Source organism: Uloborus diversus, chromosome 1 (assembly GCF_026930045.1).
Source record: "Uloborus diversus isolate 005 chromosome 1, Udiv.v.3.1, whole genome shotgun sequence".
Taxonomy (NCBI): Eukaryota; Metazoa; Arthropoda; class Arachnida; order Araneae; family Uloboridae; genus Uloborus; species Uloborus diversus.
In genome coordinates this window covers 168,646,358-168,718,446 of record NC_072731.1, presented here as the reverse complement: position 1 = coordinate 168,718,446, position 72,089 = coordinate 168,646,358, and positions in this window count along the sequence as shown.

Here is a 72,089-nt window from a genome sequence, read left to right as displayed (position 1 = left end):
ATATATGTGTATACACGATTATGTAAGCATGTATACGTGATTACCTACAAGAATGTATAATACGTGTCTACGCGAGTTTTTACGTGTCACGTGTATATACGTGTCCAGTTCATATACGAGTAGATACGCGTATAAACGAACATCATATATGTATGCACTTGTATCTCGAGTATATACGTGCTTATCTGAGTATATACGTGTATAGTAGACTTATATACGCATATGTAAGCGTACATACATACACATATGGGTATACACGAGTTAATTCGTGATAATCCAGTGCACGTTTCTACATGTCTACTCACGTATATGGAAGCACGAGTATATACGTATGTGTATGCGTAAACACTATTTACGCCTGTATAGGCGTATATACGTACATTTACGTGAATACACCAGTACATGTATGTATACTAGTATATACGCTTATATGCATGTATGCCTACAGGGTGAATCCAAGCTCTTGGGTAAAAATCTATGGGGTGTGAGAGGGCAGGATAAAAAAAAAAAGAATCACAAGGAATTTATGGTCGCTGACGCGCTACATGCACACAAAGCCAGAACGTGATGGATGCAAAACAGGTAACAAATTTGTTGCACAAAGATGATTTTACCCAGCATTTTAGTGTAAGAAATTTTTAGAGAGGTTGTTAATAGTTACATCCTGTAGTAGCTCTAATACACGCATCGCAACAAAGGCGCAGTGACTAATGATAGTTTTTCAAAGGTCTTTTTATTGCAACAGAGAGTGCTTTGTGATTGCAGCGCATGTATTACAGCTGCAGGCCGTAAATGTCACCAATACATTTAAAAATTTCTTAAGAACTAAAATGTTGTGTAAAATTGTCTTTATGTAATAAATTTGTGACCTGTTTTGCATCCATCAGTTTCTGGCTTTTCGTGCACGTAGAGCGTCAGCATTGTATTTGTGACCATATTTTATTTATAATTCTTGCTTCTTATCCTCCCCAATAACACCTTTTAATAATTTACCCAAGAGTTTAAACTCACTCTGTACACATGTATATCATGTGTTTGTATGTGTCTCTACTCGAGTATGTCGCGTATATACGCGTCTACTTGAGTATATACGCGTTCGTAAATATAAGAGTATAAGCGAGTATATACGTGTATAGTCGAATGTATATATCTGTATAAATAAAAAATACTTGCAGATACCTATATACGTATTTATTGGTATATTTATGTGAATACGTATATATACGTGCTTACACGAGTATATGCGTATGCCTACGCATTTACTTGTATAGTTAACTCCGTTTACTGTAAAAACAATACATATTAAATGAAATTAATATTTAATTTATATCTGGCTTATACTTAAAGATTAAGTGACTTCAGAAGAACAATATTCGTTAAGCCTAATATTATGACCACTTTACCCCATCTTACCCGAATTGATGTAAAAAGTTATCCAAAATAGATTCAGCTAACTGCTAATGAGTAAGAGTACTTGAGACATGTAGGAAGCTTCCTGCGCAGTCAATCTGTTCATAATTCAAACGAACAAAATTTCCGAAAGAAGTTCAAAGAGGTGTTTAGACTTTAAAATTTTTCATATTCACACAAAACATTTTTTTAAATTAAATAACACTTTGCCAGTTGTAAAATTTTGTATTCAAAATGTAGTTTCTAACCACCCTGCACTAAAGTAAAATTTTCACATTCATTCGAACATTAATTTTCTAGCTATAGTCATTTATTTGACGAATGACCACTTTACCCCATTGACCACTTTCCCCCACCAGACCCTACATTGTGTTTGTGATACATTGTGTAGGACAATTTACAGCTCCGGGAATGAAGTTGATCCAAGACGGGAACCAATCTCACTGCCTGGGGATTAGGAGAATAACACGCACAAACCCACTACACCATGATGTTTTAAAGCGGACTCCCTAAGCCTCATGTTGATTTAAAAATATGAGACACGAAGTTCTGCACATCCATAATAGATGTGAAGAGTAGCAAACAACATTATTCATCGAGAAAACTAACAACATTAGTTAATATTGTTTAATAATTATATTAATGGTTAAAAAAAGGCAAATGTCTTTTGACTGCACTGATTAATGCATTTTTTTTATATATTTGTATTATATAATAGTGTAAAAATTAACAAAAGAAAAAACAATAAAGCGGGTAATGCTAAAGTAACTTAATCACAATGTTAAATAAAAATAAAAATTCTAAAATATACACAAACATTAGATACAAATTACAATAATCTATAAATTAGACAAATGTAACATATGGCTTTAAATAACTTTTTATGTCCCAATCTTAATACATAAAGGGCTAATCTCTGTCCGGATGTCTGGGGTAAACTTCAAAACTACTGGAGGGATTTTAACCATTTTTTCACCATAGATAGCTACATAATCGGGGAACAACTTAGGCTATAATTTGTTCCTTAAAAACGTAGTTTCAAAAAGTTATGGTGGAAAGCAGTAAACTTCATATAATTTCCCCATTAAATGATTAAATATAAAATCCATTGTTAGGAAAATTTGTTGCCTAACAATAGCAATACTAAAAGTAATCATAATGTAAATTTTGAATCAAGGCCTCTCTCGAGCAAGCATGACATTTATTGCTTTCTTAGGAATTGCATCCTCATCTTTATACATAAAGGGCTAATATCTGTCCGGATGTCCGGGGTAAACTTCAAAACTACTTGAGGGATTTTAACCATTTTTTCACCATAGATAGCTACATAATCGGGGAACAACTTAGGCTATAATTTATTGCTAAAAAACTTAGTTTAAGAACGTGGTGATCGAAAACAGTAAATGTCATGTAATTTCCACATCAAATGATTAAAGATTAAACCCATTGTTCAGAAAATTCGTTGCCTAACAACCGGAACATTAAAAGTAATCATAATGTAAATTTTGAATCAAGGCTTCTCCGGAGCAAGCATGATATTTATTGCTTTCTTAGGAGTTGCATCCTTATCTTTATACATAAAGGGCTACTTCTGTCCGGATGTCCGGGGTAAACTTCAAAACTACTGGACGGATTTTAACCATTGATTCACCAAACATAGTTACATTATCAGGGAACAACTTAGGCTATGATTTATTGCTAAAAAACTTAGTTTAAAAACGTCGTGATGGAAAACAGTAAATGTCATGTAATTTCCCCATCAAATGATTAAAGATTAAACCATAGACTAATAATAAGAGTAGACCGAGCTATGGCAACCCTTTTGCTGCTCATAAACCAAACCATGTGACTGGTGGATATCCTAGCAACAGCGGGCGTTAATCGTAGCAGACGATCAACGCCAACGCGAAATAAAATAAATAGAATTGATGGAACACGGAAGAATGATCTTTTATGGAGTCCGATTTGTAAATTTGTTATTCTAAGTTGTAAATATTTTGTTAATATAGTGAGTTTTTCGTTTAGATACTATTGTGCATTTTCTTTAGTCAATGTCAATAACTCTCTAAGCAATAAAAGATGCAAGCGACCGAGAAGAATCAGCAAACGGTAAGATTTTTACCTACAGTTTCAATTTAAAATACCGATTAGTACATTTTTGCGTTAACGCAAAACGTTTACGCTATTTCGTTCACGCCAACGCTGACAGCTCCAAATGAAATAAAAGTTACCGAAAACTGATCAAAAACTATTACTAATGTCAAAATAATGCATAACTAAAAGAAAAACAGTTCAATCTCTGCACCTGGAAGTTTTTTTTTAATGAAAACACATTGTCTTAAAATACATGTCGAGTGCCAAACTATAGATAATGCTGCCATCTAGCAACCATGCTGCCAAAGTCATCGCCAAGCCCTTCCACTAGTCACATGATACATCTATGAACCAATTTTCTTCATCAGCAAAAATGAGAAAGCTCGGTCTACTCTTATTATTAGTCTATGGATTAAACCCATTGTTTCGAAAATTCGTTGCCTAACAACCGGAACATTAAGAGTAACCATAATGTAAATTTTGAATCAAGGCCTCTCTGGAGCAAGCATGATATTTATTGCTTTCTTAGGAGTCGCATCCTTATCTTTATTCGCAACTCCAACAAACTATAGTCGGCGCTGCAGTCACTGTCTAATGGCCGATGAAAAAACTAAAACAAACGCACGCTGTAACATATAAATTGCTTCTAAACTCAGGAAATGATAGATATTTTTGTTCGCATGTATGATTTTTTGTTCTTTATTCATTTGAAAAGATTTTTCAAAGTCTTTTGGTTATTCTGACCCATGCAGAAAGAGATTAGAAATCAAAAAGTATTGCGAAAGTAAAAAATTATGCAGAACACACAGTAAGTTGTTCTGAAGCAGCCATTTTCACGATGTTGAATTCGGAATTCATAAATTTTTGGTTCGCTTCGAACGGCATTTTCATCTTGTACCGTTTTTTCTATACATTAGTACATATTAAGTTCAGTTTCGTGACATTTCCGGCATTTGTTGACATTTTTGTCACATAGTGCACATACGTGACAGACTGTCAAGAGTAACGTTTAACACTAGATAATTTATTTCTATGACTATATGATTGGATATCAAAAGAAATCATCATGCATTTAATTCATTCGTCATGGAAATGATTTAAATGATATGCGAAATCTTATCAAGATATATTATTCTTTCACACAATTTTAAAACCATAACCCTATAAACAGATTTTTGGCGAACTTTTATTTTTTATTGTTCAAGTTCTTAACGTTCTTTCTGGATTTTTCAATCTGTTCTGCGATAAATATTTTCAAGAAAATTTATTTGCATACTGTCTATTTCAGTAGGATTCGCAACTCCAACGAACTATAGGGGGCACTGAAGTCACTGTCTAATGGCGGAATTGAAAACTAAAACAAACGCACATGGTAACGAAGAAAATGCTAAAAGTGTTGTGATTTTTGTTCGTACGTATGATTTTTTCGCTTTATTCTTTTTAAATTAATTTTCAAAGTCTTGTTGATATTCTGACCCACGTAGAAAGAAATGAGAATTCAAGAAGCATTACTAAACGTCAAACATTAATGCAAAGTACGTAGTTCATAGTTCTAAGCAGCCATTTTCACGATGTTGAATTCGATATTTATCAATTCTTGATAAAACTAAATAATAATTGTGGCCTGACAAGAATAACAATTAATGCTAGAAAATTTAATATGACATTACAAATTATTACAAAAAGAAGATGATACTTCTTTGCTTTGCTTTGGTTAGCGCTTGTTTTCCATTTGTAGCTGAGTTATTTCTCTTGAATTCCCGAATCGGTTAATTTAAAAATTTTCTGTTTCGATTTTTCTAATTTCTGAGTTACGATTTAATTGTGTCATGTTATGCAAATCATCAACAAAATTCTCACGGATATATGGTGGTAGTTTTCTTTTCAGTTGATTGACAATTATTTCTTTTTACTTATCGAATTCTGTAATCTTACTACCATTTTATTCCACTCATGATAAAAATTGAAAATGGTTTAACTAAAAACGCGAAATCTCGCCAAGGCTACTTTGCTCGCACAATACCAAAACACAGCCTTCTATATATCAGGCCAACGCGCTGTATTGCGCAATCGATGTCACGTGACCTCAAGCAGGCGTTGAGCGGGAAAATCCCTTTAGTTCAAACAGTGTTGTGGACTGTAGTAGCTGCTCGTTGCGGATGCATGTGTGAATACGTTATCAACTGTCTCTATGGAGACTTGAAATGATGTTTTCTTTTTTGTTCTTTGTATTTGACTGTGCTAAATCGTTACGTTTCGTCAAGTTTACATTATAAGCCGTTGGGATACTTTGGTGGTGAAAATTTAACGTATCAAATGTTTAACATCTCCAAATATGTTTGAAGCTACACTGTAACAAATTTCGAAAACGTTTCTAGATATATCGGAAACGTTTCCGAAATAGTAGGAATCCTTCATCCAATAGCGTATACCTCAATATTCAGAAAGCTTTTTGTTATTTCAAGATACCTAGAAGCGGAAGTGATGACGCAACGCTTCGAAACCTATTTCATCCTTCCAACCCGGGCGCCAATGAGTCGGAAATAACAAGAAATTATTTTTTTCTTATCTATGGTTGCTGCAGTCAGCAACTGTTTAGCATTGGATTACTTGTTATTTCATGTCTAGAGAGTAGTAAAATGTGTCAAAACTAATTTTACGCCTTTGCATTTTGGACTGCCCTTGATTTTTTAGACGATGTACGCAGCTATTAAGTTAGTTAATAACCATTTGCTTCTTTATAATTTCCAATGCGACCATAATTAGATATATATTGTGTGTTCAAGCGTGAATAAATTCAACACCCGTGTTTATACTTAATGAAACGAAACCCTTTGGATTACTTATTCAGTTGTAATGGAGGTACTTAGATTTTCTTCCGCTCATGTTCACTTGTAAGTATTAATGAATATTTTAAAACATGTTGTTATATACATTTATATTTTTGTTGATTTGCATTTGATGAGGCTAAAATTGTAACTGTTTTTGGGTTTATCGAATTAATTTCAAGTTATCCTACATGTGCGCGGTGTACTATTTGTTGTAACCAACTGAAACTGATTAATTACGCAAAAGAAATAAGATTTATATTTGAGAAGCAATCACAGAAAAGTTTTTTCGAAATACTTGGATGTACATACATTTTGGTTCAAAAAGAAAAAAAAAATCAATTGTTTAATTCATTAAAAATATGGTAAGGCAAATATTTTCTAGTATTGTAATATGCTTCACAAAAATTTGCCAGTATTATCTTTTTTTATTATAATTTATTCATTCGTTCAAAAATATTTATACCATTAGAAAATGACCATATTATCTATTAGTAAGAACATAGTTATGCAATTAATTCATCTGCTTATTCATTTTGTTAAATGTGGTTAACAATAAAAAAATTCCTTGACATTAGTTGTTCCGAAAATAACATTTCCTTCGTGGATAGACTAGTTTAATGTAGGACAGTCAGGAGGAATGAGTCAGTGGCAAAAATGGAACATCTGCGTTTACATGCCGAAATAAAAAGTAATATTATTTCATGTCATCGTTTTAAAAGTGATCATTTTTTAAATACTATGTTATTAATATGCAATGCACATATGGGGAGAAGACGAGGGGCGTTCACCACGCAGACTGTGCCATTGACATTTTCAAGGGGTTGCTTTTTTTAAGGGGGGGGGGGGCGCTTTATATCATTTTATGGGTGCACCATCACTCTTATGGTGTGGGGAGGGGGACTCTCGTATATATGAAATGGAATAATCATGTAATAGAGTTCAATGTTTTAATAAATAAAATATATAATGCATTTTGCGCACACTCTAAAAATAAAATCAGTAACCTATTTTGATTAAGTATCTATATTTGTGATAAACTGGAAAAGGGCAAGAACAGAAGAATAAACCCGAATGGTTCCAGCAGGGGGACTTTGGTGTCATATTTAAATTCACCAATTTCTCTGTTGGCACTTTTCGGTACACTTTGTTCGTCAGAGAAATTGACTTGAGGTGAACGAATTCCGGAACGCGAAGGGAAGGTAAGTTCTGTCAAATTTTATCCGAAAATAAAAGCTATCAAGTTTGATACAAGATATGTTTTTAAGTTCTGCATTAAAAATACAATATGTTGATAATTTTGTCTTGAAAATATTGAGAGAAAAACTGAAGTTTAATATTGTTTAACAAACAATCCCACTTTTGAGAAAGTACTCCCCTTCCCTCCCCCGACGATTTTGTGATTATGAATGAAACTACTATATTATTTCATAAATTTTCAAAAATTTATAACTGTGCATATGTTATGCTGTTAACCATGCTATTTGTCATTAGAAATTCAGAAAAAAAAAATCCACGAATGATTCTAAAATTGCTTGTTTCATTGCTCTTAGATATGAAAGAATTGAAACTGATATGGCATGCAATACTATAGTAAAGAATTATTTTTTAGAAAAAATCACGGAAAAAGGATTCCGAAATTCTCGGAAACGTTTTTGAAAATTGTTTCGGGAATTCCGAAATACTCGAAAACGTTTTCGAAACTTTCATGAACCACAGCTGCACAGAATACTCAGAAACATTTTTGGAAATTACGGAAAGAGGATTCCGAAATACTCAGAAACGTTTCTGAAAATTACAGAAAGATAATTCCAAAATACTCTGAAACATTTCTGGAAATTATAGAAAGAGGATTCCGAAATACTCAGACACGTTTCTGGACATTACAGAAAGAGGATTCCGAAATACTCAGACACGTTTCCGGAAATTACAGAAAGAGAATTCCGAAATACTCAGAAACGTTTTTGAAAATTTCATGAACCGCAGCTGCACGATATACTCAGAAACGTTTCCGAATTTTTTTTACAGTGTAGATATGAAAGAATTGAAACTGATATGGTATGCAATACTATAATAAAGAATTATATTTTAGAAAAAATCACGGAAAAAGGATTCCGAAATTCTCGGAAACGTTTTTGAAAATTGTTTGGAGAATTCCGAAATACTCGGAAACGTTTTCGAAACTTTCATGATCCACAGCTGCACAGAATACTCAGAAACGTTTCTGGAAATTACGGAAAGAGGATTCCGAAATACTCAGAAACGTTTCTGAAAATTACAGAAAGAGGATTCCGAAATCCTCAGAAACGTTTCTGAATATTACAGAAAGAGGATTCCGAAATACTCAGACACGTTTCTGGACATTACAGAAAGAGGATTCCGAAATACTCAGAAACGTTTTTGAAAATTTCATGAACCGCAGCTGCACGATATACTCAGAAACGTTTCCGAATTTTTTTTACAGTGTAGATATGAAAGAATTGAAACTGATATGGTATGCAATACTATAATAAAGAATTATATTTTAGAAAAAATCACGGAAAAAGGATTCCGAAATTCTCGGAAACGTTTTTGAAAATTGTTTGGAGAATTCCGAAATACTCGGAAACGTTTTCGAAACTTTCATGATCCACAGCTGCACAGAATACTCAGAAACGTTTCTGGAAATTACGGAAAGAGGATTCCGAAATACTCAGAAACGTTTCTGAAAATTACAGAAAGAGGATTCCGAAATCCTCAGAAACATTTCTGAATATTACAGAAAGAGGATTCCGAAATACTCAGACACGTTTCTGGACATTACAGAAAGAGGATTCCGAAATACTCAGAAACGTTTTTGAAACTTTCATGAACCACAGCTGCACGATATACTCAGAAACGTTTCCGGATTTTTTTTACAGTGTACTATTGTTGGATTAAAAAATGTTAAGAAGGTAAGTGTGGTTACCAATGGTTATTATTAAGCAGAATTGATAATAAAAATAAATACAGTAAAATCCCTCCTAACGGATACCCCTCCTATGTGGACAGTATTTAATTCCTCGATTCTAAGGTAAAATTAAAAGGTATTAAACCTCTGTCATGCGGACACCCCTCTATTGCGAACAAAAAATTTTGTCTTGTTAGTGTCCGTATTAGAGGAGTTTTACTGTACTTGTTAAATAATATTTTAAGGATTTTTTACTTGTAAGGGACGAATTTTTATGTATGTTTTTTCATGCTACATATTTTTATCACTTTGGATTTTAATGACGAAGCTTTTTTGCCCTCAATTTGTGTTATGATTATTTTTTGTAACTATTGTTTTAAGGAACATTTTTAACATGAATTGCCTGAAGAGTGCTGTTTAATATATACATTAGATCGCGGTTCATTAAAAGGAGCAATTGTTTTAACTTTTAAAGTAGTTTATATTTCTGCAAGGTACTGTACTCTATTATTGAAAGGTACACATTTTTATTTATGTTTTTTTCATGTAATACACGTTTATTACTTTCGATTTTAATGACGAAGCTTTTTGCCCTCACTTTGTTAAATGATTATTTTTTCTAACTAAAATTCCAAGGAGCTTTTTAATATGAATTCTCTGAAGAGTGCAGTTTAATAGATACATGAAATCGTGACTTTTGAAAAACACAAACTTTTTCTTTTAAACCCAGCTTCTATTTGTATAAATGTATTTTAAAATGTTGTGGATTTTTTTTTTTTTTTTTTGGAGGAATTCATAGCAAATGAAAATGAATTAAAGCTTTTAACAACTATTAGCGAGCCATGCATTAGAAATGTGGTACATGACCATTACAAGCTTAGCTCTCACACCATTTTCTTGATTTTGAGAAATATTATGCAAACGATTTATAACATACTGTTGAATAACTTCTCAAAAAAAAAAAAAAAACTCACAGATAACTCATGATAAATCTAATTACATTTTTTACTCTGAAATATATGCATCAGTATTGTCCTTTTATACCAATTGTTTAGTTTGTTTCAATTGTTCAGATGTTTTGTAATTATTATTGGGTATTGGAGTGATTTTTTTCTCAAAAATGTATGTTGTTTCTTTTGTTTGTAACAGTTAGAAATATGGCTAAATATTGGTTTATTTTATTCCATCTTATTTTTTTTCTTCATTTGTCTGTATTTTTATCAAAGGAAATCAATACTACTGTAAATCATTCGTGTGAAAAATGCAAAATATTTATTCGTTTATGAATAAGAAATATGCACTTCCCGTTTATCTTCCCCGTCTGTCTTAATCATTTTACAATTTACAGTAAGCAAAATTTATTTCGTACTTTCTTTTGCATTATGATTTGAAGTTGAAGTGCATTTTCTTTTTACCCATTAAAATTTTCATTTTTATTCATTATCTATATATTTATTGCGAATATAATATTTAATTGTGTCATGCATGAATTTTAATTTAGTTTACTATTTAAGAAATATTTGTGTCGATATTAAATCTCGAACGATATAAATTTTTAATTTAGAGATGTATCGGAGTATTTCATGTAAAAATTAACTGTTTTTTTTGATGGATTATAAAAAAAATCTAAATTTTTATTCACGGTAGAGCTATTATGAGATGTAAACAAACCGCCTTCACGGGCGGCCATGTTGAATGATCGCGCAGGCCTTGTGTTAAGATGGCTGTGACCAAAACTATAACCCTAAACAAATTTGGCGATACCTTTCAGCTGAGAATAAAAGGAATAAAGTAAATTCTTTCTCGGTTAGACATTTTTCATTTTGTTCTATGATAATATATTCAAGAAAATATTTTGCATACTGTCCATTCCAACTAAATGCTGCTGTAAAATATGGTAAGTTTAATTAATTTAAGATTAAAAAACCCCCCATATTCTTACAAATTCACACAAAACAATACAATTTTTTACCTTGTATAACGTTATCCAAGTTTGTTAATCCAGTATTTTCGCTTTTACCAATTATTAAGGAAATAATGAAAACTAACATTATTTTGGGAAGCTCGAGAATACTACTAAGGGACGAATTAATTTCTGTAGCTGAAAGCAAACTAAGACACATCGATTGCGTTAATAAATACTTAGAACAAACTGCCTGTGTTTACGTCAACAGACACACGTGGAACGCAACGTGTTTTAGTTTCATTTGCAGTTTTGTAAATCACCGCAAGGTAGCGTATTCGAGCGCTGGAGTTCCGAATACTGTAGTAACAAAGGTTGTTTAAATCATTTATGTGGAATTAGGTTAAGGAAAAGTGTCCAGTCAATGTTGTTAAGTTCGTTTTTTTTTTTTTTCATCGAATTGAAAAACTGATGTTTATTCAAATTCACTCAGAACAAGATAAATAAAATGTGTACTCACAGTTTATATCAGATATTTTTGATGTTACGCTGTTGCGGATGACGATTCCAAATGATGAATTACGCAAATAAAACTAGTATGTTGTGGCCATCACGAAACTTTCTTCTATATTTTTCCTTTTTTTTTTTTTTTCTGATCCCTCCCCATGCTTGACAATATGCAATATTCCCAACAAAAACAAAATTACACATGCAAAAACTAGACGATCATCCAAATGTTTGAATTATTGCAAAAGCAAAGCAAAGTGCGAAAATTGAAAGTTATTTTAAAAGCCTTGCTTGAATTAATTATAAATATTTTATTTGTTAACAAACATAAGATGGCAACAGTTAAAAATTTTAAATCATTGAGATAATATTTCCGATCATTTCCATACAGTTAAAATCACGAGAAATACGCAGACGACAATCTATTACGATTTATCTTTCTTATTGTTGCATTAATAAAGCTATTTTTATTCGAAAAAAAAATCAACACCTCTTGGAGCGATTGGCGTCAAAATTGAACCAAAGCCTGTTTACATATGGATTAACATATGTTCCAAATTTCAACCAGAACGTAGTATTACTTCTTGAGATATGGCACTCACAATGAAAAAAAAGAACGGGCGACTGCGCTACTCCCTTTTTAGCTGTTGACACCAAAATAAAATCAGCTCTTAAACTCACTAAGGGCTACTTGCCGATAAATTTTTCTTTCATTCCGTTCATTATTTCTTGAGATACAGCAGTCACAATTGACGACAAAAAACGTTCTATAGCTCAACCCCCGTTTGAGTTATTGACACCAAAATTGAATCAGCACCTGTTCCTGTTGATGGCAACATATGGACCAAATTTTGTTTGATTCCACCAGTTACTTCCAGAGGAATAGCAAGCACGCGTAACTCCAAAAACGTCTCATTGCTCCACCCCCCTTGGAGGAATTCGCGCCAAAAACCAATGGGCAAAAGTTCACATAGGGGCACATATGTGTACCAAATTTCGTTCGATTTCATGCGGAAGTTTTTGCTGTAGAGCGGCCACAAAAAACTGGTCACACACAGACGTGACACACATACACACACACATACACACACACACACAGACAGACAGACATTTTCCAAAAATAGTCGAAATGGACTCAGCACACCTCAAAACGTTCGAATCCGTCAAAATTCGAAAATTTGCACGAATCCAATACTTTCTTCTATATATTAGATATAGAAGAAAGTAAAAAATACACATAACAAACTATTTGTTTTGCCCAAAATGAACACATGGAACGCAATGTTTTAGTTTTGCAGGCAGTTTTGTAAATCGCCGCAAGGTAGCGTATTCGAGCGCTGGAGTCCGGGGTAAACTACTGGACGGATTTTAACCATTGTTTCACCATAGATAGCTACATTATCGGGGGACAATTTAGGCTATAATTTATTGCTAAAAAACTTAGTTTAAGAACGTCGTGATTGAAAACAGTAAATGTCATGTAATTTTCCCATCAAATGATTAATGATTAAACCCATTGTTTCGAAAATTCGTTGCCTAACAACAGCAATATTAAAAGTAATCATAATGTAAATTTTGAATCAAAGCCTCTCTGGAGCACGCATGATATTTACCTTTATACATAAAGTGCTACTTCTGTCCTGATGTCCGGGGTAAACTTCAAAACTACTGGACGGGTTATAACTATTTTTTCACCATAGATAGCTACATTATCAGGGATCAACATAGGCTATAATTTATTAATTAAAAACTTAGTTTAAAAAAGTTATGTTGGAAAACAGTAAATTTCATGTAATTACCCCGTGTTATGATTAAACATAGAGTAAAGAAATATACATAGAAGGCCCCGTCTATTGTAAAAAGGAGATGAAATTGAAGTCGGAATTATGGGATACAGCGGTGCAATGATGGGCGGGATTATGATAACGTGATCGCTTCGCAAGTATAGTTTTCACCAATCTTGCAAAGAGACCGTATAAAGTAGCTGGTGGATTGGTTTGCATTTTAATTCATGTTTTAATGCAATTTCAAAAACTTGCTTCATAAACTTGCAACAATTCTAAGTTTAAATTAACAACCTATTGAGATTAAGTAATGGAATGTTTTGAATCAAGATGTATCTTAAAATACTTAGCAAGAAGCTAAGGATCTTGGGATACAGCGGTGCAACTTCCGGCGCAGGGTCTCTCTATGTAATTTCTTTACTCTATGTGATCTATATATATAACTAGTATGTTGTGGCCATCACGAAACTTTCTTCTATATTTTTCCTTTTTCTGATCCCTCCCCATGCTTGACGAGGAAGCAATATTCCCAACAAAAACAAAATTACACATGCAAAAACTTGACGACCATCCCAATGTCTGAATTATTGCAAAAACAAAACAAAGAGCGAAAATTGAAAGTTATTTTAAAAGCCTTACTTGAATTAATTACAAATATTTTATTTATTAACAAACATAAGATGGCAACAGTTAAAAAATTTTTAAATAATTGAGATAATATTTCCAATCATTTCCATACAATTAAAATCACGAGAAATACGCAGACGACAATCTATTACGATTTATCTTTCTTATTGTTGCATTAATAAAACTATTTTTATTCGCCAAAAAAAAAAAAAAAATCAACACCTCTTGGAGCGATTGGAGTCAAAATTGAACCAAAGCCTGTTTACGTATGGATTCACATATATTCCAAATTTCAACCAGAACGTAGCATTACTTCTTGAGATAGGGCACTCACAATGGAAAAAAAGAACGGGCGATTGCGCTACCCCCTTTTTAGCTGTTGACACCAAAATAAAATCAGCTCTTATACCCTCTAAGCGCTATTTGTCAAAAATTTTTTGTTTGATTCCGTTCGTTATTTCTTGAGATACAGCAGTCACAATTGACGACAAAAAACGTTCTATAACTCAACCCCCGTTTGAGCTATTGACACCAAAATTGAATCAGCACCTGCTCCTGTTAGGGGTAACACATGGACCAAATTTTGTTTGATTCCGCCAGTTGCTTCCTGAGGAATAGCAAGCACGCGTAACTCAAAAAACGTCCCATTGCTCCACCCCCCTTGAGGAATTCGCGCCAAAAACTAATGGGCACAAGTTCACATAGGGGCACATATGTGAACCAAATTTCGTTCAATTTCATGCGGTAGTTTTTGCTGTAGAGCGGCCACAAAAAACTGGTCACACACAGACGTGACACACATACACACACACACACACACACATACACACACACATACACACAGACAGACAGACATTTTCCAAAAATAGTCGAAATGGACTCAGTACACCTCAAAACGTTCGAATCCGTCAAAATTCGAAATTCGAAAATTTGCACGAATCCAATACTTTCTTCTATATATTAGATATAGAAGAAAGTAAAAATGGATGTTGGTAAATTTGTTGGTTAGTTTGTTCCCTAAGATCTCAAAAACTACCCGCCAGATTTGGCTGAAACTTTCACCGTTTTTTCATTTTGGTACTGGGAAGGTTTATAGACCAGTTCGAAAAAAATCCGATTGATAGTTCATTTTTTATTCTAATTTTAGTCCCAATTTTCGCATAAATGCCTCAATATGGGGGTGGAAAAAAACGTGCACATATTAACATTATGTGTCCATCGCAAGCGCTAATTTTTCTGCTGAAAATAGCATATGTTCGAAGTTTCTAAGTTGTATAAAAAACGAGTTATGAGCTTTTTTGTTCCCTCTTCGAAGGCTTTCATCAATCCAATTCATTATTTAGTGTATCATCTCAACTTCCAGTTGGTAGCTAGAATTGTTGTATTGTTGAATATTTTTGCGTTTCGTCTGACTTTTTGAGGCTTTTCTCAAGTCAAATATTAAAGTAACGTTTTTCCACAAGATTGGCTAAAAATAAATGGATTTGGCTGATAATTTTCCATTTAAACGGAACTTAAATGTAATTAACGGTTTTTTGAGCAATCACGATTGCTTATTGTTCTCACTTGACAGTCCTTGATGTTCCGGTTCCTTTTTCAGCTTGGACCAGGCCTGCAGCACCACCGTCCACCGGCGGCGGCGCGGCTGGTCCTGAGCACTGTCCCCCGGAATCCACTTTTGCTGGGCGGTGGCGTCCATGTCCCACACACACGAACGCCTACACACACACACAAGAACGCCTACACACACACACAAGAACGCCTACACACACACGAACGCCTACACACACACACGAACACCTACACGCACACGCACGTACACAACACTCACTCACACACATACATACACTTACGCACCCACACACATGCGCCTACACAAACACACACGCTCGTGATTGCGAAAAACATAATTTGAATTCAAGATGCCAAAAATTCAAATTTTTTTTTTTTTTTTATTATTATTGATGCGAATTGGACACTTACTCACTATCCACCAGCAGAAATATCGCCAAACATTTTGCAGAAAGATTTCATTAGCTGATGCATTTAGTAGTTTTTTCAACTGTCGCTGTTTTTGAAGCCAAAGGCTACGTAATAATGTTTCTCAGCTTACACCATGTAAACAAAATATCGCCAATCAAGCAAAGAGCAAAAAAACTTCCATAAATTTTTATTTCTGCACAATTTCAAACAATCGCCAAATTTTACTACTTATTTTGGAAACATTTCAGATGAAACGGTTTAGCGTCATTTTATTTTGACCAAAAGTATCTCAGCATCTGGTGACAATATTTCTATAACTAGCAAAAATACCCGGCGTTGCCTGGGTCAGAAATAAATGTAAGAAACAATCGCTACTTCCTTTCGTTTTCTGTTTTAACTGAAAGAACTCAAAACATGTCACCTTGACGTGATTAAAAATCGAGCTTCTTCCTTACCCATTAAAGTAAAATAGCAATAAGTATAAAGAACGAACGAATATTCATTTAGAAACGAAGGCACGAATTTAAGCATATAAAAATTTGAAGAATTTCCAAAATATGAACTAACAAAAACAAAGATCACTGAAAAAACCGTGCGCTTTATTTAATTAAATAGTACGCACTCAAAAGAAAAAAAAAGCTCTCTACTATGCTTCTTTAAGGATGCAAAAAGTAGAGTTTCCAAATGTTTAAACGACTTTAAACTCATGTCTACTCCGGAGAAGCCTTGATTCAAAAATTTCATTATGATTACTTTTATTATTGCTGTTGATAAGCAACGAATTTTTGTAACAATGGGTTTTATAATCGCAACTTCAAAGCTCGAATACGCTACCTTGCGGTAATTACCAATACTAAAGAAAAAGGTAATTCCAATTCCACGAGTTTTCTTTGGGGTAAATTTCCGGCTTCAGGCAGTTTGTGGTGTAATGTAATTTCAGAAGAATAAAAAAGAAAGCTTCGCACAAATACGATGAAAAAGTACTGTCATTCACTAAACGTCAAAGCAAGTTATAAGTTATGGCATTTGTTTGTTTCACCTTTTTTCATCCGCCATTAGACAGTGACTGCTGCGCTCCCTATAATTTATTGGAGTTGCGAATTTAATTATTTAATGGGGAAATTATATGAAATTTACTGTTTTCCACCATAACTTTTTACAGCTAAGTTTTTTGGCAATAAATTATAGCCTAAGTTGTTCCCCGATTATGTAGCTATCTATGGTGAAAAAATGGTTAAAATCCCTCCAGTAGTTTTGAAGTTTACACCGGACATCCGGACAGAGATTAGCCCTTTATATATAAAGATGAGGATGCAATTCCTAAGAAAGCATTTGTCATGCTTGCTCCAGAGAGGCCTTGATTCAAAATTTACATTATGATTACTTTTAATATTGCTGTTGTTAGGCAACGAATTTTCGAAACAATGGGTTTAATCATTAATCATTTGATGTGGAAATTACATGACATTTACTGCTTTCGATCACGATCTTCTTAAACTAAGTTTTTTAGCGATAAATTATAGCCTAAGTTGTTCCCCAATTATATAGCTATCCATGGTGAAAAAATGGTTAAAATCCCTCCAGTAGTTTTGAAGTTTACCCCGGACATCCGGACAGAGATTAGCCCTTTATGTATAACTAGTGGCACCCGCACGGCTTCGCCCGTAATAGAAAAATTAAAGGTCTATTGGTTCGCTTGTATATTTACAAATGATGTATGGTGAATTTTCTCGCCAATTGGCTTGTACCGACGTTACAGTTCCACGTTATGATAATTTCGTATCTCGCCAATTGGCTTGTGCCCATGTTACGATTCCACGTTATGATAATTTCGTAATTTATGATAGTTTTTTTTCTTAAAATTTGAATAAAAAAAGAACCACATCGAATTTTCGAAAAATCGCTTCGAGGTGCACACCCCCATGCTACATACTAACTTTGTGCCAAATTTCATGAAAATCGGCCGAACGGTTTAAGCGCTATGCGCGTTACAGACATCCTACGGACATCCTACAGACATCCTACAGACATCCTACAGACATCCTCCGGACAGAGAGACTTACTGCTTTATTATTAGTAAAGATAAAGAAGATGAGGATGCAATTCCTGAGAAAGCATTTGTCATGCTTGCTCCAGAGAGACCTTGATTAAAAATTTACATTATGATTACTTTTAATATTGCTGTTGTAAGGCAACGAATTTTTGAAACAATGGGTGTTGAATACAAACTCCAAGTTCAAACGATGAATTATTTTATCAGGACTGCATTAATCAATGCGTGGTGCTAGAATCCAAGAAGTTCACCTTTTCTTCATAAAAAAGACATTTATTTTGCTGAAACTACCAGAAAACTACAGAGCCAAAAACATTTGTGCATTACAGCACCATTTTTAAACTCCAACTGATTTTAATTTTATTTTTCAGTGTTCTGACGTTTTCTCGTGCACACATTTATCATTCACTTGGAACTCTCTTCACTTCAGTTTCTAACATACCTCCCCCCTTTGAGACTCTGGGAAGGGTCTCAAACATTTAACACTTATTATTTAAAAGATCCAGTCTTTTTGGTTCTTTCACACACCTTCCACATCTGGTATATTTTTTCAGAACAATATCAGGATAACACTTTTTAACAACAGAAGTCTTCTGAACACCTTCCTTAGGAAATGATTCTTGGGCGAGATAAAAGGGTTCGCGCTGTTCGGCTCAAAACTCAAAATGGGATTTTTTGTCGTCCAGTGTAACGTGTTTACCCATTGGAGATACGTACTGATGATGAGGCAGTTGCAATTTGAGACAAAGCCATGAGTGAGAAGGAATCATATCCTAAGGAAGGTGTGTAGAAGACTTCTGTTGTTAAAAAGTGTTATCCTGATATTGTTCTGAAAAAATATACCAGATGTGGAAGGTGTGTGAAAGAACCAAAAAGACTGGATCTTTTAAATAATGAGTGTTAAATGTTTGAGACCCTTCCCAGAGTCTCAAAGGGGGGAGGTATGTTAGAAACTGAAGTGAAGAGAGTTCCAAGTGAATGATAAATGTGTGCACGAGAAAACCTCAGAACACTGAAAAATAAAATTAGAATCAGTTGGAGTTTAAAAATAGTGCTGTAATGCACAAATGTTTTTGGCTCTGTAGTTTTCTGGTAGTTTAGCAAAAATCATACTTCCAAGGAAGCTCTACTTCATATCTTCCACAAGGAAGAATTTCCAATTTATCCTCAAATTCAGTTATATGTTCTTCTATGCATGCTTTCTTATTAACATTGCAAGTGGCATCTGTTTTTGCTATACTTTCAAGTTCCCACAATTCATTCAAAAGAAATATTTTTAGCATGCATCGATAATGTTTTGAAAACATCATCTTTCTCATTTGTGTTCTGTTTACCCATAACAGTCCACCCAAGCTTCATTTCTACGGCAGTAAGGCCGGATTCTAAATCTACTGAACGTCCCGTCAGCAATTTTCCTAAAACATCTGCCCCTATTAAAAGATCAATTTCTTTCATTTTACAAAGGGAATCAGAAACTTCAATATTCTTTTTCTTTAATTCATTCAAAATGTAAGGATTGCTAACTTTTGGTATAAAACTACAAATTTTCCTTTCAGAAAGAGCTTCAAAACTACAAGCAAAAGACCCTTTCAAACCCCTCACTTCAACAGTAAATATCTTATGCCGTTTTGGGTTCGTTTCCCTCCCCCCAAATAACGAGTGAATCACTGTTTCTTCACGGAGTGGAGTTGCTTTCAGCTCAGACAAAACTTTATGACTTACATAACTACTTTGACTACCAGAATCTGCCAAAGCCCGAATTATTTTTTCTCGGTTATTACATTTAATCCGAACACACAACGTTTGCAAAAATACAGTTTGAGTTTTATCAAAGTTAGAGAGAGAATTTTCAGACTTAGAAACTACTACATCTTTAGATTCACAATTTTTGACTTCTAGCTTTGTACACATTACATAAAAATGAGGTTCTCCACAACCATTACATTTTAACTCTCTTTTTACATTACAATATTTACTAATATGATTTGAATTAAAACATATAAAACAAACCCCCTTTTTTAACAATATTTTTTGTTTTTCATTTACAGTCATCTTTTTTGCAATGAAACATTTGCTGAATGTCATTGTTAGAATTTGAGTTTGTACTCAGCATAGTTTTGGCGTCCGTGACAGGACGGGTGCTTGGAACTTGTATACGAAGATGGATTTAACTACACTGAAAGCTCAGAGAAAAGGACTGAGGGCATCTTTTACCCTCAGTATGCAAAAAATTGAAGCTGAACTTTTGAAGGAAATTACTGGTTCGAATGAACGTTTAATTTTAAGAAATCAGATTCTTGACAAATTCAAGCGGCTAGATGATTGTCAGAGCATAATATCTGAGCTGTTGTTGAAAGATAAAAATGCCGAGGAGGCTTATTATGAAGAGAGTTCCAAGTGAATGATAAATGTGTGCACGAGAAAACGTCAGAACACTGAAAAATAAAATTAAAATCAGTTGGAGTTTAAAAATGGTGCTGTAATGCACAAATGTTTTTGGCTCTGTAGTTTTCTGGTAGTTTCAGCAAAATAAATGTCTTTTTTATGAAGAAAAGGTGAACTTCTTGGATTCCAGCACCACGCATTGATTAATGCAGTCCTGATAAAATAATTCATCGTTTGAACTTGGAGTTTGTATTCAACATAATTTTGTACATTGTCTACGCATTGATTAATGCAGTCCTGTCACGGACGCCAAAATTATGTTGAATACAAGCTCCAAGTTCAAACGATGAATTATTTTATCAGGACTGCATTAATCAATGCGTGGTGCTGGAATCCAAGAAGTTCACCTTTTCTTCATAAAAAAGACATTTATTTTGCTGAAACTACCAGAAAATTACAGAGCCAAAAACATTTGTGCATTACAGCACCATTTTTAAACTCCAACTGATTTTAATTTTATTTTTCAGTGTTCTGACGTTTTCTCGTGCACACATTTATCATTCACTTGGAACTCTCTTCACTTCAGTTTCTAACAATGGGTTTAATCATTAATCATTTGATGTGGAAATTACATGACATTTACTGCTTTCGATCACGATCTTCTTAAACTAAGTTTTTTAGCGATAAATTATAGCCTAAGTTGTTCCCCGATTATATAGCTATCTATGATGAAAAAATGGTTAAAATCCCTCCAGTAGTTTTGAAGTTTACCCCGGACTTCCGGACAGATATTTGCCCTTTATGTATAAAGATGAGGATGCAATTCCTGAGAAAGCATTTGTCATGCTTGCTCCAGAGAGGCCTTGATTCAAAATTTACATTATGATTACTTTTAATATTGCTGTTGTAAGGCAACGAATTTTCGAAACAATGGGTTTAATCATTAATCATTTGATGTGGAAATTACATGACATTTACTGCTTTCGATTACGATCTTCTTAAACTAAGTTTTTTAGAGATAAATTATAGCCTAAGTTGTTCCCCGATTATGTAGCTATCTATGGTGAAAAAATGGTTAAAATCCCTCCAGTCGTTTTGAAGTTTACCCCGGACATCAGGACAGAGATTAGCCCTTTATGTATACTGATAAAAATGGGTAAGAAGGAGGAGTATTATCGAAGGTGTCCCAAAATGATTCTCGCAAATTTGGTAACATTTTAAACCGCACCACGTGCCCACAATAATTGAAATTTCCCAAAATAACTAAAGCAGGTGTAAGGGGAACACGGGCGGCTATATTTTTTAAAACAGTTCCTACATCAATTGACATACAGAGAAGGTTTTAGATGTTTAAAAAAAAAAGACTAACAGATAAATCTTTTTAAACATGTAAAGTTTAGTTTCATATTTCGGAAATTCTTCCAATTTTTATACGCTTAAATTCCGTGTTTTCGTTTCTAAATGAATACTATTTTGCTCTTTTTACTTACTGCAACTTTAGTTTTTTTGAGTAAGGAAGAAGCTAGGTTTTAAATCAAGTCAAAAAGGTGTGTTTTTAAATTCTTTCACTTAAAACAGAAAACAAATGCAAGTAACGATTGTGTCTCATAATTATTGCTAACCCAGGCAACGCCGGGTATTTTTGCTAGTTTTACATAAAGTTTTAAATTGATATTGTATCTGATATTGTGATGTTTTTCTGTGAGTTTTATAGTGCACATGTACACATGTAAGCAGTTTTACATGGTATATGGATATAACAGTCAACATGCAATATACAAAACCAATATCAATATGCTGTTTTTATAACTTTAAATTATCACATTCCGCAAATGATTAAATGTTAATCACATACTAATAAACGTACATAAGTCTTAGATGAAATGTAAATTTAGACATACATAATGAAAGACTATTTTTAAGTATATTACAAAATATTAAGAATAAACTGATATGAGGATGAGGATGCATTAACTATTTAAAGACTTCAGTTTATGGAGATTGAAAGTATCGGATATTTTCAAAAACATCCTGATTTTTTTCAAATCCTGCCAATCAGTGGCGGTTCGTGCTTTGAAAAAGTGAGGGGGGCCAGATCATGTGTGCGCACCCTCTCCTCTGATTTTTGAAAAGAAAAAAAAAGAATTTTTTTAAATATATTTTTTTAATATAATTTTTCTTAAAATAATTATTTTTTCTTAAAATAATTATTCTTTCTTAAAATAATTATTTATGTTAAATAAATAAAATTAAATTCATTTTAAACACAGGATAAGCTACAAAATACTTAAACTACTAAGTAAATCACGATGGATATTAACAGTATCATGTTTACGTCCATGATCGCCGGCAGGCTGGTGCACTCTCACTCCCTGACTTTCAAAATAAAATTTAATTAATCCGATAGGGAAAAGCTACAAGTACATCACGAAAATTATTAATCTCACGTTTATGTTCAGTACGCTTTCCGGTGCTGCAGTACTCCTCCCTTGCAGCATCGGTAGGAGGCTGCAAGAGGAGGAAAGGAGGGGGGATCACTTTCTGTTCAAAATAAATAAATTAATTTTAAAAAGCAGTATTAATCTAACATATTTAATAGAAATATTATTTTTAATCTTTTAATAACTAATTATTTTAAATGAGTAAAATTAATTTTATTTTAAGCATGGCCAAATTACAAAAAAGCAAAAATATTGTGAACAGAGAAATATGAAACAATTATTAATTAATTAACTTTAACAAAGATGAAAATACATCTCAGTATTAGCTTTAAAATTAATAAAAAAATAAATAAACTAAATTAAAAAAAAAAAAAAAACTAAAAATGAATAAATTTAAAAACTAGTAAAAAATCTTAGTGATTTACATGTGGGTATACCCTTCTGCATATGAATCTGCCGAAGCCCAGTAGGAAGACTCAGATTTTTCATCCAGATAAAGAGAAAAAATATCTTTTTTTTCTTCTTCTTCAAATTATTGATAACTTGTCACATTTTCTGTAACACAATATGAGCAGTAATTTAAAACAAGTAATAATTTCTGTGTAACAATGAGGAGACATTTTTTGAATCAAAAATTATTTCTTGTAACTGTACGTATGCACACACGTACATACAATCACAACATACACAGTAGCGCAACTAGAAAATAATTTTTATGGAGATGGGGGCACAATAGGGGGAAAATCTTCTCAATTTGATTGATTGATTTGCTCATCAAATCTCTCAGTTTTGAAACTTGCAGTTTTAAAAACACAATTTTAGACGGTCTTTAGTGATGTTAGGGGGAAAAACGGTACAGGGGACTCCGCGGAAATTTGTAGAAATTGAAACCTTAAAACGTGGTTATAGGCCATAAGGGATGAAGCTTCGGAACTCTCCCTGATCGTTTTTTTTTTTCTTTTGTTCTTTTTTTTTTAAAAATAAATAAAGATTAATTCCTCCACCCGCTTCAATTTTTCGAAATTGCAGTTCGAAAAACGTAATTGTACGCAAACTTTAAAGATTTTTACGGGAAGGGGTTCTGGAGCTCTCCCCTAGATTTTTTTTTTCAAAATTGAAGTCCGGTATGTTGTTTATTTTACACAGCCTGAATCGCGTAAGAAGATAATTCAAGCTGTGCAAAATAAACAAGATACAGGCAAGGTCATGGTCTCGGCGAATCCTGCTGTAAATATTGAGGTTCAATGCGTTGGTGTTGAGGGAAAAAATACAGATAACTTTTTAAACACTTTTTAACAGATATTCCACGGATTGTACGCAGGAAAATACGGTACAATCCTTTATTTTTTTTTATTTCAAGCACGTACGCACGAAAAAAAAAGGAAAATAAATAAAAAGTTATAAATTATGGTCTGAAAAAAGTGAGGGAACCCGGGCCCCCTCTGCCCCTCGCACGAGCCGCCACTACCCAAAGTGAGGGCAAAAAGCTTCATCATTAAAATTGAAAGTAATAAAAATGTATAGCATGAAAAAAAAAACCATAAATAAAAATGTGTACCTTACAATAATAGAGTACAGTACCCAGTACCTTAGAGTAATAGAAGCTGCTTTAAAAGTTGAAACAGTTGGTCTTTTAAATGAACCGCGATCTAATGTACGTGGTATCTATTAAACTGCAGTGTCAAAAACGAAACTCGAATTTTGACGATTCTGTAATCCTCGAGCACTATTTCGTTATTTTTGACAAAACCAGAAATCTCAAATTTTTGATGAAATTATTTCGTCCTGATTTCGTCACATTGCAGTGCATTCTGAGTGTTTTCGTTTCATTCTTGTACTTGCTCGTTAAGTGATCCAATTATTTTACGGCTACTATACTAAAAGATTCATAAAAAAGGTTAGTATTTATTGAAATTTGTATGTGTAATGTGTCCTCTCTTTTGTTTATTGTTACATTTTTATTTATTGTTGTATTTAAAATACAATAAAACTGAAAACGAACTGTTCGATTTAGTTTAGAATTCTGCATAAACTAACTTTGAGTCACCTCCACGTTAGGCTTAATTAGCGTTATTTTTTTATTTGCAAAGAAAATGTGTGTTTGTTGACATTTGTCTTCGAAAACGTACTTCCTTTATTTCCGTTTGACAATTGACAAAGATGACCAAAACATTTTTACGGATTTTTAAACTTACATAAAAAATTCCACCGTAGCTACAGTAACGCAGATGATAAATACCGCGCCTTGATAAATAAAGCATAGAACTTTGAAGCTTTTAATTTCAACGTTGAATACGTTACATGGTTATGTGTTTTTATTCTTCTTTTGAATGTTACTAATTTAATTCTGGCGAACGAAGTGTTTTTTTAGTTTTTATTTAATAATTCAAAAAATTTTTACTCTTCATTTTTATTTTCTTAAACAAATATGCCGCCCCCTCTCAATATTGACATTTATTTCTTCTTCCACTCTACATGTAATATTTTATTAAAAATAATAATTTATACAGTATCTTCCAAAAGTGTTCGTAACACTTATCATTTTCAATGAAATATTGCTCTACCCATTAGGTAAAATTAATATTTTGGAATGAGTAAACAATAGATCTACTGTAATTAATTCTTAACAAAACTACGAGGAAATTAATAATCAAAAAGTATCAAGAACTTTATCTCACAAAAGTGTTCACAAAAAATATTTTTAAATAATTGTTTAACAACCTTTTAAACAAACCAATGAAAATCGAGGAAAAAAAGCGCTTAATGCAATAAAAATTAAATGCAAACAACGACTATCAGCTTTTGGTTCCGGAAATGTGATCCCCCCCCCCCCACTTTTTTTTGTTAGGCTCGTTGACCGAACTTAAAGTCGCACCCCATGTTTATGCAATTTATTTTCCTTCTGCAGCTGTCTTCTGCCCCCTGTTTATGTTGTATCAATACTTCATTATTTGTTGAGTCTGTTTCTTTTTTCCCTTTTTTTTTTTTTGATTGGTTTTACTTGCAAAACAAAACAGGAAGTAAAGTAGGTATTCGCAACTCCAATTAAAGAAAAAGATAAAACATTGCGTTCCACGTGGGTCTGTTGGTAAACATAGGTAGTTTGTTATGAGTATTTATTAACGCATTCGATGTATCTTAGATTGTTTTCAGCAACAGAAATTGTTTCGTCCCTTAATGGTATTCTCGAGCTTCTCAGAGCAATGTTAGTTTTCATTTTCCCTCTAAAAAGTAAGTTGATTTTCGTAAACGGCGAAAGCGTAAAAATGAGAAAACTCTGGATTAACAAACTTCGCATTATCGACGAATATGCTCGTCTGTTCGATGCATTTTCTTTTTTCTTTTTTGAAAGAAGATAACGTTATACCAGGGGGTTTTTTTTAATTGTTTTGTGTGAATTTGTAAGAATATGGTTTTTTTCTTTTAGATCTTAAGCTCGAAAGAAGGATTTGATAACATTAGCAGAAGAATTAGGGCTTTCATCCTTGCATAGTTCAAAAATAATTAATTTAACTAACCTTATTTTACTGCAGCATTCAGTTGGAATGGACACTATGCAAAATATTTTCTTGAATATATTATCATAGAACAAAATGCAAAATGTTAAACGCTGCGAATTTCCATAGTCATAATAGTGCGCCAACTTTACTTTTTTGCTCACATTATCAGCTGAAGAGTTTCGCCAAAAATGTTTAGGGTTATAGTTATAGTATTGTGCGAGCTAAGAACCCTTGGCGAGATTTCGTATGTCAGTTAGAAACCATTTTTATTTTTTATCATGAGTGGATTAAAATGGTAGAAAGATTACAGAATTCGAAAAGTTTAAAGAAATAATGGTAGGTCAATTAAAAAGAAAACTAACCACCATACTATATCCGTGAGAATTTTATTGTTGATTTGTATAGCATGACAGAATTAAATCATAATTCAGAAATTAGAAACGTACGAAACAGAATTCAAATTATGTTTTTTCGCAATCTTGTGTGTTTTTGTGACTATGTGATTGTGTGTGTGTGTATGTGTGCACGTGTGTGTACGTGCATGTGTATATGTGTGCGTGCGTGATTGTATGTGTGTGCGTGTACGCGTGTGTGTAGGTGTGTGCGTGTACGCATGTGTGTAGGTGTGTGTATGTGCGCGTGTGTGTGTAGGATATGGACGCAACCTGGAGACTGTTTTCGCTAGAGGAGCAGCATCGTAAGGCCGGTCGACGGTGGTGCTGCAGAGGGAGGCGGGGGGGGGGGGGAATAAAATCAGAGGAATTCAAAACAGTCAAATGAGAACAATAAACAATGTGATTGCTCAAAAAAAAAAAAAAAAAAAAAAAAAAAAAAAAAACGATTCAGCAATTTGAGAAATAACTCAGCTACAAAAATGTAAAACAATTAGCGATAGCCAAACAAAACAAAGAAGTATCATATTCCTCTTTTCATAACACTGGTAAACAAAGGTTTTGTTACATGAAATATTTATAGTGTTCATATGGTCACAATGAAAATAGTTCAATTAAGAATTGATAAATATCAAATTCAACATCGTGGAAATGGCTGCTTACAACTACGAACTACGAAATTTGTATTAATTTCTAACGTTTAGTAATGCTTCTTGAATTCTCATTTCTTTCTATGCGTGGACCAGAATGTCCACAAGACTTTAAAAATTGATTTAAAAACAATAGAACAAAAAAGTCATTCATACGAACAAAAATTACTAGGCTTATTAGCATTTTCTACGCTGCGGCGTGCGTTTGCTTTACCTTTATCATCCGCCACTAGACGGTGGCTGCAATCCCCCCTATAGTTTGTTGGAGTTGCGAATTAATTTAATACAAAGCATTTTAAGTTACAGAGAAAATATTAATTTCCATAAAGAACTATATCTTTGTGCTTTGCAGCTGAATATTTTCAATATTTTTTCAATTTTCCTCCAATTTTAAATAAGTTATTGCAGGTAGAGATTTAACCTTGATTTAAAAAAAAGGTAAGACAGCAGCATGTTTGAAAATAACAATAATAAAGCGTTCTTTGTTGTTTATTTTCACATTTAATACGCTAAATTCTATGTTAATTTGTGTTACCTGATTTGTGACAATTATGAATTTTTCCATTATACATAGTTCCTGCAGCTGAAATAAATGCAGCATTAATTTTATTGCCATATTTGCTGCCTCAAGGAATTGTCAACAAAAAAAGGGAATGCCCGATCTACATTAGACCAGAATTCAGAAGCATTTCATATAGATGAACTACCAGTAAGTCCAAATTTAAGTTAGAATAGTGGTTTTTGCTGTATATAAAGTAAAATGTCTGTGTGTAAAATTTCAATTGAAAAATGGAAAATAAAATAAAAACTATATGATAAAAAAAGAATCATCAAAATCGGTCATACACTGTAAAAAAAATCCGTAAAATTTACAGAAAAAAACTGTCAGCCAGGACGCCAGTTTTCTTCCGTTTATTTTACAGAAATCTTCCGTATTTTTATTATTTATTCAAGCTGATTTATTATTTTATGAAGATTAAAAAATGATACTATACTTTCATAAATCCATTTCAATATTTACTATACTACTACGAAATACATGTATACAAAGGTAAATTTCCGAATATGCCTCTGTAACAGATGACAAAAAAACATAATAATAAAATATTGATTAGGATGCAATGAAATGGAAGTTGCAAACGATTTAAGACTTACTCGCTTTAAATAAATATAAGATCAAAAACTCGAGCACGAGAACCAAAATCCAAACACGCGCTCGAAATTTCGAAGATTCGAAGAAAAACAAAGTATAACCGGTTACAGATTAAAAAAAACAGAGAAATCCTGTATTTTATTACGAACAGTTTTTTTCTGTAAAAAATACGGATAACTTCTTCAAAATTTACAGTTTTTTTTTACAGTGTACAGACTGTATGAACTGATAACCATCTCTTTTTTGAAGTCGGTTAAAAATTAGCAAACTTTGCTCGATACGCAAGTCATTTTCATTACGTACCTTTCAATCTCTTACTTGCAATTTTTTCTTAACTTTGGCCATGGTTACATTAATGCTTATGGTAAGAATGCTTATGCTATTCTTAGTAAATCAGGAAGGTTCTAATCAAGTATGTTAAAGGTACCTACTTTCCCTTGAAGGTTCCAGACAGGTAAGTATGAAGTATGTACCAAAGTACTTCAAAGTATAAAGTATGTACTGCATGCAAAACGTAAATTTTGAGAAACAAATATTCTGCATAGAAGCAAAATTAATAAAACAAATAATCGATTGAAGAAAGAAAAAGGTAAGCTTTTTTCCTCAAGATTATCAAATTTCATTTTCTATATCTTATTTTCGAATAAAGATATACAAACTGAAAGCTGTCCATTTTATTGCACTATTTCTTTAAAATTTATGGTGTTAGTTTGATAAAAATCTCTTTTTTTTGTGGGGGGGGGGGGGGATTTTTTAATGCGATGCAATGAAAAAGTAAATTTTCAGCAATTTTCCGATGAGCAAATTTTGATGTAACAGTGTATAAAAGTGGCCTATAACTTATTCTTCCAGAACCCAATGCACTTCTATATTCCCAGTAGGGATGGGCGATGTAGGAATTTTTACATCGTGATTCATCGCCAACCTTACATTACTATGTAGTTCAAGCAGTTTGAATTATTCTTCCTGCTATAGGCGGCAAACCCCCCATTATGGGTGTTTTCCTTACAAAAATCCAAGCTTTTGTCAGATCTTTGCCGAATTTGGTACGAAAACTATCCTATGGGAATGCACAAATATCAAAAGATAAGTGTACCAAATTTGAAATAGATCCGACAAAAACCCACACGGGGGATTCCCCCTGCATAGCGGGACTAAAACAGAGGAATTCTCGAGCATCAATGGAATTCTGTGCCAAGTTGAAAAAGATTTTATAAAAACGGTTTTTGAAAAGCCCACCCCCCAAACCGTTTGGGATTGCCTCCAACAGCTGGACGAAAACTACCCAATGAGAATTCCTGAGCATCCAAGGAGTTCTGTGCCAAATTTAGAAAAGATTCTACACAAACTTGGTTTTTATAAGGAGAGCCCCAATGGGGGTTGCCTGCCCCCCCCCCTCCCCATAGAGAAACGAAATCTACTCTGCTTGAATTCCCGAGCATCAAAAGACCTCTGTGTAAAATTTGCAAAAGATTCAACAAAAACGTGGTTTTTATAAGGGGACCCCTTCCCATGGGCGTTGCCCCCCCCCCCCCATAGAGGAACTAAAACTATCTTGTGTGAATTCCCGAGCATCAAAGAACCTCTGTGCCAAATTTGGAAAAAATCCGACAAAAACTTGGTTTTATAAGGAGAACCGCCCATAAGGATTACCCCCCCCCCTCCTTCCATAGTGGGACAAAAACTAACCAATGAGAATTCCTGAGCATCAAAGAGCGACCCTCTGTGCCAAATTTGGAAAAGATCCGACAAAAACTGGATTTTTTAAAGGAAAACTCCCCTTATGGGGGTTTAATTAGATATCTTGGGGAGTTTATGATGGGGCCGGACTAACATGCGGATTTCCGTTCTTTTTTTTTTTTTTTTTTGCTTGGATAAAAAAAAAAGCTGGGATGTAAGCAAACTGGTGGAGCACACCGATGCATCGGTTTAGAGAAGAATTCTAAACCGGTGCATGATGTAGGGTGTACTGTACATCGGTGTTTTGCGATGTATTGATGCATCACCCAGCCTTAATTCGCAGATATTATTTCACAAATTTTTCTTTAACTTGAATCTGCAATAAGTAGTTTTACATTTTAAAGAAATTGACCGTTAGTGTTTTTACATTAATAAAAATTTGTTTCACATCTTTTATGCACCTCTTTTTTCAACAAATACTTGTCTTTTGCTTTATGCGGGGCGAGGGGGGGGGGGATCGCAGTCCCGTTATTTCGATTTTTTTCCAATTGTGGAAGAGGGTGTATACTCTTTAAACACTTTATAGAAAACCAACTAAAACCACGGCCATTCGTACGTAAGGAAATAAATGTTCAAAATTCAGGGGAGGGGCAGGTCAACCCCCATGAATGACCCCCCGTAAATGACGGGTCTGGGAAATTATGGTGGTACGATTCTGAAGGTAAGATTTGACTAAATCTTATAAAATATAGTCGAAACTCGTTAAAACAAACTTTAATGGTTCATTAAAATCGATTAATCGATTATTCTTAATAGAATTCGTCTTATCCGAAAAACAATAAACAATAGGACAGGGATTACAAAAAACTCTGTTTTAGAAATAATTCATTTTAAGAATGTTCGAATTAACAAGGTGTTTGTCTGCATTCTCGGGAGGGGGGGGGACCCAATAATCAGCATTAAAAAACATAAATAAATAAATAAATGAACTCAAAAAATTACGAAATTAACATGCTCAAATATGACGAAAATAATGCCCTCAAAACTACGAAAATGATTGTCAATTTGACAATTTAGAGTGAAGAAATATTTCGTTACATTTGACGAAATTCGCATTTTCAAACCAGAGACGAAAGCAGTTTCCTCAATTTGACGAAATGTTCGCTCGGAGCATATCCCTGGAAGCGATTTTGTCAAAAACGAAGAAAATTTCGTCGAATTTGAAAGTCCATTTCTGAGAGTGTGCACTCTTCAGGCAATTCATGTTGAAAAGTTCCTTGAAACTTTAGTTACAAAAAATAATCATGACCCAAAGATAGGGCAAAAAAGCTTCGTCATTATAATAGAAAGCGATAAAAACTACAGACCGTGGGTCCTCAAACATGTGGCCTTCAAAGCAGATCCATATGTGGCCTGTTGTCATGGTCAATGTTACGAATCGGAAACTATGTTCTAGAAACGTCCAAAACTCTCGATCGTCTTCATTCAGTATGAAGACTGATTGTTGCAAGCTTAGAGTCAAATAATTAGAAACTGCCTTCTAAAACCATGGTGGAATCTTTGTACAAATAAAACAAACATGTAACAATGACAACAACAATTCTTGGCTACTAATCTTCTTTCCTTTCCCATGTTTACACAAGTTATGTAGGGAAACCATGTATCTTTTAACTTTATATGTGTTCTGGTCAACGAGATTTGTTTTGCAACGAGTGCGGCCATGGTGGAATCTTTGTACAGTGCCCGCCGCTTGTATAAATCACGTAGCTTGATTTTGTTCTGTTTTTGACGGTTTGATTCATTAAAGCGGTTGATTCAATTAACCGGCGTCTACTGTATTAATATATCAATCACGTAGTAAGGATAACAGCAATTCTTGGTTAGTAAGCTTCTTTCTTTTTCCATGTTTACACAAGTCATTTAGGGAGACAAAATAAGTATCTTTAAACTTTGTGTTCTGACCTGCGAGATTTGTTTTGCAAACGAGGTGCGGGCCTCAGGTAAAAAAAAAAAAAAGGTTGGGCACCACTGCTTTAAACCAAAAAAGACTTGATTAGCTGTAGCAATCAGTCTCTTAATTTCAGAAAGAATATCGTTGTTACATGTTCAGTCAGGGTTCATACACTTTTGGTTAAAAAAAGTTCCCTGACTTTTCCAGGTTTTCCAGGTTGTTTTTTAGAAAATTCCAGGTTACTCGCTTCATTAAAAATTTAAGTTTAAATAGTAATATTTTCAAAATAATTAAAATTGTTTAAAGTAGCAATGCAGAAGAACTGAAACTTCTCCCCTTAGATTAAAAAAAAAAAAACTTGGATTTTTTTTTTCCTTTGTTTTCTCTGTTAAAATTTTAAGTTTTTTTTAAATATTTTGTTAAAAATTGTTTTAATTTGTTTACTATTTGTTGAAAACAGAGTACTTTCAACTTATTTTAGCGTTTTTTTGATGTCACGCGTAATATTATAGCGTTTTGCTGTAGTCCTGCAGCAACCTTTTAGCATCCACTTTTGGTTTACAATACTTTTTATTTTCTTATAAGTAGGTTACACAAAACATATTGAGCAAAATGCAAAGCTAAATTTTAGTATAAATATGGTTAACTTGTTGCATCAATTGGCATACCATGTAATGCATAGTAACAAAAATCAACATCCGCCGATCATAGGCCAATGCCAATAATCTTTTTTTTTTCACATATTAAAGGACGCTTACATTAAAATTTCAAATTTTCTTTTCCAGAAAGTATTAGTTAATTTTCAAAAATTCACAACTTTTTGCACATTTTAATGTTAGTTTCAATGTTACTCATTGATATAAACATCCAATTCTGTTTCTGGAAGTTTAAGTCTACTTCCATTGTGCAAACGATCAAATATGGCGACAAAGTGAAAAATTTAAAATAATAAGTAGATTTTTGGATTTGTAGTATAAAAGTAGTAATAAATAATTAATAATCCTTAAAAGGATACAATAAAAGCAAAATAGTCAGTATTTAGCACATAAGAGTCTAAATCAATTAAAACAAAAAAATGTTATGAAGATTAAATTTTGCATTTTTCCAGAAAATAATTACAAATTATCCGGAAAAAAAAGGCACAATTTGTGTTGTTTTCAATAGTTTGCATTGCAATTAACATCCAATGCCGTTTCCGGGAACTTAGGCACTTAAAAAGTCTTGTGTACTTCCATCTTGGGAATGACCAAATATGGCGGCTATGCCCAAAAATAAGAAATAACTTTAATTTGTCGCATGAAGACAATTAAAAAATAATTAATCTTCATGAAACTACAATTCATTGAAAAGTTTTTATCACATTTGCGTCCGAGGCAGTGAGGATAAGATTAAGTTTTAAGAACAAAATTTTTCATTTCTCAAAAAAATTATTTTAAATAACAATAGAAAAACAATTTGTAGACCATTTTTTGTTATTTTCATCAGTTTTCAATTAAAGAAAACATCCAATTCTGCTTTGTTTTTAGAAACTTAGGCATTTTAGGATCGTATCTACATCCATCTTGTGAATGACCAAAGATGGCGACTACGTTTCACACGTAGCTGAAATGATTTTCCGATCAAAAAAAAAAAAAAACTATTTTCCCCGATCGACCTTCCCATCTACAGGTTGTGCTTCCGAAGCAGTAAATTGTCTTCTCTCCTTTTGAGTTTGTGCATAATTGCTGTTCACCTGATTTTTTTTCCCTTGGGAGCTACTGAGAGCCAAAAATGGCGGCTGCTGAAGATTTTTTGGGTCGCCACTCTTTTCATTGCTTTAAAATTGTTACAATTTTTTTTAAATACATCGATAAAAATGAAGATTAGATCTCATAAAACCAAATTCCCTGGGAAAAAATTGGGAAAAGAAAAATTTTGGGGACACATTTGGAAAATTCCCTGACATTTTTGACTATGTCATTTTCCATGATAATTCCAAGTTTTCCCGGAGCGTACGAACCCTGAACCGAATAGAATGTTGTGGCAACCCATCTAAAACTTTAGGCAGTAGAAAGAAATGCGTTCCCCTCACTGACTCCATGCAAGAAAATCTTCGCTCTTTTGGCGCATTTTTCGTTGTGAAAAAAAAAAAAAAAAACGTTCATTTCTCGATCGCAGTTTTTAAGTGCCAGCGTCGGTTTAGATAAAAATGTACAATTTTTTTCATGAAATCACAATAAAAACGAAGACTAGATCTCATGGTACTTAATTCCTTGGGAAAAAAATGGAAAAAAAAATTTGGAGGACAAAATTTGAAAACTCCCTGACTTTTCCCTGACATTTTTGACAGTGTCATTTTCCCTGACAATTCCCGGTTTTCCCGGAATTCCCGGAGCGTACGAACCCTGTCAGTATGTAATTCATACAGCACATCTCATGTCAAAAGTTGAGATTTGCACACACCGACTTTCACAAAATATTGAAAATCCATTCATAGTTTCAGCGCAGTTGCAAAACGATCAAGCCATACGTGAATACGGCACCAAACGCTGAGAGAATCGCACTTCTGGTAAAATAAATCATATCGCAGCCAGAGAGTGTTACTATTGGTCTCTTCTTAATGGACTTGGAAAGTGCTACCACGGAACTGCTCAGTTCTACGCCCATAAATCGCTGCATCAACTTTTCGTGAACTGTGCGAAACATCAAGGCATTGCGGTTCATTTCAATCGGAATTTGGGCAGCGGTGAAGATACCCGAGACTAAGTACGAGCTTGAGGTTAGTATGGTCATAATATTTCGAAGCAACAGCACTGGAGTGTAAGAGCTTTTGGTGTAGTAAAAGATGGTGGCCAGTAAGGTGAAAGTGGAGACAGCGTTCTTAAGAACCAGAAGAAAAGATGCAACAGAGAAAATGGATTGTATCTTATCAATCAAGTCTAATAACTTCATGTAATCGGAGAGAATTCTGAAGCAAGAGTTTTCTGTAACATCACGTTGCTTAAGGACTTTGAATTTCTTGCGGAAGGATGACAGAAGACGACATAAGCGGTGACATACAATGCAGTACAACAGGGTTACAAGTCCATTAAAAATCATTGTTAGTACACATGTCGATATTACCTTGATGTATAAGTATATACACAGAACCACGGGGAATTTTTCAACTTTGTAGCCATATGTATAGAAAGTGTAGTATTTAGTGTCATAATGAACCATGAAAACTACCATCACAAGCGAATGTATCAAAGGCAGAAAGCAAATGAGACTTGTTACTATTTTGATGGCAGAAAAATGTGACGCTTTCACAGAATGAAAATTTTCAACCGGTGCAAATAGTTCAAAAAGAGCGACTCTTATCTCTTTCCTTTTCGAACGCACCGAATGCCAAAGAAACACTGTTAGACTCACACTTATACCATATGCCAACAAATATTTGAAAATTTGAGTATATTCAAACATATAAATCCCAATCATAATTATATAATCAAAATACATCAAATGTAGTATTATTCCAAATAAAGATAGAAGAAATCGTCGAGACGTTGCAATGTGACCATTTTTAGAATTGTGTCTTAAGATACGTATTCCAAAGATTTCGAAAGATTTTAAAAGGTACATACAGCAATGCGTTTCAGTTGGGATTGTGCTTTTTGCTTTAACTTTTCCAGAGAAATAGAAGATCTTCTTTTTGTGGTCGTAATAAGAGAATTGAGGATTCATGACTCATTGAAGTTCTGCAGAAGATAACGAAAGCACAGTTCGAGTGAGTAGTTAAAATATATATATATATATCTCGCTGATATTATTCACTTATTTTTACATCAAATTAACTTGTTGCAGAATAGTCAAAAATTTCGCTTAGATTCACGTTCTACAAATAAGATCCGATCAGAAGACAAAAACCAGTTCAAACCCTCAAATCCTGAAAATACAGCACATACAGTCTCGTATCAAAACTTGCCTAATCTGCAGTTCTTTCCTTTACATCGAACTCAAATTAATCTTTAAAAACAAACGCACCCTGAAAAAATGTTCTATCAGCATAGTGGTACATAACAAATAATCAAAACAAGGTCCTAGCGCTATAATTTTCTTAAAGCGTAAATATACTAATTCACCCCTAAATGGGCTAATCGATACATGCCCTATTTTTCTTATGTTTTGCTAAATTTCAGGCATCGAAAAGATGACTAAAGAATCGCTTTTTTTCCATTTGTAACTCAGATCTAATTTAATATTAATTTCCATTATTTTGTGCTTAAATTATCACGCAATGACATGGATGTTCGGGTGCTCATTGATATTAATGGTTCTGTGGTTCTAAATTAAATGTCAGAAGTCCATTTGTAGCTTAAAAAACAATACAATTAATTATTTACAGTTTACTAGAAGAGAAAAGAAATAGGTTACACTTCCACATTCTTTGCTCACACAAGCTTGGAAATTAGTTATTAAAGATATACAGGGACTATATTTCTAGGACGGTAAATAAATAGCGACTTGAGCTATTTCTCTTTCTTCGTGCGCATGAGAGTAGAAACGTGCGTGTTCTATGTAAAACAGATCCCTCCTCCCGCAGGAATTCCAGAATCTTTTTCGTTTCATTGAACAATTTCAAAATGTTTTCAAAATAATTTTTCTACTACTAAATTCTGGAAAATGTACTGAATAGTTACAAGAATGTTCTGGACGGGCAAAATAGTTTTTTGTAAACAATGTGACAGCAAGTCAAACGGATTAGAAAGTCTATTGGGAATGAGAGGGTATTGGAATGCTCACTCTTATCTCGCGGTAGCTCAGAAAGATTATCTTCATTCGCCATTTGATGTTTTTTACTTTCAGACGGTGAAAATTTACTTAAATTTCAATAATGTTTAAATATCAATCGGAGTGATAGTATATTCGTGAACTACATCGAAACCATTAGAAAATCATTTGAAAAAGAACAAATGCTAATTCAATTGTGTATTGGACTTATGACTATTTTTAATGACCTCCGTTATGTCGCGCTTTCCGATATATCGCTCTTTTTCTTTTTCCCCCGAAAAGCGCGATATAACGAGGGGTTACTGTACTTAAGCAGAGAAACAAATTAATGAATGAGCTTAGAATGCTGTCTCCCCCCCCCCCCAAGTTTTGCCGATACGAAATTTCCTTCCCCCTGTTTTTCAGTTTTGATATATTTATGGAGGGAAGAAATTTTAAATGTCGGCGTGAAACTGGGGTTAAACCATTACAATATTTTACGTGACAAATTATATGAAACTGTACGCATATGAATACGGCACATATAACTTTTTTATTTATTTGCTTATTTTCTAAATTAATGGATTTTTCACAAACAACACATAGTGAATTGAAAATATATGAAATACGTGTGTGGATATCCGTGCTTTGCAGTAATTTGTTAGCTGAAAAATTTTTTGCAATTAATTTAAGCAAGAATTTTAATGAGCTTAGACCGCGCGCAACATGCGCATTCGCTATGGCAAATTTGGGATATCCGCGATTTTGGCATCGCGTAGAGTTGTATAGATCTTCTGACACATTCAAATTTAAAATATTTAATGGCTTTTTTTTTTTTTTTTTTGCTTGGTGATAACATGCGTTATTTCGTTTTTTAAATGAACTTTTAAACAAAACTAGGTATTAAACAAAACAAAGTCTTCTATCAAGAAAAAGATAATCACCTTCTCCCCTCCCCCTCTTTTTTCATCATCTCTTTTTATTATTATTAGTATTATTTTGAGATTAGTTTTCCAAAGCGCTGAAAGCCTTGCTATTGTTTTATTTTTGGGCTTTTTCCTTTCAGCAGTTGATGTCTATGTTAATAAAGTATAACAAAATTTTTATGTGGTTCAGTTGCCAAATCGATTAATTCCACTTTCTAAAAAAAATCCTCAAATGTGCTTCATAGTGTTTTATCTATGCTTAGCATGTGAATTTATATTAAAGTTATGGTTCTGTACATTTCTGATCATGTGATGGCAGAAAATGTAATAACACTAAACAATTAAAATTATCCCATAAAACGTAAAATAATCCACGATTTAAGAAAAACTGTAATCAAACAAAAAGTGAAAAGTTAGATGAAAATGGCCCTCAAACTGTAAAACATTTAAAGAAACCTTCATGAAAATGTTGAATAATCTGAAAAATAAAGAAACTGTAATAGAATTTATTGCGAAGTTGTAAAATACTCGAAAACAATATAATTTAAAATATAGTATTTTATTATCCAAGAAGTTTTCTTTGCAACAGAGAGGATACAAGAATTGCAATAAAATTTAAACCGCCCAATTCTCGCAAAATGAACATAGAATCTTAATAGTCGGAAAATAACTTGACGTAAAGTTAGGCTAGCCATTATTGTTCCTTAAAATTACAAAACAGCGTTGTTTCAATTGAAAATTTTCTGACTTGAAGTTCTCAATTCTAAAAATACAGACAAAGTAATCAATGCAAAAAGATGTGATATCTCACCAGAAACAACCCTGCTAACAACTGTTGTAAAAATTTCCCCGCCAAGAAAACCTTTAACTTTTCCGCACAAAAAAGAAAACCTGCATCCTAAACCCAAAAACCCTCAGCCATAAAAAGTTATGATATCTAGTTTTCCCGCCAAGTATCTGCCAAACTATCATCCCCGTTCTTCTCCTTTTTCATCACAGCTACTTTTCATTAGAACCTCCTCCCACCTTCAACTCTTCAGAAATATGGATAGATCTTTTAAATTGTTTATCCTGTTTGGAAGGAAGCTTTTCAAAGTGAAGTGGTTGCTTGGTGAGCGAAAAGCTTCCCGCCAAACAAGATAAACAATTTAAAATATCTATCCATATTTCTGAGGAGTTGAAGGTGGGAGGAGGTTCTAATAGAAGTAGCTATGATGAAAAAGGAGAAGAGGGGGGGATGATAGTTTGGCAGATACTTGGCGGGCAAACTAGATATCATAACTTTTTATGGCTGAGGGTTTTTGGGTTTAGGATGCAGGTTTTCTTTTTTGTGCGGAAAAGTTAAAGGTTTTCTTGGCGGGAAAATTTTTACAACAGGGTTGTTTTTGGTGAGACAATGACTAACCGTCAAATCCGAGAGACAGGGAAATCGATGAAGGTTTGACTCCATAACTCATTTTTAAAAAAAATCTGTGTCATTTTCGAAATTTTTTTCGAAGCATCCAACGCTTCCTAGAATAGCTCAGCTTAAAACTCGCGAAAGCACTTGAAAACTTTCTTCACTGCTTGCATTCGACGTAATGGCACTTCCCTGCAGGAAGTTGATGGGTTTAGGTTCATTTACTCACAAAAGCTTATAGGGCAAGAAAAATTTAACATTAAATGCAATATAGTCCGGCTGTTCTTTTACATGGCAAACAATTCTGTTGCCGAATTTAATATGCGGGATTGCATTTAAACAGCCCTTACTCTGTCAGGGGACCGTGTAAAAGTTTTGAGGCCCCTGATTGGCTAAAGCGAAATGACTAGCGCGCACATACGGAGGCCATGTTTTTTCTTTCGTCCAACGCGTATGAAAAAATTTCTTTTCATTTAATTCACGCTTGAATGGATACATTTTCTTTTTCAGTTTAGAATAATGGCTACCAAATCTTGTTTGGAAATGAAACTTCCCCCTTCTTTTACTAACTGTATTATAAATAGGAAGTGTAATATTATTACTATACACAGCGACATAAAAAATGTGAAGCAGTGCAATAAATGGGTGACAGAATTTGGACTTCAAATACAAATACGAAATGGATTTCAAAGTATTTCAGTTCCTCATAGCTGGGGAGCTAACCGATGGAAAACTGCAAATTACAGCCTGAGTAAAAACTTTAAGGCCAGTATAATTTTCTTTGAAAAAATGAAAATGAAATTAAAGGGGTTTCAATATTATTGTATTATTAATTATTAATGTTCATTGGTAAGAAATAACGCAACAGACAGGATTTGTAAAGCATGCAATAACCAGAAAAGCAGTGGTTTATTCAAAGTTAGCATTTCAGCTTGAGTAAAAACTTTAAGGCCATTAGTATCTTTAAAAAACTGTAAGTACTTATACTGTAATAAATGTTACCTCAGTTAACAAGATTGTGGAAACCCTTCAACTTGCAGTTTTGTGATTGATTTCTTCAGTTTTTGTCCTACTTGTGACGATATCGTAAGGTAAAAAGTTAACTGTTCAAGAAAAAGGGCAGATTGAAGCTTTTTCTTCAACATGTATAAGTAGGCGTACTATTGCGAAAAAATAGGAAAATCGAAGACTGAAGTCAATATTTTTGTTTGATTTAAACACAATTAGGGTAAAAAGAAATTCCGGGAAAACTTAAAGCTTTGTCCTCGCGTCATGGAAGAAGAGTTTGGAAATTATTAAATTACCTGAAAAGTACTCAATCAGGAAGCTTATTCAGACGATAGGTTTAAATGTTTGTCAGAAACGCTATATAACACAATTAGAAGGTGTGGAAATTTTATTAATGCTGCAAAATTGTTTGAACCTCATTTATTGAAAATGCACAATATAGAGCGTTTCAACTTTAGCTAGGAAATCATGACCTGGGATAACCAATGAATACAAATAATTTTTTCTAACGAAAAGAAGTGGAGTTTGGATGGACCAAGCGGACGGAAGTAGTATTGGCATGATATACGAAAAGAAAAAGCAGTATTCTACAAGCGCCAATTAGATGGAGGCTCTGTCAGAACTTGAGAGTGATTTGCTTACAATGGTGTGTGCTCAGTTGCGTTTGTTTTAGGTAAAAAGAACTCAGAAGCATATCAAAATGTCCTCCCAAGTCATATTTTACCAAATGCTGAGTTTATTGCTAGAGAAAATTGAAAATATCAGCAAAACAATGCATCTATCCATCCGAGTAACAGTGCAAAAAATAGGCTCCAATTAAACAATGCTGAAACTTTGAAATGACCAACTAAGTCTCCAGATCTTAGCCCAATAGAGAACTTATTGGGTGACTTAGCAAGAAGATTTTATGCAAAGGAGAGACATTTTACTTCATCAATAGAGCTGAAATCTACCATCGAAGATGAATGGTAAGAAATACATCCCGAATTTTGTCAAATACTAGTTTCATTCATGAAAGCAAGAATATTTGAAGTAATTTTAAGGAATGGCTCCCACACAAGCTTATAAATATTTGAATTTTTGTCCTCATATACTTTTTTCTATGTTGGCCTTAAAGATTTTACTCAGGTTCAAATATTGATCTGTAATATATTCTGATAATGAAACAATTACAATCAAATTTTTTTGTCTTTTTTATTTGTATTCAAGGTTAATAATTATCACTCATATGACTTTTTGATCCTAAGATTAAGGTGTGTCCAATTTCTCAAAAAACTGCACTGGACTTAAAGTTTTTACTCAGACTGTATGATAAGAAGATACTACTTGGTAGGAATGTTGTTTATGACTATTAAATGAATTTAAGACCCAGAGGCACTTTCAAAAACCGTTTAAATCCAAAATGGTGGCGTTTTTCAAAATGGCTACCCATAATAGACTTTTTTTAATACATGTCGTACAAAAGAGGTTTTTATATCGAATTATAGGTTTTTCAGGTCACAGATTTCATTTTGTATGTTGAAAATATGCTGAATGATCATTCTGGTGTTTTTTTTTAAATATAATTTTATTACTTACAAAGGAGATTTCGTGCTCAATGTAAAAATAGGAAAAATTTTAAATGCAAATATGTTCAAAAATATTAATACTGTGGGATCCGATGGGTTCTGATCTTGACACTGTCACTCAACGAACGATTCCAATTAACACTCATAATGAAATTTTAATTAATACTAGAACCTATATACAACAGCTTTTTACAATTATGAAATCAAAGACCAATTCTACATTATCAATCACGGCATTTCACAGCGAACTATTATTCGGGCGGCTTTTCAGCGCGTCCCTCCATTCTCGTTTTCTTGGCTCTTCTTCGCTCGTCGCGCAGACTCGTGGGATATCTTGATTCCCGGTGGCGCCGGCTCCTCCAGCTGTCTCAAGGCAGTCTGTTGCTAGGGCGCCCCGGTCTGGGCTCCTACACTCGGCCGTGCTGACAGGCATTGCACCCTCGCAATGGGCTTCCTACGACAGGGCCCATACGTCAGGATAATCTGAAAGAACAAAATAGGGGGAAAAAAAAAAACAAGAGAACAAATAAAACAAGGTTTTTTTTTGTTGTTGTTGCAAGAAACTTGAGTCTCTGCTGATGCATCTCATGACAGATGCTCTCGTCTGATAGAATGGCCTATCTAATTTATTGGGTGTTTGGGTGACTTTTTTTTTTTTAATCCTCCATGTCGAGATAACACGCTTCCCCATCTTTTCTGCAAGACGATAATCTCCTTTATCTTCAGTGTCATGGTGACACTCTTGTTTTCCTCTTCAGTGCCGTGGTGACACTCTTTTTCTTCTTCAGTGCCGTGGTGACACTCTTTTTCCTCTTCAGTGTCGTGGTGACACACTTTTTTATTTTTCAGTGTCGATATGACACTCGTTTCTCTTCTTTAGTGTCGAGATGACACTCTTTTTCCTCTTCAGTGTCGTGGTAACACTCGTTTCTCTTCTTTAGTGTCGTGGTGACACCCTTTTTTTTCTTCAGTGTCGTGGTGACACCCTTTTTTCTTCTTCAGTGTCGAGATGACACTCTTTTTTCTTATAAAGTCAGTCGCATAGGGAAGGAAAGAAAAAAAATCGTAAACTTAAAAATCTTCTTTCAATGTGTGGTTCTGCAATTCAGATTGAGCTAGATTTCTTCCGTCCAAGCTTTCATGTATTCAGCACATGAGCTTGTGTACATTGGACCGTCAGTGAAACCAATTTTTTGAACATCGTACGTGTCGTTTTTCTTCACTTTAATAATCTTGTAAGGTCCTAGAAATTTTGCTTTTAGTTTCAAACCGGGACCTTGCTGTGTACGTTTAATGGCGACTATGTCGTCAAGCTTGATTTTTTTAGCACTTTTTCGTCTTAAATTGTAAGTATGACAATTTTCATTTTGAACTTTTAAGATTTGCTTCTTCGCTTCTTTTCTTAGGTCGTCGCGACTGTTAACAAAATCAATCTGTGATTCGGAATTTAAAAGTTCTGAAATTTTGACGTCACTTTTGTGCTTTATTTTAGTTCCAAATAGTAACTCGAAAGGGGTTGTGTTTATGCTTCTTTGAAAAGTAGAATTTATAACTTGCTGAACAGGGTTGACATGTAAATACCATTTGGCAAGATTTCAGGGTTGGCTTTCTGCCGGCAGAAACTAGTTTTTGCCGTGCCAGTGGCAGAAACTGGTTATAACCGGTTAAAACCGGCGGAAACTGGCAAAAACTTAAAATCGTTTTAAAAAACTAAAGTAATTACTAAATGATATTTGTTTAAACTAAAAAATTAAACTTCATTTCATCATTGTAAAAAATAAAATGTTATGCTAGTGCCCTTGATTTAGTTCAGAAAGGGAACTTTTCAATTGCTGATGCTTGTAATATTTGGATTAATGTAACAAAGGACGAAAATCATATGGGTTCTTAGGATAGAGGAATGACATACAGAATTAAACTGGCATTACTGTTTGTAATTTGCTCGCAAATAAGCTTCATCTAAGTTGCTTGTGATTGAAATTATCATGTGCTTCAAGAAGAAAGTGTCAAATTTTACTTCCCAATATTAATCTACATTTTGTACCTAATATCATAGCTTTTCAAAACAAATTGGCCCCACTTCTCGAAACTCATTTTTCCAGTCGAATTTTTACCACTACCCTAGTTACTACATGATGGACCAAAAAATATACAATTTGAAAGTTTTATGAATATTGCTTGTTCCTTGATGCATTGCCTGCTAGCTCTTCTGTTGCAAGAATATTCTAAAGTTTCTCATTTGTGCATATTAAATTGAGAAACTATTTAGATTTTTGGAACCACCTTTTCCAAGAAGCAACTGCAGGGTCTAAACAATGTAACATTTGATTCTGAATTGTAATAATATTGTAAATTATACTGTGCTTTGGTTAACAATTAATTATTTTTTCTATGCATTTTCTACTGTCTATCAATAGTTTTTTTTTTTTCTTCATTCTGAGAGATTTTGCCAGTTTCTGCCGAAAATGTGGCAGAAAGTGGTTTTTGCCATGCCGGTTTTAACCGGTTTCTACCAGTGGTTTTAACCATTCCGGCAGAAACTTGCCAGCTCTGCAGGATTTTCAATTGATAGTTTGGATAAAACAGAAATTATAACGGAGTTCAGACGTTCAACTTGTCCTTTGGCTCTTGGTAAGCCTGTGGTATTGAAAATGTGGTTGATATTTTCTTGACCCCAATAGTTTTTAAAGTCTTTTGAAGTGAAAGCCGGGTCTTTGTCAGATATTATTTGAGAAGGGCTCCCAAAACTAAACTTTTGTAATTCTAATTTTGAAATTACCTCCGCTGAATCAGTAGATTTTGTTGGATAGAACCAAACAAATTTTGTGAAGGCATCTATGACAATGAAAATATGTTTGTAGTTCTTGTGCGTACTTTCTAACGGGTCAAGGTGATCGATATGGTAAGTGTGCAGAGGAGAGTCCTCTTTTCCTATCGGATGCAATAATCCCTCTTGTTTGCCACGTTTACGGTTACTTAATATGCATGGAATACAATTCAATATGCATTTTTCTATTTTTTCCTTAATTTTATCAATGTAAAATTCATTTTTTAAGTTTTCTTTAGTGTGTTTTACCGAGAAGTGTCCCTTTTCATGAGCGGTTTTAATTAAACGCATTTGCATTTCTTCTGGTACTACGATTAAATCATTACCATTGATATATTTATAAAGAATATTATTTTTCACTAAATAATCATCGTACGGTTTCGACTTTAAAACTTCTTTAATTGTTTTGATATGTTCATCAGTTTCTTGAGCTTGGAGTATTTTCAGAGTTACAGTATCTTGTGTAATCATGCAAATAGGGTTTCTGCTTATACTGTCAACGTGACGCATTCTTGTACCTTTTCTGTGTTCAATTTCGTAGTCGAAATCGGATAGCATCAAAGCCCATCTAGCGATTTTCGCGCTAATTTCTTTTTTCTCCATAGTCATTTTAAATGCGTTGCAATCGGTTATGATGTTAAATGGAATGCCCAACACATAAATCCTAAATTTTGTCAACGCTTCGATGACAGCTTAAACTTCTAGTTCATAACTTGAGTAATTGCGTTCGGTATCTGTTGTTTTCTTACTCATAAAATACACTGGGTGTAACTGATTATCTACTATTGGTTTTTGCATTAAAACAGCACCGTAGCCATCTATACAAGCATCGCAATGAATTTCAGTTTCACTTTTTGGGTTGTAAATAGACAGAACAGGTTCAGAAGATAAAATTCTTTTAAGTTCATTAAAAGAATTTCGTACATTAATGTCAAATTTGAACGCAGTATCTTTTTTGAGTAAATCGCTCAATGGTTTAGCAATTATACTATAATGTCGAATGAATTTTCTGAAATATCCAGTCAAGCCTAGAAAACTTAAAAAAATTTTAGTGCATTTTGGCTCCGGAAAATTCATTTCGGCTTTAGTTTTAAGCGTTGAAGGACGCAACACACCATTAGCAATCCTATACCCTAAGAATTCGATTTCTCTCTTCAAAAAATTACATTTTTTGATATTTAACTCTAGACCATATTCTGACGCGGTTTTCAGAACAAGTTTCAATTTTTCTATACCTTCAGCTTCAGTTTTGGAAGGAATTATGAGATCATCCATATATTATAACGATATCTTTTAATAATTGACGAAAAACATTATAAACATATTTAGAAAAGACGCTGGGACAATTTGTGAAACCAAATGGGCATTTTAAAAATTCGTATTGCCCTTCATGAGTTACAAAAGATGTGTATTTCCTAGAACTTTCTTCTACATCTACATGGAAGAAACCGTTTTTAAGATCTAACGTTGTGAATACCTCTGCGGAATGTAATTTGTCGATTACATCATCTATTACGGGCAACGGAAAATGTTCTCGTACTGTTTTCTTATTTAGGCGTCTGTAGTCGACACAAAGTCTAGACGTGTTATCTTTTTTTTTCACCAAAACTACAGCAGAAGAAAAGTCCGAACAGCTCTCACGTTGCTAACCATTCTTCGACTTGTGCTTCCACGACCTTTTTTTCAACGGGTGGTAGCCGTCGAGGGGAAGAGAAAATCGGGGTTTCATCAGTTAAATTAATTTTCATTTTCACATCGATGGATTTAGTTTTGTTGGGAACATACGTCTTTATTAAGGAGTGTAATTCAAAACGCAATTTTTCTTCGGTCAAGTGACTTAAATCAATTTCGGAATCATGCAAAACATTAACCATATTAATCAAAAAATTTTCGGGTTCACTCTTCAGGTCTGAAAATGATACTTCATTTGGTGAAATGTTTAGAACTCCCTGCTGGATAACATCAATGCCGATAATTAAGTCAAAGCAAATGAAATTGTCTTCTATGACAAAAATATCTGTGGTACATCTGAAATTGTCAATTTCAATGTCCGAGCTAAAATATCCTAATGGTTTGATAGACATTTTTCCCAAACCGGTCAAAGATATGCTTGTTTGGTCTAATTTTACCAATTTTTTTATTTTTTCATACTGGCCTTTTTTCAAAAGTGTTTTTTGACTACCTGTGGCCACTAATGAAATTAGATTAAGAGAACAAATTGTAGCATTTTTCAAGAGTAAGTTCTGAGAATTAATTGTATTTACAACCGATTGTCCGTTTGTAGCAATTGTTTCCTTAGGTTTCGCACAATTTAGTGATTTGTGCCCTAATTCACCGCAACGAAAACAACGTATTCCTTTTTGTTTATGATAACAATCTGTACTTATGTGGTTATTTTTCCCACAAAAAAAACATCGTTTTTCTGGCGATTTTGGTCTCTGAGGGTAACTTTGGTTATGTTGATTAATTTTATGCATCGGTTTATTCGTTTTGTAGTTTGTGGAAGATGAATTGGGTTTTGTTCGGGGTGGCCGTATATTTTCATAAGCATTAAGTTTTTCTGCAAGTTTGAGGGGATTCGTCAAATTTTCCCAATCATATCAAGAAAATGTTCTTTACAATCTGGGGAGCATTTTTTCTTAATCTCATCTGAGATTATGAATTCCTGCAAACCTTCGAAATCGTTTATTTGTAATTCATCTAACCAGCCTTCAAAATAGTTTCTGATTTCAAACTGTTATCTCGTTTTTGATGTTTTCTGAAAAGAGTTCGAAATTTGTCGGCTGTTAATTTGAATCTTTGCAATAAAATGTTCCGAATATGTGAATAATTTTTAAACAGGTCTTCCGGTTCTCTAGCAATTAATTTTGCTATATCGGTTGGAAGTACTCCGAGTAAGTGTGAGACCCACAAATTTTCTGGAACATTGAAAAGCTTCATTTGTCTCTCTACAATTGTTAAAAATAATGACATATCGTCTTTTTCAGGGTTGAATAATGGTAAGACATTTTTAAGATCAATCCGCATCCGGTCAAAGTCTATGGGATTGTGTGTTACAACATCCCTAGGGCGGTTTTGTGACTCTAATTTTAGTTTTTCTAGTTCGATTGCACGTTCATCGGCAAAACGACGCGTTTTCCTATCGATGCGTTCATTTTCTAATTGTTTTTCCACTTTTTCCGCGTCTTCCATTTCTTTCCGTTCGTCAATAATTGTGTTTAAAGTGTTCTTTACAAAATCGAGGTCATTAGTAAATAATTCACATTTAGTAATTCTGTCCCGTAAATCAATTATTTTGTCATCGGCATTTACGTCGACGCGTAATTGTCTGGCTAAAGTTTGCAGATCAGCCTTTTTACACTTGGACAAGAAAGACATGGCTTTTGTTTCGCTTTTGAAATTTTTCGTTAACAAAGAACAATGTAAATTATCTTTGCGATAAAATGAAAAAAAAAAAATACGATTTCCGGGATGTTTTTGTTCAATGTTGAACACATATCATACATTCTATAAATAAAATATTTCAAAACCAAAATCTTCAGTAACAAAATGTAAACAGTTTTTTTTTTTTTTTTTTTTAAATCTTCAACACTGATATTGGACATATCTAATATCTTCTCTAAACAAAATACTTCAATTTTAACGACATCAAAACGAAATGTACTTTTTTTTAAAGTTCAATGTTGAACCACACATTATAAATATTCTATCAACAAAATATTTCAAAACCAAAAGCTCCTTCGGTTACGTAATGTAAGTAAAATGCTTTATCTTCAATACTATATTGAACATATCTCATATTTTCTACGAATAAAATTTTCAATTTTAACTAAAATGACATCAAAATTGCAAAATGTACTTATCTTCTTTCCTTTCTAGCACCACTTCTGACACCACTTGTGGGATCCGATGGGTTCTGATCTTAACACTGTCACTCAACGAACGATTCCAATTAACACTCATAATGAAATTTTAATTAATACTAGAACAACAGCTATTTACAATTATGAAATCAAAGACCAATTCTACATTATCAATCACGGCATTTCACAGCGAACTATTATTCGGGCGGCTTTTCAGCGCGTCCCTCCATTCTCGTTTTCTTGGCTCTTCTTCGCTCGTCGCGCAGACTCGTGGGATATCTTGATTCCCGGTGGCGCCGGCTCCTCCAGCTGTCTCAAGGCAGTCTGTTGCTAGGGCGCCCCGGTCTGGGCTCCTACAATACTATGTCGTTAGTCAAACACTGCTTCATCTTTGCATTAATTTTTGTGTAGTAGTGTGCAAGACGACGCTTCTGCAACTGCACTTGTTCTCGTAGATTTTGCAGGTTCAGTTTTTGAGCTCAGTGCATGAATCAGAAATTTCCGCTAACTCCGACCATTTCAGTTGCCATCCAACCCTATTCACTTGGAGATGGTACACGTATGATATGTTTGTGAGCTTGTCCCCAAATGTGTCCAGCCTGGAATACTACGCAATATTTGCTGCTGTAAGGCACCCTTTGTAGCTGGCAAACTTTCAAAAGGCCGATTTTTTGTCGTAAGCAAGTCTTTCCTTGCATCATTATAATTAAACTATTACTAGAGGAACAGTACAGTAGTACTACTATTTACCTTTCAAAAATGTCAAAAATTTCCCTCGGTATAGAACTTTGAGGTTGCAAAATAAATCAAAAGCCACAGTTGCTTTTTTGAATATCATCCATGCTTTCGAAGTTGATTTTTTGGACTTACCAGTGAAGCTAGGAATGCTGTCACAAAACCTATGAAGTCATGAAATCCTGGTAAAGCCTTTCATTTCCTTCTCTTTTCCTATAGCTACATATATAGCATGAACTGTAATTAATTTTTTGTTGTTTTTGGTTCCAAAAGCAATCCAAAGTTTATCCAAACTTAATGTTGACAAGGAAAAAAAGTAAGATATTGCTGAAACTGTATCAACAATGCACATTACAAGTCCAGAAACCGTTTTCTACCTTGTCTTGAAAATGCAGTAACATTCTTGAGCCTGTTTCCTCTGGGTCAGGGCAAGTAACATCAATGAGGGCAGTTTTTGCAGTGTTATTTCCTTTAATGTATTCACCTAAAGTCGTTAGAACCTGCACATTTGTTATTGTACTTTACAACTAACGTACCTAACAGCAGTGGCAGCGGTTGGAGCTTATAATTGGAGTAAGGGGGGGGGGCAAAAAAACCCCACTAAACATCATGGGACTTATAGCGGCAGCAAAAGGTGGAAAAAAAAGGGCATAGAAAAGAAATGATATCACTACGCACGTTAACCCGGCTATCGATTACGATAATGTCCTGATTTTCCAAAAATTGATTTCAAAGCTCTTTCAAAGTGCTTTAAAGAGATCCAACCATAGTAAAAAATTTAACTTAAAATTAGTGGTACTGCTTAAGATGGAGTCAACTATTTTCTTTATGTTTTAGCTCAAACTCTTCTATTTATCGGCTTCTTTCTGGTCTAATAGAAACCATCCAAAGCCTTAGTGCTGATGGATCCTGTGTCAATCCTATTGCACCGCTACCCCCTTTATTAGATTTTTTTATCTTAAACTGTCGAGAAATAAATGATTGATGTAGTTCTGGTAGTTCAATCTCTTCATCACAAAGATCTTATTAGATGGATTGACAACCGACGTGCGTAAATTAAAGCCACAAACCTCTAAAACATTTGTTGATTACTATAAAAACACATTAAAACCTTACGTTTGTAAAAATATTGAGACTTTCCAATGCCAGAGAATTGATTTTATTTGGGATAGATGTGTTACACCAACGATTAAATGTCAAGCTGGAGAGAAGTGGGGAGCAGGAATAAGAAGACAAGTTCTTTCACACGGAACTTGACCTAAAAATTGGCAAGGATTTTTAAGAAATTCAAATAACAAAGAAGGGTTCTTTGCTCTGTTAGATACGTTAGCTGTCATACCATAGTAACTGTGCAGGTTCTAACGACTTTAGGTGAAGACCAAAAAGGAAATAACACTGCAAAACTTCCCTCATTGATGTTACTTGCCCTGGTCCAGAGGAAACAGGGTCAAGAATGATACTGCATCTTCAAGACATGGTAGAAAACGGTTTCAAGACTATTGCATATGGCATTGTTGATACAGATGTTTTAGTTTTAGCAATATCTTACTTTTTTCCCTTGTCAACATTAAGTCTGGATAAACTTTGGATTGCTTTTGGAACAGGAAACAACAACATAATCATTACAGTTAATGCCATATATGAAGCTATTGGAAAAGAAAAGGAAAAGAAAGGCTTTACCAGGATTTCATGCCTTCATAGGTTTTGTGACAGCATTCCTAGGTTCACTGGAAAGTCCAAAAAATCAACTTTGAAGGCATGGATTATATTCAAAGAAGCAACTGTAGTGTTTTTTATTTATTTTGCAACCTCAAGGTTCTATACCGAGCGAAATTTTTGACCTTTTGAAAGGTAAATTGTAGTACTACTGTACTATTCCGCTAGTAATAGCTTAATTGTAGTGATGCAAGGAAAGACTTGTTTATGACAAAAAATCAGCCACTTGAAAGTTTGCCAGCTACAAAGGGTGCCTTACAGCAACAAGTATTGCGCAGTATTCCAGGCTGGACACATTTGGGGACAAGCTCACAAACATATCATACGTGCACCATCTTCAAGTGAATAGGGTTGGATGGCAGCTGAAATGGTCGGAGTTGCCGGAAATTTCTGATTCATGCACTGAGCTCAAAAAGCGCACCTGCAAAATCTGCAAGAACAAGTGCACTTGCAGAAGCTTTGGTCTGTCCTGCACACTACTATGCAAAAAATAATGCAAAGAATGAAGCAGTGTTTGACTAACGACATAGTACTAATATTTGCATTTAACATTTTTCTTATTTTTACATTGAGCAAGTAATTTTTTTTGTAAGTAATATAATGATATTTAAAAAAAAGCGCCACAAAATGAACATTTACCTTATTTTTATCATGCAAAATGAAATCTGTGACCTGAAAAACCTATAATTCGACATAAAAACATCTTTTGTACGACATGTATTAAAAAAACTCTATTATGGGTAACCATTTTGAAAAACGCCGCCATCTTGGATTTAAACGGTTTTTGAAAGTGCCTCTGGGTCTTAATTTCATTTAATAGTCATAAACAACATTCCTACCAAGTGGTATCTTCTTATCATAATTTGCAGTTTTCCATTGATTTTTGTCGTTTAGCTCCCCAGCCTATCAGGGAAAGGGAATTCTGTGTTCGTTAGTACTAATTTTTTCTTTGTGCTTATATTCTAATAAATATTGTTGACGTAAACTCTGATAAAATTACCAATTCATTTATTCGTCCTACAGTGCTGCCATCTATCTATGTAAATGATTTGTGAAAATTTTAGAAATGCATTAAAATAAAACCGGAAACACATTCTACTAATTAAACATTTGTAATGCAACTAAAATAAAAGTTGCTTTGAAGTCATTCTTTCATTTATTTTTTCATTTCAAGAACATTTATTTCTTAAGTTGATTCATTTTCTTAAGCTGATCAAAACATGCTAACAACGACACGTAATCAATTCGGAACTCCAGCGCTCGAATACGCTACCTTGCGGTGATTTACAAAACTGCAAATGAAACTAAAACATTGCCACGTTGCGTTCCACGTGTGTCTGTTGACGTAAACACAGGCAGTTTGTTCTGAGTATTTATTAACGCAATGGATGTGTCTTAGTTTGCTTTCAGCTACAGAAATTAATTCGTCCCTTAGTAGTATTCTCGAGCTTCTCAAAATAATGTTAGTTTTCATTATTTCCTTAATAATTGGTGAAAGCGAAAATACTGGATTAACAAACCCGGATAACGTTATACAAGGTAAAAAATTTTATTCTTTTGTATGAATTTGTAAGAATATGGGGGTTTTTTTAATCTTAAATTAATTAAACTTACCATATTTTACAGCAGCATTTAGTTGGAATGGACAGTATGCAAAATATTTTCTTGAATATATTATCGTAGAACAAAATAAATAACCGAGAAAGAATTTACTTTATTCCTTTTATTCTCAGCTGAAAGATTTCGCCAAATTTGTTTAGGGTTATAGTCTTAGTATTGTGCGAGCAAAGTAGCCTTGGCGAGATTTCGCGTTTTTAGTTAAACAATTTTTAATTTTTATCATGAGTGGAATAAAATGGTAGTAAGATTACAGAATTCGATAAGTGAAAGGAAATAATGGTCAATCAACTGAAAAGAAAACTACCACCATATATCCGTGAGAATTTTGTTGATGATTTGCTTAACATGACACAATTAAATCGTAACTCAGAAATTAGAAAAATCGAAACAGAAAATTTTTAAATGAACCGATTCGGGATTTCGAGAGAAATAACTCAGCTACAAATGGAAAACAATAAGCGCTAGCCAAGCAAGGCAAAAAAGTATCATCTTCTTTCGATAACAATTTGTAATGTCATATTGAATTTTCTAGCATTAATTGTTATTCTTGTCAGGCCACAATTATTATTTAGTTTTATCAAGAATTGATAAATATCGAATTCAACATCGTGGAAATAGCTGCTTAGAACTACGAACTACGTAGTTTGCATTAATCTTTGACGTTTAGTAATGCTTCTTGAATTCTCATTTCTTTCTACGTGGGCCAGAATATCCACAAAACTTTGAAAATTAATTTAAAAAGAATAAAGCGAAAAAATCGTACGTACGAACAAAAATCACAACACTTTTAGCATTTTCTTCGTTACCATGTGCGTTTGTTTTAGTTTTCAAGTCCGCCATTAGACAGTGACTTCAGTGCCCCCTATAGTTCGTTGGAGTTGCGAATTTGAAATATCACGTTTAAAGGTAAAATTTTAAAATGAGCAAAAATTTTTTTTTCTTTAAAAATTTTTTAATTTCATTTACGCTAAATGATGCTTTAAAAAAATGATAAGCTTAATGTGTACTTATATCGACTTTTATGCACAACATGCATAAAGAAAACGTAAATGAATTTTGTCTTCTATTTATAGAGAGGAGCTGACTATGATAGTCTTTTGGTAGTCATTAAGAATTTTTCTCTGTAATTCTTTGCAAAGCATTAACTCATCCATGATCACTTGCGTCATTTCCATGATAGAATCTTCCTTCACTAACAAGTCAGAAAGATCATTTCTATTGTCTAGGAATGGCTGTAAATTTTCAATGTGAACGTTTTTAGTTGTGCGTCACTGACGTCGGTATCCTCGTTGGTTTTGGCCTCCTGTGTCATTCCTGAAAGCTCTTCCAGTGAGTTCTGAACTGTGTGAGTTTAATAACTTTACCTCCGGAAAAAGCTCTGGAACAAATCGCATAAAATGTCTCCAGTGGTCCAAGCTCGATTATTAGCACGCCACGCCAAAATGCAGTTGATTACGCATAATCTGCAATCTTTAGGAGTTTGGATTTTGATAGAGGGAAACATTTTATCGGTTTGCATTGCCGTATCCGCGTAAAACCGAAATTCATCCGCGTAAAATAAAATAAAGGTGTCAAATCTTAAACCGAGTATATAATCGAGACCGTGTAAAATAAATAAACCCGCTTGAAACGAGGGTCTACTGTACTTATTTTTGATGTAAATTTCCTTACAGACTTAAAATAAATAAATAAATAAATAAATATAAATATAAATAAAACATTTTCAATAAAAATGTAAAATTACGAAACTAAATTTAAAACTACTCTTTTTAAAATTTTAGCTTAAAAAACAAATGTGTTTTATATATTGTGTTTTCTAATCTTATTAAAACCGCTAGACATTATTACCAAACAATACAAAAACTAGTTCAAAATTATTTTGTGTAAGAAAGTCTTTTATGGAAGAAACAAATTAAAACAGTCTACATAAAATTTTCCAAGTGTTTTAAATATATACCAAAAATGAGTTTATGAGAGTATAAAATACTACAATATATATATAGATGGCAGCACATAAAATTCTTTCCAATTTTTTCAATTCAAAAAATCAGCGAAGTACGATTGATAGAAACTTTTTTTTAATGAGTAGTATTCAATGAATGTAGAAATAAATTGCAGAGTTGAAAGAATAAACAGGTAGTCATTGTTCGAAATGGAAAAGGAAAATACATTCAAGCGTGAATTGAATTAAAACGAAATTTGCTCATATGCGTTGAACGAACGAAAAAACATGGCCGCTGTATGTGCGCGCTAGCCATTCGCAGGGCTCCCAAATGGTCCGCTTTTCCCGCCAAAGTCCGTTTTTTATGGTTAAGTCCGCTTTAGACCGCTTTTTAACATTTTGGTCCGATTAGTCCGCTTTTATATTGTTTTTACTTAAAAATCAGATTTTAAAAGTTTTCCATTGTGTTAAAAGATACTGTACACCCAAACACGCGGCCGCGGCGCCTTAACCTGACTTTCCCGTATTATTTCGCTTCAAAATGACGTCATTACTCCTTCTTCAACCGCTGCAGCATAGAAATCCATAAAAAAGAGGTTTGGGGGAGGAGTTATGACGTCGAATCGCGGAGCAGGGTGCTACCGATATTTCTCGGAATTTCACCCTTACATTTGCAATAACGAACGAACTTTTCGATCTCGGATCTCGATAACTCGAAACTCGAATATTCCTTTATCTCAAAGTTTTCATTGGATCCCAAGCTCTTGAGACTGTTGTGGAAACTTCCCATAACTCGGAACGTTTCAGCCGGTCCCTTGGGACATAGAGTTGTCGCGCGTTGACTGTAATAGTAACGCTGCTATGAACCACCCCTTTTGCAAATAAATTCGGAAGTAATCTCGTGGCGCATGCGCCATTTTTTTAGGCGCTTATGTTCGTAAATTTTAGGCCCTTGAAAAACCTTGAAAAGTTCCTGGGAAAAAAAAAAAGTTTATTTTCCAAGTGCTTGAAAGCCATGAAAAAGTATGAGAAGTTTCTTTATTGCTTGAATTCTTTCAAAAATCATTATAAGCAATCTAAAGCATACTTTAAATTGCTTTCAATTCTTTAAAAAAAATTCATGTGTGCAATTTTCTGAACATAGGTTCGATATGCAGTATCGCGAAAATTTGCTTTCGTGTTTGAGGTTTCAATCCTTTTGCATCTTGTAAATATTTTGATGTTTTTTACAATCGGAAGTTATTTTGACATGTGCTACATTAGATTAGTTTATTTTTCGTTTAATTTCAATAATTAACGAAGGAATTAGTTTTGAAACCATGACAACATTGAACTTACTCGGGCTTCGCGTAGAACTGCTTCTCGTGTTTGAAATTTCAATCCTTTTGCATCTTGTAAATATTTTGATTTTTTTTAACAGTAGGTAGTTATTTTGACATATACTACTTTAGATTAGCTTATTTTTTCGTTTAATTTCAATAATTAACGAAGGAATTAGTTTAGAAACCATGACAACATTGAACTTACTCGCACTTTGCGGAAAACTGCTTCTCGCGTTTGAAATTTCAATCCTTTTGCATCTTGTTAATATTTTGATGTTTATGACAATAGGAAGTTATTTTGACATATACTACTTTAGATTAGCTTATTTTTCGTTTAATTTCAATAATTAACGAGGTAATTGTTTTGGAAATCATGGCAACATTGAACTTACTCGGACTTCGCGGGAAATGAGTTTAAGTGTTTGATACTTCAATCTTTTTGCATCATGAAAATATTAAAATAGTTTGCCCAAACGAATGTTATTTTCACAAATGCTACCTTAGATTAGCATGCTTTATGTTTAATTTAGTAGAAAATAAATAAATTTATTTTATGGGAAATATGCCAAAATTGAACTTGGTTCGTGAAAATTTGCTTATTTGAGCTTTCAATCGTTTTGCATCTAATAAATATTTTTATATTTTTGGCAATTTGAAGTTGTTTTGACATGCTGCATTAGATTAACTCGTTTTAATTTTTATTTAAATAACTAAAAAATTAATATTTTTTAAAATTCAAACTTCTAGTTTTGCAACCTTAACTTGCAAACTTAATTTTAATTATTATTAGCTTATTTACGGTTATTACGTTTTTTTATAGGGAGGGGGGTATTAAATGTAAACAATTGAGTGCATAACATTTTAACTTAGTGTTTGTATTTAAAACAAAGTTGAATTATAAAATTTTATAAAGGTGAATTTTTGTGCATTTTTTTCATTGTCATGTTGCCTGCTAAAGAGGGAATTAGTCCCCCCCCCCCCCCATAAAAGTTCAAAGCAGTCGTGGTCTTGTTATCATGGAGTTTTTTCTTTTTTCTTTTTTTTTTAAATCTAAGTTTTATGATTCTTGAAAATATACTTTGAATATGAAAATTGCAAAAACTAAGCCTCATGTGATCTGCTTCTCCTTGTGATTAAGCATTTCAGACAGTTTTAGGAAAACTTTCAATACAGTAAATCTTTTATCAAAGTGTCTCTTGTAGAAAAAGCAGTTTGTTTTCCTATACTTTTCATATTACTTTCTTTTATTTATATGTAAGCATTAAATGAAATCTGCATGTAATATATATATAGTGCGAATTTAGGGTAGTACCTTGAAAAATATTTTTTTACTCTTGAAAAAGTGCTTAATTTTTTTCCCCCTAAAGGGTATGAAACCTTATGATAAGAGATTAAATTTAAAATTCAAATATAAAATAATTTTATTATAAACTCAGTTGTAGCTTTGTTGAAAACCAAAACAAAATTTTCTGGTTTCAGTGTGAGTCATGTGGAAGTGCAAATTTCTCAACAAACAGTTAGATGAAACTGATGAAGATGGGAACAAAATTAGAGACTGGGAAAAACAACAAGAGAATAAAGTTTTTTTGTTTGGTGTAGGATAACGCTATACTAAGAAGCATTAAAACACAGAAAAACACAAAAATGATTTTAAACTAAATAAAGATGAAGTTCAGCTTCACCTATCCTTCAGTGAGACTACTAGCATCCCTGGTTCAAGTCAAAATGTATCATTATGCCTATTTAGTTCTAAACAGGCTGTCTTAAGTGCTGAACTAAGTGCCCCCCCCCCCTCCCCCAATGTTATGCACTCTACCAATGGATAAAAAGATCAGTTTCACAGGTGATAAAAGAATTGTATCTCTCATTATTATAGTTAATTAACGAATTATATTCACGAATTTAGCAACTGACAACTAATTTGCCTTTTGGTGCTTCCATGGGTTTAACTATGAGTGGTCCTCCCAAGGTCCTCTTTTTGATCCTAACTGGTCCTCTTTAGTCCCCTTTTTGATTGAAAATGGTCCTCTTTTACCCTTTTCTGAATCTAAAATGTGTTGGGAGCCCTGTATTCGCTTTGGCCAATCTGGGGCCTCAAAACTTTAACATGGTCCCCTGACAGAGTAAGGGTTGTTTAAATGCTGCGGGGTTTTGTTCTTGCATTTTGATGACTTGTTCTCAAATGTTTTTGTCCTAGTTGATTGCGAAAATGAAGTTATTCTTAAGCTAAAAGTTTTTCCGGATTCATTTCAATATGTAGAGAAAATCCCTCCCCCCCCCTGCTTTTAATTGAAAAACATAAATATTAAACGCAACACCTGGTTTTGCAGTTTTATCGTTAAGAATAATATTACTCACTTGTAAATGAACTATTTCTATGAAAGAATGGGAGATCGGTTGACGTCGTTATTGATGTACTTAACAAAACTGCCGATTTGGTTCAGATCAAATCGTCAAATTCTGCCTTTTTTTTATCGTTTAAAATTTTTTTATCGTTTTTTTTTCTGCTTAAAAGGAACGTTATTTTACGGCATCACGTCAGATGGGATCACATCATGGTAACTCTTGTGATTTGCAATTAGTGACTTGTTACTTATAAATCAGCATTAAATGATTTGCTATAGTTTCGAATATAACGAAGTAATCATTAGTTAATAACTTAAAGTGAGAGACCGTCGAATTTTCCATGAAATTTCTTTCTCAAGTCTCTACATTTGGGAAAACATCGTTCGATGTTATTATTGATATACTTACCAAAACTGCCGAGGTTTTTTTTTTTTTTAAAGATCATTCTTAAACAATAATTTTTTTGTGTCAGGCAACTTTAATTCAAAACATTATTTCACAGTGCCCGAGATAGCTTCACTTCCATAGTAACACATGTGTTTTGCAGTTAGTGACTTGTTAGTTTCGAATATAGAATGACGCAGTAATCTTTTCTTTAAACCTTCATATTATCCGTGAAATTTCTTTCTCAAGTCTCTACATTCGTGATTCAAAATTTAACTTGATTAGCTGTTCAACTCTTGCTTTAGGAACTTGATTCAAGTTCAAATGATACATAATAATAATAAGTAATACGCGTTATTACTTCTGTTAAGTGAAAATTTAATTATTTTGTGTTTGATTACTATTTTGTGCTTTATGGTTTTAACTTTTCAATGTTTTGTTTTTCAGGTCGTTGTTGCAATATGTAGCCGGCTACTTATATTGTGTTCTTCGTTGCCAATCTGAGGTTTAAAAAGACAAGATGTGTCTAAGAACTCCTTACTATTCAGACTATAATCCTATTGATGATCGGCATGCCGATCAACAATACCTGATGCCCTCTAATGGTAGAGGGCGTAATGGTCTTCCAGATTCTTTTTACAGAGGCGACACTATGCCTCTACGACATATGTCAAGCAATGCCAGTGGTGACATTCCTACTTCACAAAAGAAACGAATAGGTACTTTAGGTAAGACTTTTTGCTACTAATCACTTTTGGTATTATGTTTCTATTAATAGCCTAGTTTCTTAAAATTCAATTTTCTAGAATAATTATGCTGTAGATTTATAGCAAAACTTATTGACTTTTAAAAATTGGTTTAAATTACGTGTTTTGATTTTTTACACGCTACAGGGTCAATGATAACTCTAATTTAATTAATTACATAGATAAAAACGTTAATGTAAGCTTGGTATTAAAATTCAAAAATGTTTTAAATGCATCCTAACGCCGAAAAGTTTTCCTCGATAAAACATAGTGGAGGGGAGAACAGTAAATTTTATTCATACCTAAATATGCGATAAAGATTCACATTGCATTATGTCGAAGCATTTAAGCATTTTCAGAAGGGTTGAAATTTTAGAATTGCTTGTCGTACTAATATCCTACGAAAATGATCAGGAATCACATCTAATGTACAATTCTTTATTTACTGCAATATAAACGCACTTAAACTGTCAAAGGATCTGTGTAATATCGGTTGAATTGGGTAACTTCCGTTTTGTCTTATCAAATAAATACCCGGCTACTTTACAAATTTTTGCTTTCAGCATTAATAAATTTGAAATGATTTAATCAAATATAAATTGATGAATTTGTTGAATTGCGTCGCTTACATTGCTTTGTACATCGTTTCTAACTAATATAACTAGTAGAAAGCTTTTTTACTGTGTAACAACGTTTCCTCGATACCTGAATGTCGCATGAATTTTTCAAACCGGATAGGATTTTGACGTGTAATAGCAATATTCTATTAGTTGGGATTTCATGTCGACGTTTCATTTTCAAGCTCCGTTTATCACGAAGGTAGACAAATTCTTTTTTGAGATTGAGACACTTTTAAGAAACAATGAACGCAAGTTTACTGTAGATTTGCCGGCTAAGGAAAGACGGATTAATGCTTTCGCGGCATCGTGACCCACCGGTGGGTCTCACTAGACTTTCAAACTAGACGTGCGTGTCCACCGGTGGGTCATCTCATCTACTATGGAGCATTACATTGCTGCTGAAGATCCTTGTGTATACTGGAAGCACTTTATACCGTAAATACGGCTACATGAGTAGTGATCGAACTAGGAAAAAAAAATATATTGAAGCTTAAAAATCATGTGGAAACAATATTATTAAAAAATAAAATAAAATTACGTCTTTCGAAATGAAACTATAGTAAGTTGTCGTGAAAGTGTTAAGGAAGAGTTGCAGTGGAAAATAACGCACCACGGTCACTTAAGGCCTTAAAGGTGGTGCGAAATGTTAAGAGATTCACGCCAACTTATTAGCAATTAAAAGTAACCTTTGGTGAAAGTTACCTAATATGAAAAAAATATCTCATAATATATTGAGGGTCGCTGATGTCGCACCATTTTATTATCTTTCCATCAGAATTTCCTGGTTAAATAACGAAAAATAATGCATTCAAAATTACTAATATTTTTTTGCAGTCTAGTGTACTACTAAAAGACATTTATGCATAGTATTTAATAATTATGCCCCCCCCCCCCCCGCCTACACAAAAGAGGCCCGATATATGTTAGAGTTTTGAGAGTGAATTGTTACGTACCATCAATTATGTCATTCTGATGAACCTGTATTTTGCGTATTTCGAAAATATTATCCTGAAAATGTAGGAAGATGATCGTAAGCATATTCAGCAGTTCGCAGGTTATTTCGAGTTCGATCAGTCTTAATCAGAGAAAAGTTTACTATTTCTCATAACTTGGCTATTATTATTGATAATGTGGACCTGATCAACTATCTGGGGGAATCCCCAGACAAAAAGTAAGGCATCATTTTGAAGTTTTCTTTCACCGCCTTCGGCGTAAAAATAAACGAACTATTTACTACTACAAGCTACTTTTGCAATGCAGTCGCTACTTTTAGAAGATGAACTTTCTGGAGTATATAATTTACGCTCATTTTAATGACATTTACAATTTATGCTCTACTAAATTGAGGAATTTTCTGAGATTAGGTAGGGATGTAACTTTGTATTGATAATGCCGGTTGCAATTTCCTTTAACAAAGTGCTAGTGTATGCTACTTTAAGAAATTGCCAGTGTGCTCCGGTTTAAGGGTTGTCTCGGGAAAGCGTTCTATATAAATTATGTGTGCAGCAAAATCACAAACTCAAATTGCAACACCATTAATGTGTGAGATTGTGCCAATAGTAGGGGAATATGGGGCGAAGTGAAATAGTTGAGATAACTTGCCTTTTTCGAAATGAACAAATTGGAAACTTGTTTTGAAAATCGCAGTACATAAAGAAAGGACGATGTATTTCGTAATAAAACTTGCATTGAAACGTAAAAGTTTTGGAAGAAATTTTGTACCTTGAAAAAAACAAAAAGTGGCATAATTTAATTTATTTTCCATATGGCAAATTGAAAAATAAAATGTTTTTCCACTGAAATATTTTCTGTTTGTTAACGAAAAATATTTTTGATAGAATGAATGAATGGAACAATAACCGATTAAATAAATAAAGTAGTAAATGATTATAAAGAGAAAGTAAATGGGTGAAAAAAATAGAGATGGATGAGAAAATAAGTGAATTAACGCATAAATAAGTAAGTTACTAAAGGAAGGAGTGTAAATGAATTAATTCATAAATGCATACTTAAGTGATTTTATAAATGATTCAATAAGTAAACGAAATGAACTATTTCACTTTGCCTCACTTGACCAATTGCACAAAATATTTGTAATTAAAAAATAGCTTTACCTTAAATAATGCATCTAATATTAGTCGGTCTCAATTAATATTTAAACTGATGCAAATAAGAGCTTTATTATTTTATCATAACAAACATATTTTTAACTTACAACAAAATGTTGCAATATGAGTGTCAACTTTTGAAAATGAATTGTATTAACATATGCTTTGACATTCCACCATTTAACTTCGTCCCGCTATTTCACTTCACCCCGCAGTCCCCTATTATTTTGTACCCCCCCCCCTTTTTTTAATTTTAAAATTTTCGTATGTGAATAATGAATTTGAATATACAGTAGCACTATGCTTATCTGATGTTTTTTTAACCGTAACTTTTAAAACCGAAATAGGATTCCTTAAAATTAATTTATTTTGGTAAGTGAACAATATTATTTCCAGGTCACTTAGAGAAAGGTCGTTGCCGCCGAAGGCACCGAATTATATCTCTGTATTTCTATCATTTCTGTTTTTCTCCTTCCCACCAGTAAATTTTTCTAACACTTTAAACTACTAGTTTTGAAAATGCTATAATTCAAAAATGATCGCTTCTGAAAGTAAACTATTGGTTTGTTAAGTAATTAATTTTGTTACCACTTTTTTTTAAATTAAAGAAGAAAAAATTAAGTTCGCTCAGTTATTAATGACGCAATCAAGATTAAAGTTTACAAAATATGTCTTCTTAAATTTACAGTACATTTTCTGACTAGTGGGACGCTTATTGCGCATAATTATTGTAATATAATTGGAAAAGATCATAATCGTTATTTTCTAAAAGTGTGTAAAGATTTAAATACAGAGTTCAAGTTTATGCGGCCTCCGGACTGCCAATTTTAATATCCGAAATTTTCGATTAACCGAAGTTGGTTCCTTCCCTATTACTTTGATTAATCGATATTCTACTGTATTTATTATATACTGAACTGCAAATAAAAGCTGTACACGAAATGTAACTTGTGAAAATCTAATAGGATATTGTTGGTGTTAAATAGCAACGTTGGTAGCAAAAGAAATGACTAAAATTTTTACCAAATTTAATAGTTCAGATAAAAATTCAAGTCAGATTGTTACAGTATTTATTTCATCTGCAATAAATATCTTGTTTGGCGGGAAGCTTTTCACAGTGAAGTGGTTGCTTGGTGAGCTTCCCGCCAAACAAGAAAAACAATTTAAAAGATTTATCCATATTTCTGAGGAATTGAAGGTGGGAGGAAGTTTTAATGGAAGTAGCTGTGATGAAAAAGGAGAAGAGGGAGGATGATAGTTTGGCAGATACTTGGCGGGCAAACTAGATATCATAACTTTTTATGGCTGAGGGTTCTTGGGTTTAGGATGCAGGTTTTCTTTTTTGTGCGGAAAAGTTAAAGGTTTTCTTGGCGGGGAAATTTTTACAACAGGGTTGTTTTTGATGAGATTCATATTACATCTTAACATTAAACCACATATTTCGAACCTTTCGTTTTGTATTTTAACATCTCATAATCTTTATTAATAATAAAGCTGAAAATGTGTCTCTGCATGTCTGTTACGCGCATAGCGCTAGACCGTTCGGCCTACTTTCATGAAATTTGGCACAGAACTAGTTCCTAGCATAGGGCTGAGCACCTTGAAGCGATTTTGTTATTTTCTATTCTAATTTTAGGAACATTTTACCGAGCAAATTATCATACAATGGACGAGTAAATTACCAAATTGTCATAACGTGGAACCGTAACACAGCAAATTGGCGAAAAATGCATCATCCGTTATTTGTAAATATACAGGCGAAGTTAATGAGCTTTTCAATTTTCTATCACGTTACGGGCAAAACCGTGTGGGTACCACTAGTAAAACATAAAAGTCATCCATAGTATAGCAGATGTAGAAATGAATGTATGAAAAAAAAGAGAGGAGGGGAGGCTGCTTGGGGCCCTCAAATCTCTTCAGAATCCACAAGAAAGTGATGAGGGGTCAAGGGGGGGGGGAGGATCTAAAGAAACGGGGCAAAATTGATTTAAAAACCACAAAATGTTGCGATTTTCAAAGAAAATTCAAAAAAAAAATCATTAACTTTCAGCTGTATCTCGAGAACTATCGAGTCTAAAAAAATAGTTCTTTATTCATATTGTAGCAAATTTAGTCTACTTTAAAAGCGGTAATTACAGGGATTAGTAAAAAAAAACTAGTCGTTTAGGGTAAAAATCACCCAAAACCACAGAAAAAACCGAAAGTTCAAGGTTTTTTCGATTTTAAAAACCAGGCTGCGTTCGGCGCTCAAGGTCACAAACTTGGATTCTTTAATAGACCAATATCATAAACAACTCGTCAAAAATCAGACTGCCGGATTTGACGCAAGGTCCGATGTATATGGTTACTGGACTATTGTATGAACATTCAAGTAAAATTATGACAAAGTTAAAATTTTTTTTTTACTAAATTATGAATTCTTCATTTTTACAAGTTATTCCCAAGGTAGATGATGGAGCACTTGTGATCACGACATTAGGAGGGGGAGGGGGGATCTACCCCATATCCTCCCCATAATATTAATGTCAGTGTAGAATATTATAAGTGTTGAAAATACATAAATCTTTACAATTATTATTATTTTTCTATAAACAGTTTATAAATATATGGTTGAACATTTTTATTAAGTACTAGAAAATCGCCCGTCATGGTATGATGGGCAAAAATTGCTTCGACATTTGAATGAAGCAATTGCCTGTTGATAGTTCTAATTTTAAGCAATTGCCTGTTGATAGTTCTAATTTTAACCCTAACTTCAGTGGTTTAACCCTAAAATTTCTCATTTTTGGGCACTCTGGCACCCCTGCTAAGCAGCGGAAAAAGGTAGGGAACCTTTCTTTAGCGTTTTATTTAACAGTACCAAAAAATGATATCAAATTATCATGTTGTGGAGCGAATTTCATTGTTGATGACGTCATCAGTGAATTCACTATTTTATATATACATGAGGATTAACGATATAAACAAACGATAAGAAGTTTTATTTAGAAAACAACATCCTGTTACATTTTCTACAGTTTCGAAAGTAATAAAAGACTCATATGTCACACAAAAATACAAAAATAACACAATGGCAACAATGATCAAAATGATTGAAAATGACAACACAAAAAAATATGTGTCAGAAGAGTTTTAAATAATAAAAGTAAGAAAAGATTATTCATAATAACAGTCAAAAACTTTGAAGGTGTAGTAAAATGAGGCAACTTTTAAGCAGTACAAATAAGTGATGAAAAGAGTGCATAAAAAGAGAGGTTCACGGTAGCCCAAAAAGGGTAAATGAAAACCTGATAAAAGAGAGAACAGGTCCACCTATACAAAAAAGCCGCCATTTTGTCCTACACGTGACAGCTCATCTATTTCATTAAACAGTAATAATTTCAACACATAATGAACAACTTTTTTTTGCGTAAGAAATCACACATATGAGGGTCAGTCAATAAATGATGAAGCAGAGGCTATAAAATACACTTTACTCGACATTCTTTAAAGGCTGCTGCACACCAATTACACACGCACTCCTGTACTTCATCGTCTGAAAGAAATCGTTGTCCTCGAAGTGCCTTTTTGAGTTTCTCAAAGATGTGGGATCATATGGGGATAGATCTGAACTATAAGGGGCGTGGTTCAAGACTTCCCTCTTAAATTTCCACACAAGTTCCTTTTTTGCATTGGATGTGTGTGGTCTAGCGTTATCTTGCAACAAGATGACAGCACGTGAAAGTTTACCGGAATCACACACAGCCAATGTAAAAAAGGAACGTGTGTGGAAATTTAAGTGGGAAGGCTTGCACCACCCCCTTATAGTCCAGATCTATCCCCATATGATCCCAGAACTTTGGGGAACTCAAGAAGGTACTTCGAGGACTGCGATTTCATTCGGACGATGAAGTAAAGGAGTGCGTGCGTAATTTGTTCCTGCAGCAGCAGCCAAAAGACTTTTATGAGCACGGAATTTGCGACTAATTTTCCAGAGGGATACAAGTTTACACAATTTCGGTCAGTATTTTTGAAGAATGTCGAATAAAATCAGTTTTATTGCCTCTGCCTCGTTATTTATTGACTGACCCAAACACATTTGTGATTACCCGAGCAACATTTTGTTCATTACCTTCTTAAATTGTTATTTTTAATGAAAGATATGAGTTGTCATGTGCGGGACAAAATATCCAATTTTCTGTGGCATGGCCTTAAAAATGATACAGGCAGTTGGAAGTATGAAAGAAAGCTTTGGGAAATGCAACACATAAAATAAACAGAACTCTTCGAGTAAGATTCCCGAAAATCCCAAATGTGTTTGCTTTTTTCTTTTTTTGAATCTAACTACTTTTAGAAGAATGTTTTTAGCTTCCGTGGTCAATAACTTGTAGAGGGCTGTTTCGAAAAATTTCCTTCAACAGTTCCTTTATGAAACATTTTCAGTTTCTAGCTGGCGGGTCTTATACATATTCTTATTCTCCCTGTTTTATTTGTTCAGTTGCATTTTTTGTTTTACCATGCGTCTCTTTTTTTCAGCCCTGATGAACAAATTTTTGGTGTTATCCTGAAAGGAGCTTTCGGTTGAATTTAAACTCTCATTTTATAAAATTTTACCAGTACCTTTCTTTCTGTTGCCTCATTTTTCACTTCTCTCCATAATCTGGTTTAAAAAAAAGCAGAGCCGATATACAAAACAGTATTATTTCTCAAAAACATTGACAACTGGATTTTTGAATCCACTGATGAATAAAATAAAATAAAATAAAATAAAAAGCAATAAAGTTTCGCAAAGCAAAAGAATTAAACAGATTTAAGTGAAGACGTTGCGTCGATTTGTTGAAAAAGTTTGTAATCTGTTAAAAGTACTGAACAGCATTCAGCGCTTCTTCCAAATGATGGCATGTTGAAAGAATTTCATCCCTTTTACGGAAATCCCCTTCACACTCAGCCAGAAGAATTTTCTGCAAAAACATACAGAAATGGATATAAATAAATCTGTACTTCAGAAGTAAAAGACACATTTTTTTTCTTTCAAAATCGGGGGTTAGCACTATCTAAATCAACTCTCGTACTCTAACTCTATTGAGAAAAAGATATAAAGCATTAAGATTCTAACAAACAATTTTTCATTTTATAAGCCCATAATTTACAATCTATTGATACAAATGATTTGTATAGCCGGATTATATGAAATCCACACAAATGGAAAAAATTAAACACATCCCCTGCAAAACTTTGTTTTTGTGACTTAGTGCCCTTCACATCCCAGGTATATACATAAAATTCTGAAAGATATTTTTTTCAATATAAAACAAAAACGCAAAACAGTAGTTATTTGTTTTTTAGGAAGGCCAAAAACACCATAAATTCTAATGAATATGCAATTCATTTCCAGCGATCAACGCTTTAATGCATCAAAAATTGGGGCAGTAAAATACTCGGTAAATGGACTACAGTATGGGACCCCAACTCCGGAATGCTCAGGACCGTGTGACCTTTCCGGATTTCAGAATTTTCTTTCTGACTCAAAAAGTAGTGAAAACTCTCCTGTCTTGAGGTATTTGTCACGTTTTTTTCCAGTTTCGCTAATGTTTTCCGCTGATTTTTTTAAAAATCAATCTGAATGAAAGTATAGTCCATTATATTAAATGTTAAAATAAAAGTCGGAGAAAATTTACAGCGACGTATAGTCCGTGGATGTTGCTTTTCATTATTATGCTATGTGCCGATCGATACAATAAATAAGTCATATCTTTACAAAAAAATAACAATTTTGTACTTTTGTTCAATAGGCTTTGTATTGCATACTTAGGAGAAGAAGAAAGAATTTTCGTTAATCGAAAGTTGATGTTAAAAGATTGCTGCACATAACGCTTATTTACGCGTAACACGTGAAATCGAAAAAAAAGGTTAAAAAAATAATAAAAAGCTGAACTGAAGGTACTGTGCTTTCAAAAAGTATTGCCAAACGTTAACAATTTTGAACTTTTAAAACTGAAAAGAAAAAAAATGGGAAAAATGATTTTTTGTTTTTAAATTTTTTTTACAAAAATATTTAAGGGAAAAAGTTTGGATTCCGGGACGTCCGGAATTTGAAATTCCGAAGTTAGTGTCTCATATTGTACATAACTGTTGTTGATACACTATTTTTTTTCCCTTGAGCAAAACATTCTGGTAACTTTCTCTCGTACTATTGAAGAAATGTTAATAAGCTCTTAGCACTAACAAAGTCGATTCTAAAACGGCTGTTAGATTCTTAGAAGTACCCTACATTAAGCGCTTATTGCTTTTATTATATTTTATAGAGATTTGAAAACAATTATAATGGCAGGTACAGCAATAAATGCTCAAAAGACGTGACTTCAAACAACCTTCCTTACCTAGTTCTCCTATAGATTCTTCACAAGCACGTTGTAATCAACAGTCAATTTAAAAGTCACAATTTCTACTCTTTAAGAGCCAGCGAGCAGTGTGATCACACTCTAAATGGCGACGCATGCGCAACCCTGCGATTGGAGCACCCCGCCAGCACGAATTAGGAACAAATTAAATACAAAAAATAAAAATCACTGGCTTTAGAATTTTATTGATCAACGTTTGTTGCTTAGTTCTACTCGTTAAAAATAGAACAAAATATGAAAAACAACTCCCTCGGAAAAACAGCAGAACAAGTTCTTATGGAGCAAAATGTTACTGCTCCACATGAAGCTTAGGCAAAACACAAGCATAAACCAAACTGTTTGTCACGGCATCCATAAACAGCAGTTGTCAGGAATCATCAGTCTGGAATAGCTATAACCTCTTATTGAAGAATTGATTACTTTCACATTTAAATTTAGCTACAAGTGTGAAGGCTCGATCCCATTTTATTAACGACCATATTTCTCCGCCCGTTGAACTAAAACTGTTTTTCAATCTAAGTTTAAGAATACTTACTAAGTTGCTGAGTTCGAGCAATGATGGTATAAGATCCATTTTCAAAAAATCCATAATCTGAAAAGTTATAAATTTAATCAACAATCAAATTACTACTATCGTACATACACACAAAAATATCACAAAAACACATGTCTTCACAAGGTTGCTATGGAATCAGCAAACGTTCAGTTAAGATCAATCTGTCTAAATGGAGGGGAAAAGTAAAAATTTGATGCGCGTGTTATGCTCATTTCAATGTGATTCTGCTAAATTTACAGGCTTGGATACATCTGCAAAATCCCTGAAAACAGGGAAACCTTGGCATCCCTGAAAACTAAGAGATACATTGATACATTCATTTCTGCCTGCAAACTGGAAATTTGTCTTGCCATCTAATCGGTGGTCTAACCACTGTATATATACACAATAACATATAAATGTAGTGAGCTGCAGTCATGAAATACATTTTCTGAGCCCTGACGGGTGGAGCTGGGGGCTAGAGAACGTTTTAAGTAAGCTAGAGGAGACTATCAGCTTCACAACGCACCCATAGTCAGTTTGCCATGATCATGGGCAGGGCTCGATTAAGATTTGGGCAGGCTCTAGGCTTCTGTTGCAGGAATATTATGATTAGATCGAGTCGTTTTTCTGAAGATCGATTCTAAGCATGTAGTTATATTTTAATCTAAACATTATCATGTTTACATATGAGGCAGTGCAGGGCCGTAACCAGACTTTTGTTTCGGAGGGGGTTTTACCAAACACATATTTTTGAAATATTTGTATGAGCTATCAAATTTGGTTTCATGTGTATTCAATTGATTTTTGTTACAATCGATTATCTAAATGGAGGGAAGGGTATTATGTAACAATACGTGGCATCTTACAAAACGCCAGTGTTACATAATAAATGAATTTCTCAGCAACTACCATTAAGTACTAAGTCTGCACAATTTTTAAGTCATGCTAATTTCATTTCACAAATAAAATTGAAACAATAATAATAACAGTATTATTTTTGTCATCAAAAAATAAAAAAAATTTGGAGGGGGTTTGAACCCTATAAACCACCCCCTTGCATACGGTCCTGAGGCAGTGAGAAGCAAACGGATGTAAGTGGCAAAATAAAAAAATCTGGAGATAACCAGTACACATGGGAGGTGACCTCTCTTTTGTCTTGGGGCAAGTGATGGTACTAGTAGCCCTGCTATACAGCATGATTTCAAAAAAAAAAAAAAAAAGTTCAATGAAAGCCTATCTAGGATGTTACCTCTAAACGCGTTTTACTCAAAACTTGAAAATGTCCACTGACATCCCTTTACTTCTCATTGCCTCATATTTCGTTGTGCGGCATTATTATTTTGTTTCTCTTTTACTTTTAGCAGCGGTATGTTTAAATTTTTATAATTCTCGTAATTTTTATAAATTGATATCATATAAATAAAAAATTATATTTTTTAATCAGCATAACCGCTTATTCTTTATGCAATATAAATAAAATTTCTACCTGTATGACAATGGGACTGTTTCCGACATTTTGAAAGTATTTTTTTTCTGAAAGAGCATGCTAAGAAACATACGTTTTAACTATTTTTAAATAATTTGACAAAGTTTAATATTTTTAACAATTATTTTAAACGGTGCGCAGATTGAAATTCATTGTTTACGCTTCTGCAAATGACATCACAAGCGATAAAATGCCATTCAGTGATGCCATTAGCGCACAGCGCAAATTATCATAACCTGGCAACATGATTAACAGCAAAGCATAAACATTTAACGCGGCAATGGAATAGCACGCCAAATTACATCACTTGTGAGTTGTGACGTCATAGAGATTACGCTTTATTTCCAAAATCGCAAATTAAAAAAATAAATAAATAAAAAATAACTGTTGGAAATAAAAGTTTTTTCTGACTCTAGTTTTTTTTTATTTTTTTTTGCTTCAATTTCAGCGACTAGAAGTAGTACTTTTGACTCAAGGAAAGAACCCCATTTTGAATAGTCACATTAATTTCTAAATCTGCTTTAAAAAAAATAAATTTGCTTTTAAAATGAAACTTACCAAAAAACATGGATTTGCAACGTGAAATAATGTCTGCAAAATTAGATAGTTGTAGATTTTTAAAATCTTTCTAAATTTCGCATTATTACAGAATTTATGACCAAATGTGAAAACAAGAACTTACTCTTTTGATTAGAAAGAACACTAGGTATTTAATAGCAGTATCTCCAATTTGTTTTCTCTCCATTTGCATGTACTCTTGGATCATCTTGCTTAAGAACTCAGAATTCTTTTGCGCATTCTGATTTGAAAATAAAATTTCCTATAATACGAAAAAAAAAAAAAAAGATATAGTTATGATTAAAGCAAAAGATCAGACGCAAGCATTAAATTCACAAAAATGTGTTTAAGGTGTGAAAGGCGTTTTATTTATTACTATTATTTGGTGGATTGTCTTTCTGAAGTGTTGAATAACATATACAGCCAACTCTTAATAATTAAAAAAAAGTAAAAAAGTCCCTAGGGACCGGTTAAAACCTTCGAGCTATCGGAAGCTTCTTTTTCTGTTTCCTCAAGAATAATTTTTTAATTCCTTTTTCAGGAATCGTGCATAATAGATAGATTATAACACTTATAGCCTGGATAAATGAGTTATTAATACATTTTTAAATTTTTACCAAAATTTTAGGTTTTAAAAATTAACCAGCAATGAAATTTTAGGTCGTCAGTCACATAAAAAGTTGCTCAATCCAGCTACTTTTCAGGCAATCTTGAAGCCACGTGCGCATTAAGGAGCACTCATACAAGCTGATAAGCAGAGAAATGTGTTAAAGGGAAAAACAATCTTTTTTTTTTACATTTTAGTTGCATTTTATGCATAAAATGAAAACAAAACTTCCAGGGGTAGAAGTGATCGACTTGTCACATATAGGACATTTTCCACAAAAAATATAGGACACATTATATGAATAGTTTCGCTATGAAAAAAGAAATAATACATACATATTATTTATTTATTCTTATCAATGAGTTTGTTTAAAAAAAACCCTCAAACAAAAT